Below are 72,089 nucleotides of genomic sequence, written 5' to 3'. Positions count from 1 at the left end.
TCACCAAGTGACCTGAGGCATACGCCATTCCCAACCAGGAGGCAGAGACCATTGCCGATGCCCTGGTGGAGGGCATGATAGGTCGGTTTGGCATCATGGCGTCTTTGCACAGTGACCGAGGCACAAACTTTGAGTCCCGGGTGTTCGCGGCCTTGTGCGAGCGCCTGGGCATTCACAAAACCCGCACTACCCCATTGCACCCTCAGAGTGATGGGTTAGTGGAGCGGTTCCACCGCAACCTGGGAGACCAGCTCGCCATTGTCACCTCCCGCCACCAGCGTGACTGGGACCAACACCTACCACTGGTGCTGATCGCGTGTCGCTCTGCTGTCCAGGAATCCACGGGGTGCACACCGGCACTTCTCATGCTAGGGAGAGAGATGCGCACACCAGCAGAGCTGGCCTTTGGCCACCCACCGGATGCCCCGGCCTTCGCTGCAGGGCCAGAGTACGCCAGGAAACTACAAGACCGGCTGGACTCAGCCCACAGTTTCGCTCGGGAGCAGCTGCAGGAAGCTGGTGTAAAACAAAAACGCTACTATGACGTGACGACCTGAGGGAGGGACTTCGCGCCAGGCGAGTTGGTCTGGGTCTACAACCCGATTCGGAAGAAGGGCCGCAGTCCCAAGCTGGACAGCAAATGGACAGGACCCTGTAAGATACTCCAGAAGCTGGGGGAGGTTGTGTATCGTGTCCAGCTGCCGCCCCGGGGAAGGAAGGTGGCCCTCCACAGAGACAGACTCGCCCCCTACCGGGGGGGTCCCCCTTCCCCTGCCTCGGATACACAGGTGACCTCTCCCTTGCCCGCCCAGCCCTTTACCAATACCCCGCTTACGCCCCAGGGGGAACCAATTTCCCCACTCCCCTCATGCCCCGCCCCCTCCAGCTTCCGCCCGAGGGGATGGAAGAGAGCGGCCGAGGCGGCAGAAGAGGCCTCCGGACCGCTTGCAAGACTTTGTGGTGTCCTTAGACTGAAGGACAATAAGGGAAGGGGGTGGAGGGGTTTGTGAACCTGCTTTTGTGTGATGTAAGGGTTATGTTTGTTTACACTGTTGTGTTTGCACTAATGGGTTGCTCTGATTTACATGCTGCTATGGTGTTGCCAAATGTTGCCTTACGGGTCAGTCCTCGAGGGCGAGGACTTTTTGTAAGGGGGGGTGATGTAGCGGCTGGCTACGGGGTGTTAGCCAATGGCTTTGGCTGGGGGGCGGGACTTCCGGGGAAGTTAGGGAAGTGACGTTGTTGACAGGAAGTGTTAGTTCGAGTTTTGCCGGGAAAGAGGGAAGACGCACATTGGAGCTGTTGTGTGGTTACATTGCATCTTATCTAATAAAGACAAGACGAACGAATAAGTCTATGAGCCTACGTTCCTGGGAATATTACAATATATATATATATGTATGAAAGACTTAATATGTATTTATAGATATATATAAGAAAAACCCAGACACCATCTTTGTAGTCATTTTTCTCCTGCGTGGACTTCCGTCTTCCTTTACAATGAGTGAAGCTGCACGAAACCTTGTGTCTGCAATTGTAAATACGGTATTTTCCGCACTATAAGGCGCACCTAAAAACCACAAATTTTCTCAAAAGCTAACAGTGCGCCTTATAACCCGGTGCGCTTTATTACGATTCATTTTCATAAAGTTTCGATCTCGCAACTTCGGTAAACAGCCGCCATCTTTTTTCCCGGTAGAACAGGAAGCGCTTCTTCTTCTACGCAAGCAACCGCCAAGGTAAGCACCCGCCCCCATAGAACAGGAAGCGCTTCTTCTTCTACTGTAAGCTACCGCCCGCCCCCGGAAGAAGAAGAAAAAACGCGCGGATATCACCGTACGTTTCATTTCCTGTTTACATCTGTAAAGACCACAAAATGGCTCCTACTAAGCGAAAAGGATCCGGTTCATAAAAAGACGCAATCTCTCCATCCGCACACGGATTACTAACGTATTTCACAGCAACTGATATTCCTGTGAACCGCACTGTGGAACGGGAGCACGTACGGTGAATATTCGCACCACAGGGAATGAGAAGTCATCCTTCACTGTGGTTCTAGCTTGCCATGCTAACTTCCACCCATGGTGATATTCAAAAGGAAGACCTTGCCAAAAGAGACCTTTCCAGCCGGCGTCATCATAAAAGCTAACTCGAAGGGATGGATGGATGAAGAAAAGATGAGCGAGTGGTTCAGGGAAGTTTACGCGAAGAGGCCGGGTGGCTTTTTTCACACAGCTCCGAAGGCGAACACACCTTCACTAAGACGGGCAGACAGCGCCGGACGACATACGCCAACATTTGCCAGTGGATCGTAAATGCCTGGGCAGATATTTCGGTCACAACTGTGGTCCGAGCTTTCCGGAAGGCAGGATTCACAGAACAACAGCGACACTGACTCCCGATGACTTCGACGAGACGGAACCGGCCATTTTGGATACCACGCTTGCGCAACTTTTCAATTCGGACACCGAAGACGAAGAATTCGAAGGATTTACGAATGAAGAATAACTTCAGAAGGTGAGCGCTATGTTTATTTTGTGTGTTGTGACATTAACGTTCGAGCAACATTATGTTACTATTGCTCTACACCATTTTGAATTTTACTATGTTTGTGATTGCACATTTGCGTACATTTTGGGACAGAGTTGTTAGAACGCTGGTTTTCAATATATTATTAAAGTTTGACTGAACTATCTGACTGTTTTTTTGACATTCCCTTTAGCGCAGCGTAGGCGCGGCTTATAATCCGGGGCGGCTTATTGGTGGACAAAGTTATGAAATATGTAATTCATTGAAGGTGCGGCTAATAATCCGGTGCGCCTTATAGTGCGGAAAATACGGTAATTTAGTTTTTAAGTTTTGTGTTTTTTGTAGAATCCATATAAAGTAATATACATTAGCCTATTGTTAAAATAATGAAAGAAACATCATTAAATATATTTGTTTTATTGTATTGTTACATTAATAGCTGTTGTATTGTTATAGGATGGCTTGTTAAACATTTCATAGGATTTTCAGAGGGAGGAAAAACCAAGACATTTAATATAAAATGTAAAATGAATAAATACATAAAAAGAAAAAAAATGGTTAAAAGCCATCGTCCCGGAGAGCATTTAATTTTGTCCCGTTCTTTTTTTTTTACCGGCCTGGAAGTTACATTTTATTGTTTGCATTATTTGTTTCAGCATTGAAATTTGAAGATGGTCCCTCAGCTCTTTGACAGCTTTGGCTCTTTTTCAGATCAGCAGAAGGACTCTAAGTCTTTCTTATTTACAGTATATATAAACGTTTCTCATTTCTATTTAGACTTCCATATATATTTAATTTCCTTAACGACTTGCCATAATATATATATATAAATATATTATATATAAGGCAAATTATCCCGATCCAGATATTACTTTAATTCAAGTAATTAAGTAATATTTCCAGGGCTTGAATTTACAACCAGTTTAGTCACATATGTGCCCAAAATGTAATCTGTGCAACTTCAAAATATTTGGGAACAAACAATCATTGTATTGTGAGCGAAAGTCGTGGCATTAGCCTCTATGTTGTGAATGAATAACATAGAGGCTAATGCCATGACTTTCATTGTGTTTCAGTGTATCTTGAAGGATCATGCAAGTAATTGTTTCTTGTTGATGCTGTAAACAAAATGTCACTGTGCAAACCAATGTGTGTTGTTGTACTGAACACAGATTGAAAATAAACCGACTGAAATAATAATGATAACAATGAATAATTTCTAAGTCTTTGTTAGCCGTTTGTGAGGTTTTGTGCTCGTGCGCTACGTTCGCTCGCATCCTGTGCATCTCCTGGGGGCTAAGCCCCCCCTGTCCTTAAAAGCTAGTGATGTCCCTGTATGTTGGTAGCATTTTGTTCCACCTTAAGTCTCCAATTTGCTTTTTATATGAGCCGGAAAGAATGATATACCAATGCCAGGATGGCCCGGTGGTTAAGACTCTTGCTTAGGATTAAACAGTCCTGGGTTCAATACCAGACGGTTTGACAGTATTTTATTCCACTATTTTATAGTGTAGTTTACCCAGCAACAAGTCCCTGATTACCTTTCTATATGAGCCAGAAAAACATGTTCACAAGACCCAGGATGGCCCAGTGGTTAAGATTCTTGACATGCAATAAACAGTCCTGAGTTCAATACCTCTCTGGTTGACAGTATTTTGGTCCACCTCTTGTGTATTTTACCCAGCAAAGAGTCCCTGTATAGATTTCTATACACGCTGGATGCAGGATATCAAAAGATCCAGGATAGCACAGTGGGTAAGACTGTTGACTTGGAATGAAGGGTGTTGGGTTCAATCCCACGTAAGTTGCTAGTATGTTGTTCCACCTTAAGTCTCTGATTAGCTTTTTATATGAGCCGGAAAACACTACTTACCAGTGCCAGGATGGCCCAGTGGTTAAGACTCTTGATTAGGATTAAACAGTCCTGGGTTCAATATCAGTCGGGTTGACAGTATTTTATTCCACTGGTTTATAGTGTAGTTTACCCAGCAACGAGTCTCTGATTACCTTTCTTAATGAGCCAGAAAAATGTCCTCACAAGACCCAGGATGGCCCAGTGGTTAAGATTCTTGACATGCAGTAAACAGTCCTGAGTTCAATACCTGTCTGGTTGACAGTATTTTGGTCCACCTCTTGTGTATTTTACCCAGCAAAGAGTCCCTGATTAGCTTTCTATACAAGCCGGATAGAGGTTTTTTACAAGGCCCAGAATAGCACAGTGGGTAAGACTGTTGACTTGGAATGAATGGTGCTGGGTTCAATCCCAGGTAAGTTGCTAGTATTTTGTTCCACCTTAGGTCTCTGATTAGCTTTTTATATGAGCCGGAAAGAATGGCTTACCAGTGCCAGGATGGCCCAGTGGTTAAGACTCTTGAATTGGATCAATCAGTCCTGGGTTCAATACCAGTCGGGTTGGCAGTATTTTATTCCACTGGTTTATAGTGAAGTTTACCCAGCAACAAGTCTCTGATTAGCTTTCTATACAAGCCGGATACAAGAGTTCTCAAGACCGGGGATAGCACAGTGGGTAAGGCTGTTGACTTGGAATAAAGGGTGCTGGGTTCAAATCCAGTAAATTGAATTGTATCTTCTGAAGCTTTGATTGGAAGTGTTGGATGATATATTTCACCTCCATGTGTAATGAAAACATAATAATTAACTTATTTAATTATTTTTTTTAACTGTTCCAATTAACTTTTTTTTTAATTGTACCCAGGAGAGCTCATTGGTCAACGCTCTCTATTATTAAGTTTTACTCCTAGTCCCCCCACCTCAGGAATTACACTCACACGCTCACACTCATACACACACTCTCTCTCTCACACACACACACACAGGTAACCCCTGAGGTGTATTCATTGACTATTTGACAATTATTATTATCTTTAGCATTGACTTCATTTTTTAACTTTATTTTATTCAAGCAACGAGCACATAACATTACTAAATTTATGTCGTTTTGACGACATTCAGCCAAATTAATGATTACTTGTCTGGGGTTTAACCAAGTACCCCTGTATTGGAAGCCCACAGTGTTGACCATTGAGCTATTCTGGGTCCCATCATAACCTGATTTTCGCTCATATACAAATGCAATCAGTGGACTATGATAGAAATGAAACAAAAACATACATTTTCCTAGTCATGATTCATGGCGTCACGGTGGCAGAGGGGTTAGTGCATCTGCCTCACAATACGAAGGTCCTGAGTAGTCTTGGGTTCAATCCCGGGCTCGGGATCTTTCTGTGTGGAGTTTGCATGTTCTCCCCGTGACTGCGTGGGCTTCCTCCCACCTCCAAAGACATGCACCTGGGGATAGGTTGATTGGCAACACTAAATTGGCCCTAGTGTGTGAATGTGAGTGTGAATGTTGTCTGTCTATCTGTGTTGGCCCTGCGATGAGGTGGCGACTTGTCCAGGGTGTACCCCGCCTTCCGCCCGATTGTAGCTGAGATAGGCTCCAGCGACCCCAAAAGGGAATAAGCGGTAGAAAATGGATGGATCATGATTTTTGTTTATTTACAAATGCAATCAGTGATATATGATAGAGGTAGAACAAATTCCTCAACTTTAAAAGTCAAGAATTTGAACTCAGTACTACGGCCGTACTCAGAGGCAGCAGTCTTAACCACTGTTCTATCCTGGGTTTTCTTCACTGATGTAATGGTGAACTAGTAAACTAGTAACCTACGATTGAGGTGATACAAAAACATAGAACCAGCTATTTTTCACCGTGAGAAGAGGTGACAACCCTGCAGCAAACATCTGCTGAGCGTGTCATTCTAGATGTAGGTGGTGCCAGGATGGCCCAGTGGTTAAGACTGTTGATTAGGATTAAACAGTCCTGGGTTCTATACCAGATGTTTTGACAGTATTTTATTCCACTATTTTATAGTGTAGTTTGCCCAGCAACAAGTCCCTGATTACCTTTCTATATGAGGCAGAAAAACACCTTCACAAGACCCAGGATGGCCCAGTGGTTAAGATTCTTGACATGCAATAAACAGTCGTGAGTTTGATACCTGTCTGGTTGACAGTATATTGGTCCACCTCTTGTGTATTTTACCCAGCAAAGAGTCCCTGATTAGATTTCTATACAAGCCGCATACAGTATTTCGAAAGATCCAGGATAGCACAGTGGTTAAGACTGTTGACTTGGAATGACGGCTGCTGGGTTCAATCCCAGCTAAATTGGTAGTATTTTGTTCCACCTTAAGTCTCTGATTAGCTTTTTATATGAGTCGGAAAACATGGCTTACCAGTGCCAGGATGGCCCAGTGGTTAAGACTCTTGATTATCATTAAACAGCCCAGGTTCAATACCAGTTAGGTTGACAGTATTTTATTCCACTGATTTATAGTGTAATTTACCCAGCAAAGAGTCCCTGATTAGCTTTCTATACAAGCCGGATAGAAGTTTTTACAAGTCCCAGAATAGCACAGTGGGTAAGACTGTTGCCTTGGAATGAAGGGTGCTGGATTCAATCCCAGGGAAGTTGCTAGTATTTTGTTCCACCTTAGGTCTCTGATTAGCTTTTTAAATGAGACTTAAAGGATTGCTTACCAGTGCCAGGATGGCCCAGTGGTTAAGACTCTTGATTAGGATTAAACAGTTCTGCGTTCAATACCAGATGGTATGACAGCATTTTATTCCACTATTTTATAGTGTAGTTTACCCAGCAACAAGCCCCGGTTTACCTTTCTATATGAGCCAGAAAAACATCTTTGCAAGACCCAGGATGGCCCAGTGGTTAAGATTCTTGACATGCAATAAACAGTCCAGAGTTCAATACCTGTCTGGTTGACAGTATTTTGGTCCACCTCTTGTGTATTTTACCCAGCAAAGAGTCCCTGATTAGCTTTCTATACAAGCCGGATAGAGGGTTTTTACAAGGCCCAGAATAGCACAGTGGGTAAGACCGTTGACTTGGAATAAATGGTGCTGGGTTCAATCCCAGGTAAGTTGCTAGTATTTTGTTCCACCTTAGGTCTCTGATTAGCTTTGTATATGAGCAGGAAAGAATGGCTTACCAGTGCCAGGATGGCCCAGTGTTTAAGACTCTTGAATAAGATTAAACAGTCCTGGGTTCAATACCAGTCGGGTTGACAGAATTTTATTCCACTGGTTTATAGTGAAGTTTACCCAGCAACAAGTCTCTGATTAGCTTTCTATACAAAACGGATACAAGAGTTCTCAAGACCCGGGATAGCACAGTGGGTAAGGCTGTTGACTTGGAATAAAGGGTGCTGGGTTCAAATCCAGTAAATTGACTTGTATCTTCTGAAGCTTTGATTGGAAGTGTTGGATGATATATTTCACCTCCATGTGTAATGAAAACATAATAATTAACTTATTTAATTATTTTTTTAAATGTTCCAATTAACGCTCTCTATTATTAAGTTTTACTCCTAGTCCCCCCACCTCAGGAATTACACTCACGCTCACACATACACCCACACACACACACACACTCTCTCTCTCACACACACACAGGTAACCCCTGAGGTGTATTCATTGACTATTTGACAATTATTATTATCTTTAGCATTGACTTCATTTTTTAACTTTATTTTATTCAAGCTACGAGCACATAACATTACTCAATTTATGTCGTTTTGACGACATTCAGCAAAATTAATGATTACTTGTCTGGGGTTTGAACCAAGTACCCCTGTATTGGGAGCCCACAGTGTTGACCATTGAGCTATTCTGGGTCCCATCATAACCTGATTTTCGCTCATATACAAATGCAATCAGTGGACTATGATAGAAATGAAACAAAAGCATAGATTTTCCTAGTCATGGATTTGAATCTCATACGACCGACTGAGAGGTAGCAGTCTTAGCCACCATGCTATGCAGGGTCTTGGTATAACTTCATTTTTGTTCATATACAATTGCAATCAGTGAACTATTCTAGAGGTAAAACAAAACAACTAAACTTTCAAAGTAAGAGATTTGAAGCCACCACTACTAACTGAGATGCAGCAGTCTTAACCACAAAGTTATCATAGGTCTTGCTGAGTTGGGATTCTGGGGAGCCCACAGTGTTGACTATTAAACTATCCAGAATCTTGTTGATTCATAATTTTTGTTTATTTACAAATGCAATCAGTGATATATGATAGAGGTAAAACAAATTCCTCAACTTTAAAAGTCAAGGATTTGAACTCAGTACTACGGACTCAAAGGCAGCAGTCTTAACCACTGTTCTATCCTGGGTTTTCTGCACTGATGTAATGGTGAACTAGTAAACTAGTAACCTACGATTGAGGTGATACAAAAACATAGAACCAACTATTTTTTGCCGTGAGAAGAGGTGAAATCCCTGCAGCAAACATCTGCTGAGTGCATCATTCTCGACGTGGGTGGTGCTTCACTTCAGTGTTCAGGTTTGCAGTTAAGTGGCAGTGATAACATAACATTTATAGTAGATTTTTACTGTGACTGATTTAGTAATTAAGATGACATAAATGTTCCCGCTCTAAATACACCATCATTGTAGTCATTTTTGTCCTGCGTGGACTTCCGTCTTCCTTTACAATGAGTGAAGCTGCACGAAACCTTGTGTCTGCAATTGTAAATAATGTAGTTTTTATTAAGTTTTGTGTTTCTTGTAGAATCTATATAAAGTAATATACATTAGCCTATTGTTAAAATAATGGAAAAAGCATCATTAAATATATTTGTTGTATTGTATTATTACATTAATAGCTGTTGTATTATTATAGGATGGCTTGTTAAACATCTCATAGGATTTTCAGAGGGAGGAAAAAACCAAGACATTTAATATAAAATGTAAAATGAATAAATACATAAAAAGAAAAAGAATAAAAATGGTTAAAAGCCATCGTCCCGGGAAGCATTTCATTTCGTCCCGTGCATTTTTTTTTACCGACGACGGTACGACGGGACTACGTTAATCTCAAGCCCTGGAAGTTACATTTTATTGTTTGCATTATTTGTTTCAGCATTGCACTTTGAAGATGGTCCCTCAGATCTTTGACAGCTTTGGCTCTTTTTCAGATCAGCGGACGGACTCTAAGTCTTTCTTATTTACAGTATATATAAACGTTTCCCATTTCTATTCAAACTTCCATATATATTTAATTTCCTTAACGGCTTACCATAATATATATGTATATATATATATATATATATATATATATATATATATAATATAATATATAAGCCAAATTATCCAGATCCAGATATTACTTTAATTCAAGTAATTAAGTAATATTTCCAGGGCTTGAATTTACAACCAGTTTAGTCACATATGTGCCCAAAATGTAATCTGTGCAACTTCAAAATATTTGGGAACAAACAATTATTGTATTGTGAGCGAAAGTCGTGGCATTAGCCTCTATGTTGTGAATGAATAACATAGAGGCTAATGCCATGACTTTCATTGTGTTTCAGTGTATCTTGAAGGATCATGCAAGTAATTGTTTCTTGTTGATGCTGTAAACAAAATGTCACTGTGCAAACCAATGTGTGTTGTTGTACTGAACACAGATTGAAAATAAACCGACAGAAATAATAATAATAACAATGAATAATTTCTAAGTCTTTGTTAGCCATTTGTGAGGTTTTGTGCTCGTGCGCTACGTTCGCTCGCATCCTGTGCATCTCCTGGGGGCTAAGCCCCCCCTGTCCTTAAAAGCTAGTGACGCCCCTGCTAATAAAGTTGAGGAATGCTCATCAAACACTTATTTGGAACATCCCACAGGTGAACAGGCAAATTGGGAACAGGTGGGTGCCATGATTGGGTATAAAAGTAGATTCCATGAAATGCTCAGTCATTCACAAACAAGGATGGGGTGAGGGTCACCACTTTGTCAACAAATGCGTGAGCAAATTGTTGAACAGTTTAAGAAAAACCTTTCTCAAGCAGCTATTGCAAGGAATTTAGGGATTTCACCATCTACGGTCCGTAATATCATCAAAGGGTTCAGAGAATCTGGAGAAATCACTGCACGTAAGCAGCTAAGCCCGTGACCTTCGATCCCTCAGGCTGTACTGCATCAACAAGCGACATCAGTGTGTAAAGGATATCACCACATGGGCTCAGGAACACTTCAGAAACCCACTGTCAGTAACTACAGTTGGTCGCTACATCTGTAAGTGCAAGTTAAAACTCTCCTATGCAAGGCGAAAACCGTTTATCAACAACACCCAGAAACGCCGTCGGCTTCGCTGGGCCTGAGCTCATCTAAGATGGCCTGATACAAAGGGGAAAAGTGTTCTGTGGTCTGATGAGTCCACATTTCAAATTGTTTTTGGAAACTGTGGATGTCGTGTCCTCCGGACCAAAGACGAAAAGAACCATCCGGATTGTTATAGGCGCAAAGTTGAAAAGCCAGCATCTGTGATGGTATGGGGGTGTATTAGTGCCCAAGACATGGTTAACTTACACATCTGTGAAGGCGCCATTAATGCTGAAAGGTACATACAGGTTTTGGAGCAACATATGTTGCCATTCAAGCAACGTTGCCATGGACGCCCCTGCTTATTTCAGCAAGACAATGCCAAGCCACGTGTTACATCAACGTGGCTTCATAGTAAAAGAGTGTGGGTACTAGACTGGCCTGCCTGTAGTCCAGACCTGTCTCCCATTGAAAATGTGTAGCGCATTATGAAGCCTAAAATAGCACAACGGAGACCCCCGGACTGTTGAACAACTTAAGCTGTACATCAAGCAAGAATGGGAAAGAATTCCACCTGAGAAGCTTAAAAAATGTGTCTCCTCAGTTCCCAAACATTTACTGAGTGTTGTTAAAAGGAAAGGCCATGTAACACAGTGGTGAACATGACCTTTCCCAACTACTTTGGCACGTGTTGACGCCATGAAATTCTAAGTTAATTATTATTTGCAAAAAAAAATAAAGTTTATGAGTTTGAACATCAAATATGTTGTCTTTGTAGTGCATTCAATTGAATATGGGTTGAAAAGGATTTGCATCATTGTATTCCGTTTATATTTACATCCAACACAATTTCCCAACTCATATGGAAACGGGGTTTGTACTTGGTTAATATACAAGTCCATCCATCCCTCCATCCATTTTCTACCGCTTATTCCCTTAGGGGTCGCGGGGGGCGCTGGAGCCTATCTCAGCTACAATCGGGCGGAAGGCAAGGTACACCCTGGACAAATCGCCACCTGATTGCAGTAATATACAAGTAAAAAATGTAAATAGAGCATTGTTGGCGCTTTTTGGATGTTTTTTTCTTGGGATGTATGGGTGGGATAAAGGACCTCCCATTGGCTCTGCTGGAAGCTAACTTTTATTTACGTTTATTCACGAGTTAGAATGCATAACATTTTTTTTTAAATATGTCGTCATGGCTCCTATAATGATGGTGAACCATAGGCACAATTCCAAAAAGAAGTGCAGTTCCCCTTCAGGAGTGTTCCAACTTAAAAAAAAGTAAGCTCCGACCAAAACATCTGGTCTTGCTAGTTAGCATTAGCTAATAGCTAGAGAGCGACGTAAATTTGTTTTTGCAATCATGGGATGGAAGAAAGTGAGTGTGCAGGACAGCGCTGAGCAGAAGAAGTAGATGTTATTCATTGAATTAAAGAAAGAAATCATCAAAAAACAACATGGCGAAGCAATTGGAGCGTATCACTGCTAGTCTGCACCATACTGAAGCAGAATGAGTCGATAACGCCAGCCAGAGATGGTGAAATAATATCTAAACGGTGGTCATTTTTCCATAAAATTATAAAGAAGCTGCTGATGGTGTGTTTGATGAAGAAGTGGCTGGAAGGAGATACTGTGGAAATCTACTCTCCAAGGTAAATTATGTATTAAATCCTATCATACTATTTTTATATATAATGTATTATCTAAATGTTTGTATTTATTTTCTAAAAGGTATGTTGCATGTTAAAATGGTTCTGTTTTGGAGGACGAAGCACCATAATTTAAATAATTTAAACGGGAGACATTGATTTGAGATACAAGTGTTTTGAGTTAAGCGCTGCATCACAGAACCAATTACGCTTGTAAGTTGAGGTACTTAATAATTGGATTTGCTTGGTTAAAAAACATTTAATGAAGATAATCTTACATTATTTAGGGCACATCGGATTATAAGGCAAATTAAAGGGGTTGCATTAATGTGGTCTACATAACATGTAATGGTGGTTCTTTGGTCAAAATGTTGCACAGATTATGCTTTTCAGATCATCTCTAAGCCACTTTCTGACTGTCTCTTCAGGATGCGCCTTTTTGTGGGTGGTCTTATTTATGTGCCTCCACTTTGACAGTGTCTTCTCCTTGTCATCGTTGGTGTAGTTGTTAGTGCTTCCATTGCGAGTTTACTGACAGATATAAGTTAGAACTTTACACTACTTTATATTAGAAATGGCAACAGTGTAGGATGAATATCCCATGACAAGAAGATAGAGAAAAAGAAGAAGTTTATCGACTTCGGACTACAATGGTGAACGCGTGCAAATTTCCAGGACTTATGCAGATCCCAAATACACATCAGCATGGACCAATAATTAAGAAAAGTTGGTTTTGCATAATATTGCAAAACAAATGACCAGATAATATGTCTCCTAATAGGTGCCATTTTGCGGTCCTTATACACAGCATAATAATATTGGTATGTTGAAGCACAGTACGTCTGACTAGAGTTGCCGTAATGCTCCGCATTCCATGAAGCTGTGTGGCTTCTTAGCTTACCAAAGTCGTACTAAAACATTTTGACAGATTTTTGAGCGCCGTCTGTAACATTTTATATTCTCAATGAAACATCAAAGCTTTTGTCCTGCTTGCTCAGGGGTACTTGCTCGCGTTGTTTATTGAACAGGCGTCAACTTGCAGTCCACACATATATATTTTTTATGTGTGACTGCCATCTACTGGTCACACTTATCATTACACCATCTTCTAAATAAAGTAGTTTGAGGTCAGTAAGCACAACAACTCAGGCCAAATGTGGGGTACACCCTGGACAAGTCCCACCTCATCACAGGGCCAACACAGATAGACAGACAACATTCACACTCACATTCACACTCACTTCGCCAAAAACAAAATTCTGTTTTTTTTTAATCGATTCTCAAAAATTAGAAATTGATTTTGACTAGAATGAATAAAAATCACTATTTAGATGTGAATAATTTTTTTCAAACCCTTTAAGTTTACATGAGTTATTTTACAAGACAAGGCAAGACATGTTTATTTATAGAGTACAATTCGTCCATCCACCCATCCATTTTCTACCGCTTGTCCCTTGCGGGGTCGCGGGGGGTGCTGGAGCCTATCTCAGCTGCATTCGGACGGAAGGCGGGGTACACCCTGGACAAGTCGCCACCTCATCACAGATAGACAGACAACATTCACACTCACATTCACACACTAGGGCCAATTTTAGTGTTGCCAATCAACCTATCCCCAGGTGCATGTCTTTGGAGGTGGGAGGAAGCCGGAGTACCCGGAGGGAACCCACGCAGTCACGGGGAGAACATGCAAACTCAACACAGAAAGATCCCGAGCCCGGGATTGAACTCAGGACCTTCGTATTGTGAGGCACATGCACTAACCCCTGGTCCACCGTGCTGCCAGTACAATTCGTACACAAGGCAATTCCAAATGCAAACCCTGACCCTAATAACATAAAATCAAATGCTTCACAATAGGAAGGTCCTGAGTTCAATCCCTGGCTCGGGATCTTTCTGTGTGGAGTTTGCATGTTCTCCCCGTGACTGCGTGGGTTCCCTCCGGGTACTCCGGCTTCCTCCCACCTCCAAAGACATGCACCTGGGGATAGGTTGATTGGCAACACTAAAAATTGGCCCTAGTGTGTGAATGTGAGTGTGAATGTTGTCTGTCTATCTGTGTTGGCCCTGTGATGAGGTGGCGACTTGTCCAGGGTGTACCCCGCCTTCCGCCCGAATGCAGCTAAATCGGGCATAAAACTGAAACGCAGTTTCACCATGGTTGGTCCTGACTCTGGGCATCAGCAGGAGACCACTCCCTAGGTTCTCAGAGCTGGAGCTGGTTCATATGCTGTCAGAGATGTACTTCAGCACAAGACCATGACAAGACTTGTACACAAGCAGAGCTGTGTTCAAGTATATTCTTTAAGCCAGTGCAGTGACCTCAGCACTAGACTAATATGGTCATATTTCCTGGTTCTAGTCAGGACTCGGAGCAGAAGCATTTTGGGTGTACTGCTGCTGCTTTAACCTCTAAAGGCTTGGTGGCCACATGCGTGGACAGCACCTTTTAGCTCTTATTTACAAAATTGTGTACACTACTGAATTGGGGTCTTATGGCCGCTTATGTGGACACTTATACTGCCATCTGGTGGTGTCAGAAGAGTATAACATACAATGGAATTTGGGGGGGGAAAAAAAGTGTAAAAATAAGAATTAGCATGTCACTAAACATGAAGTACACGTTTGTTACTTATGGACTAAGTATATCATATAAAAAGATGACTTTTAGTTTTTATTCTAATTAGGGTCCAATAAGCCCAAATAGCAAAGAGAAATAAAAAAAATAATGTAAACAAACAGCTTGGGCCTTAAGAGGTTAAAGCCCAATGAGAAGGTCATTACAATAGTCTAACCTGCTGGAGACAAAGGCATGGATTAGTCTTTCTAAGTCTGATTCAGACATGATACCTCTGATTTTCACAAAGTTGTTTTGGTGGTAAAAAGTTGCTGATGGCTGTTAAAGTTCAAGTCTTACTCCTAGATTTCTAACCTGATTATTGGGTTTCAGGGTTTGTGTCTCAAGTTGACTAATAATAGTTCATTTTTGCTTTTGTGGGCCACAAACAATTATTTCAGTTTTGCTTGAGATTAGCTGACAAAATTTGGTTTTGCATCAACACACTGAACTGTATGATGCAACGACAAAGTGAATCAATAGGCCGACATTCACCTGCCGTCGGTGACACGTAGTTCTGAGAGTCATCTGCAGAGTTGTCCCATACTCTCTGAGCACTCCCCACAGGACTTCCCAAGGGACACGGTTGAATGCCTTCTCCAAGTCCACAAAGCACATGTAGACTGGTTGGGAAGGACCCTGCCAAGAGTATAGAGCTGGTCCACAGTCCCACGACCAGGACAAAAACCATACTGCTCCTCCTGAATCTGAGGTTCAACTATCTCCAGTACACCTGAATAGACCTTACCGGGAAGGCTGAAGAGTGTGATCCCTCAATAGTTGGAACACACCCTACGGTTCCCTTTCTTAAAGAGAGGAACCACCACCCCTGTCTGCCAATCCAGAAGCACCATCCCAGATGTCCACGCAATGCTGCAGAGTCTTGTCAACCAAGACAGCCCCACAACATCCAGAGCCTTAAGAAACTCTGGACAGATCCCATCCACCCCCGGGGCCTTGCCAGCAAGGAACTTTTTAACTACCTCTGCAACCTCAGCCCCACAGATTCCCCAGGCACTGCTTTCTCATAGGAAGACGTGTTGGTCGTATTGAAGAGGTCTTCGAAGTATTTCCTCCACCGATCCACAACATCTGCAGTCGAGGTCAGCATCTGCGGTCCCCTCAAAGGTTTCTCATTGTATCCCTTTGGGTTGACTTTTTTCTTGCCCTGATGTGGGATCTGAGCCCAGGATGTCGATGTGGCTTGTGCAGCCCTTTGAGACGCTTGTGATTAAAGGCTATATAAATAAACTTTGATTGATTGATTTTAAATATAGCCAGGTGTGCCAGGCTGCCAACCAGGGACAGGGGAGGGAAAGAGCGCTCAGGGAGACGTGCAGGAATGGAAACCAAAATAAGAGCGCTACACAGCAAAGAAACACAAAATAAGGAAACAACTGAATATGTAAACCTGTGACATAAACTGAGCAAAAAGCATTCGAAAGGATAAAACAAAAACAACAAAATAAATAAAAACATTTATGAACTAAAGCAAAAAGAAAAAATAATACTGGTAATCAAAAAGGAATTCTAAAGCTCAATAAAACTTTTATGTCCTGTTTGATTAAAAATCGAGAAAGTGTTAAAAGGTGTTCAAAAAAAGAGCAGAGCTCAGACCTTTTTATTACAAATGATTTATTAATTGAATGACAAAACCCCATAAACAGGCAAAGTAAAATATGAAATATGTACATAAAGATAACATGATCATGTGAAGCCATCACACAGTGTAGCACACACAGATGCCATTTGAACATGCTGCTCAAATAAATAGGGAAGGTGTTCTGTTCTCAATGATCCCTTTGGTGGCCCTCGCACATTTTTATTTACAAGAGTGAACACGTGAGGAAGAGCTTAAAAAGAGAGTTCTGTTCGGTTGTGTTCCATAAGGAATACCAACAATATCGGCATCATTACAATATGAAGCCGATTTCAAGTGTTGTCATGGTAATATTCGGTAACACTTTAGTATGGGGAACATAGTCTAAGTAACAAAGACTTAATTTCCCTTTGGGGATTATTAAAGTATTTCTTATTCTGATTCTGATTAATTTAGAGTTATTTGGACACTCGGGGAACATATAAGGGTTAGGGCAGACCTGGGCAAATTAAGGCCCGGGGGCCACATGCGGCCCGTTACGCTTTTCAATCTGGCCCGCCGGACATTCCCAAATAATTTGTTAAGATCTTTAAGATGGAAAGTGTAGCTGCCATTATGATGTGCAGTCATGTTTTCTAATGACCGTAAGTCTTCAACTATACAAAGTATTTCAATGGTTGGACTCTGCGCTTATGGCTGATATACCAGTTACTATGGTAATCTGATTAGTTACTATGGAAATCTAATGAGTTACTATTGTAATCTACGTCACAGCAGCTCAGGCGAGGCACCAAGCAGTGTGGGCGGGAAGCGTTTCCACAGACGCGGAAGGAGATTTTCACAACAAAGTTCTAAAGCTTAGTGATATATCAGATGTATCAGATTGTAGGTGGGTTTATTTTGTACCCTTCGCGTTCATATTTCACTGTTTGTTGCATTTTTGTTGCGTTTCATTTGATTGTAAAATATGTCGATCGAAAGGGGGTGTGACATTTATATGTTGTCAATATTCAGTGTTTTATCGTTCATAGAAAAATTTAAAATTCCAATACGTTTTTTAAGGCGGTTTGTCATAACGTTTTTAGCATTCAATCAGACATTATTGTGAGGTTTTGTATTAGTGTTCCTAAAAATATATATACCGGTCCCTAGACCCTCTCTCTAAATGTGGCCCCTTAGTCAAAATAATTGCCCAGGCCTGGGTTAGGGTTAGGGTTACTAATAAGCAATAATTCTGAGGTTATTGAGGGAAGACTCTTAGTTAATGGTTTACTGGTTGTATAATAAGGCCATGCAGAAGAAGGCATTACTAAGTATTTAATAATGACTAATTAAGAGCCAATATGTTACTAATTTGCATGTTAATAAGCAACTAATTAATGGTGAATATGTTCCCCATACTAAAGTGTTACCCAATATTCATATGACGAATTATTGGAGTATTGGAACATGTAAACTCCTCAGGTGGTAATTAGAATAATTCATCTTTTAAAAAAAGTTGCAAATACAAACAATAATAGGCTAGATCAGTGGTCCCCAACCACCGGTCCGGGGACCAGTACCGGTCCGTGACGCATTTGCTACCGAGCTGCACAGAAACATTAAATTATAAACTACCACATTTTCTCAGACTTAACTTTCGCCTGTCCCACTAAACACACCAATACACCTGTTAATAGATGTATATTACAACTCCATTGTAGTTGTAATGGGACGACGCACATCAATGGATATATAACATTTTAATGTGCCAGATTGTGGGCAAAGGCTAATTTACACGGAGAAAACCGGTCCGTGAAAATAATGCATGCATTAAACCGGTCCCTGGTGGAAAAAAGGTTGGGGAACACTGGGCTAGATGACTCTTATGCATATTATGTGGACATGATGCCAAATATATTTTCAATAGTGAGTAGTACTGATGCAAACAATATTGTATTATTGAAAATGATACTACGGAGTCTCCTTGATGGAAGTGGATGTGAAGGCAATGCCTTTGGAAAAGTAGGATATAATATTACAGAGTACCTCAACTTAAGAGTGTTTTGAGATAAGATGTTATGCTTTAAAAATGTGGGTTACAAAATTAGTCACAGTGAACCCCGTAAGATCGGACCAAAACATCTTACTCGCTAGCATTAGCTTATAGCTAGAGATGGACATAACTTTTGTCTTTCAACCATGGAAAGGAAAAAAAGTGGGTGTGAAGGACGGTGATGTTGAGAAGAAGTGGATGGTTCTTAAAAAAAAGAAATCATCAAAGATACGACAAAGAAATTTGAGCGCATCACAGCCAGCCAGGAATGTTCAAATATATCAACGGCAGACATTATCCATGAAAATATGGAAAAAGCTGCAGATGGTGTGTTTGATGGAGAAGCATCTGGAAGGAGGTACCATAAATTCATTACTTCATAAAACTACTGTGGTTGTTTGTAGTACATTCTATCGTATTGTTTTCTGTTAAAATGATGCAGTTTTGGGGTCAAACACTGATTCAATTGATTCAATTAATTTCAATGGCCAACGTGGATTTGAGATAAGAATGTTTTGGGTTAAGAACTCTGTCATAGAACTAGGGATGTCCGATAATATCGGCCTGCCGATATTATCGGCCGATAAATGCGTTAAAATGTAATATCGGAAATTATCGGTATCGTTTTTTTTTAATTATCGGTATCGTTTTTTAAAAATTTTTAAAAATGTTTTATTAAATCAACATAAAAAACACAAGATACACTTACAATTAGTGCACCAACCCAAAAAACCTCCCTCCCCCATTACCCATTCACACAAAAGGGTTGTTTCTTTCTGTTATTAATATTCTGGTTCCTCCATTATATATCAATACAGTCTGCAAGGGATACAGTCCGTAAGCACACATGATTGTGTGTGCTGCTGGTCCACTAATAGTACTAACCTTTAACAGTAAATTTGACTCATTTTCATTAAATACTAGTTTCCATGTAACTGCTTTTATATTGTTTTACTTTATTTTTTATTGAAGAATTTTTTTTAAATTTATTTATCTTATTATTTTATCATTATTTTTAAAACGTACCTTATCTTCACCATACCTGGTTGTCCAAATTAGGCATAATAATGTGTTAATTCCACCACTGCATATATCGGTTGATATCGATATCGGTTGATATCGGTATCGGTAATTAAAGAGTTGGACAATATCGGAATATCGGATATCGGCAAAAAGCCATTATCGGACATCCCTACATGAAACCAATAAAGCTGGCAAGTTGAGGTACTACTGTATATTAGTGTGGCTTAAAAAGATTCATAAGGCGTGCTCTGCAGTCAAAGCGGTGCAGCTTGATGGTGGCTTCCTTCACACCACAGAGACGCCCTGCGTGGGACAGTTGAGGGCCGACACCACGTCGGGCCTCTCGATGCGAGCCAGCGCCGAGCACAGCAGTCCCAGAGTGGATCCTTCTTTCAGCGCCCAGGTGGAGAGGAGCGTGCGAGCGGGGGCCTCGCCGCGTCCGAACAGGTCCAGCTGCTCGGGGTCGTAGCCCAGCGCTTGGCCAAGCTGACGCCAGCCGCGGGCCGCCCCGTCCTCCAGGAGCCGCTCTACCTCTTCCTGCCTGTGGGGGGGCAGGTTGATGTACAGGCGCGTGTCTTGCTTGCTGTCCCTCTTTGTACCTTTGGACCACACAAATATGACGTCACTGCTTGATCTTGAACAATCATTTTCATCACATTCTTGTTGCTTTGTTTCAACATGCGTTGGGAATGAATAGTGGCAACAATAAACAACAGACTACTAGTGTGTGAATGTGTGAAGTAAAGTGTAGTAGTAAAGTGATTTGGGTATCATTCCAGGTAGAGATGTCCGATAATGGCTTTTTTGCCGATATCCGATATTGTCCAACTCTTAATTACCGATTCCGATATCAACCGATACCGATATATACAGTCGTGGAATTAACACATTATTATGCCTAATTTTGTTGTGATGCCCCGCTGGATGCATTAAACAATGTAACAAGGTTTTCCAAAATAAATCAACTCAAGTTATAGAAAAAAAATGCCAACATGGCACTGCCATATTTATTATTGAAGTCACAAAGTGCATTATTTTTTTTAACATGCCTCAAAACAGCAGCTTGGAATTTGGGACATGCTCTCCCTGAGAGAGCATGAGGAGGTTGAGGTGGGAGGGTAGGGAGTAGCGCGGGGTGTATATTGTAGCGTCCCGGAAGAGTTAGTGCTGCAAGGGGTTCAGGGTATTTGTTATGTTGTGTTTATGTTGTGTTACGGTGCGGATGTTCTCCCGAAATGTGTTTGTCATTCTTGTTTGGTGTGGGTTCACAGTGTGGCGCATATTTGTAACAGTGTTAAAGTTGTTTATACGGCCACCCTCAGTGTGACCTGTATGGCTGTTGACCAAGTATGCCTTGCATTCACTTGTGTGTGTGAAAAGCCGTAGATATTATGTGACTGGGCCGGCACGCGAAGGCACTGCCTTTAAGGTTTATTGGCGCGCTGTACTTCTCCCTACGTCCGTGTACCACTCCGTACAGCGGCATTTTAAAAAGTCATACATTTTACTTTTTGAAACCGATACCGATAATTTCCGATATTACATTTTAAAACATTTATCGGCCCATAATATCGGCAGTCCGATATTATCGGACAGCTCTAATTCCAGGTATAGTAAAGCGCCATTTACTGTTAACACTGGTTGCACTTATTTTTACACTTGCACGACAGATAAGACCGCTCCTATAAAAATAGCTTGTAAAGGTATTTAGGCTTAAACAATGGTGACAGTTTGGCCCTGGAACAGATTATTTCTGCCATAGCGGGGTCTCCAAACATTCCAATTTGATACATTTTGTCCAGTAAAGATGCTGAAAGCCATCCAGTGTAGCAGAGTGTCATAGCACACACACTTGGCATTCTGAGTTCACATGTCAGCACATGTGGAAGTGTGCCAGTCCTCCTTTTCCACTCATTAGTTTATTTGTGGCGGCCCACCACAATTACATTTGGACCGCCGCAGATGAAAGAAATTGAAGAAATTGTGGATAAAAGAGCAACAGTCACCTCGACAGAAAGGCAGTTGTTTGGATTTTTTTCCAAACGGACTGTAGTCAGACCGAAGTGGTCTGTAAACTATACAAGGCGCTCGTCCCCCACCAAGACCATTGCTCACCCTTTAGAGCACAGCCGTAAATTCCTGGCACTAAACCTGCAGAAAATAGTTCTTCCCAGGTTTTTCCATGTTCACATTTTTACACTTTGCACTATTTTGTTACACTTTATTAAGCATTTCTTATGTATTCCTTATTTTTTCACTTTCATTTCAAAAAGTTATTGTGAAGTGTTCAATTTAAATTTACAATTGTGTTTACATTGTTTGGGTGTTTTCCATGGTTGTGTCGACATTTCCTTTCCTTTCTGCCTTGATAGCTGAGGGGATTATAATATATATCATAATTTTAACATTTAACAGATTTTTTTCCTTGTCCTTATTTTTCATAGGTCATGGGGGCAGTATGGCGCAGTGGGTAGAGCGGCCGTGCCAGAAACCTGAGGGTTGCAGGTTTGCTCCCCGCCTCTTGCCATCCAAATCGCTTCCGTTGTGTCCTTGGGCAGGTGCGCGCCTGTGCAATTGCGCACTGCTCAAGCGTCCTCTGCACACGGCAAATCTATGCCACGCACAAAATCAAATAAAAAAATAAGCGCATAACAATTTTCGACACACGGACACGACAGAGAAAACTGTTTTCGTCATCATTGTTCAAATATTGTAACGTCTGTCGAGATGCTTTGAGGACATGAATTCCATCGATCACTTTACTGAGCAAAACTCCATAAACACATCACCAAAACATTAGTAAAAAAATGATATCTAGCAAAAGTGGTCATTTTCTGCAGTACAAACCAGACCAAAAGCAACTTTGTTACATCAACAGCAGCCGCTCGCTCTTTCTCACTTGCGCCAACACATGCACATATGGCACTTAGCCAGTGATGCGTTTACAGCCACACAAAAAGTCGGACAACTCCAACACCACACATAAAGTGTCATTCCAGGCCGTTACACTATGATTTACCAATCAAATGTGTGCTTATTCTAGTGTCATTTATTAGGAATCTTAATTTATAAATATTAATCATGAAATGCTGTTAGTATATTAAATAAATACTAATAAAAATATATTTTTTACAAACAGGAAGTTGCAGGAATGTACACATGATCCCCTGCTTGCATCTCATTGTGCAACATGTGAATGTTTTAATGGGAACTAAATGCAATGTCTGAAAGGGGTACCAATTATTTCCAAAGCAGGACCTCCACCCAGACAAACAATACAAGTACACAGTTCATGAAAAACAATATTTTTTGTTATTTTATTGTAAGTGGGCCTAAACACTTATATTAGAAAATAACCTCATGGAAATGACTGCTGTCATTTGATTATAATAATAAGAGAATGTTGTCTGTCTATCTGTGTTGGCCCTGCGGTGAGGTGGGGACTTGTCCAGGGTGTACCCCGCCTTCTGCCCGAATGCAGCTGAGATAGGCTCCAGCACCCCCCGCGACCCCGAAAGGGACAAGTGGTAGAAAATGGATGGGTGGATGGAGATTGAACTTGTTATTTAGTCAGGTTTGGGACAGGTGTGCTGCTGGTGTAGCCACAGTGTGCACGTCTGATGTTGCTCACATGGGCTCCACTGAATGCTCAGGGAGTTTTTGCGTTTGCTCACACACATGAAAAATTAGAGGGAACATTGACGGCAGGTGAGTACTGCGGCGGCCCATACAGACCACAGCTGAGAAACTGGTTTTTCGGCGTCTCGCCAGGGGTGCACACGGCCCAACAATGGTTAAGAAACACTGGTCTGTATTGCGCAACACTAATATATAATCAAATGAATCGATTTAACCGCTGCAGTCCTATAAACATGCATTTATATGCATGACGTGGATGCTTATGAAGGTTTACAAGGTTTGGTGTCGATCCAAAACAATGTTGTAGTTAATGTTTGGATGAATAAAAAGCACTTTTAAGTCTATTAAAACAGCAGCATATGTGATTATGGTCCACAGTATTGTAAACAGTTGTGTTTTTTAGCAAGTAAAAAGTAGATATGTACAGTCGTGGTCAAAAGTTTACATAGACTTGTAAAGAACATAATGTCATGGCTGTCTTGAGTTTCCAATCATTTCTACAACTCTTATTTTTTGTGATAGAGTGATTGGAGCACATACTTGTTGGTCACAAAAAACATTCATGAAGTTTGGTTCTTTCATGAATTTATTATGGGTCTACTGAAAATATGACCAAATCCGCTGGGTCAAAAGTATACATACAGCAATGTTAATATTTGGTTACATGTCCCTTGGCAATAAGGCGCTTTTGGTAGCCATCCACAAGCTTCTGGTTGAATTTTTGACCAGTTGCAGCTCAGCTAAATTTGTTGGTTTTCTGACATGGACTTGTTTCTTCAGCATTGTCCACACGTTTAAGTCAGGACTTTGGGAAGGCCATTCTAAAACCATTCCTTTACCACTTTTGACGTGTGTTTGTAGACCCATAATAAATTCATAAAAGAACCAAACTTCATGAATGTTTTTTGTGACCAACAAGTATGTGCTTCAATCACTCTATCACAAAAAAATAAGAGTTGTAGAAATGATTGGAATCTCAAGACAGCCATGATATTATGTAGTAAGTGTATGTAAACTTTTGACGAGAGATGTCCGATAATATCGGCCTGCCGATATTATCGGCCGATAAATGCGTTAAAATGTAATATCGGAAATTATCGGTATCAGTTTTTTATTATCGGTATCGTTTTTTGTTTTTTTTATTAAATCAACATAAAAAACACAAGATACACTTACAATTAGTGCACCAACCCAAAAAACCTCCCTCCCCCACTCATTCACACAAAAGGGTTGTTTCTTTCTGTTATTAATATTCTGGTTCCTACATTATATATCAATATCAATATATGTGGGGCGGTATAGCTCGGTTGGTAGAGTGGCCGTGCCAGCAACTTGAGGGTTGCAGGTTCGATCCCCGCTTCCGCCATCCTAGTCACTGCCGTTGTGTCCTTGGGCAAGACACTTTACCCACCTGCTCCCAGTGCCACCCACACTGGTTTAACTGTAAGTTTGATATTGGGTTTCACTATGTAAAGCGCTTTGAGTCACTAGTGAAAAAGCGCTATATAAATATAATTTACTTCACTATATATCAATAGTAGAGTCATACCAAAGACTATAAAAATGGGACCCATTACCTCCCTGCTTGGCACTCAGCTTCAAGGGTTGGAATTGGGGGTTAAATCACCAAAAATGATTCCCGGGCGCGGCCACCGCTGCTGCCCACTGCTCCCCTCACCTCCCAGGGGGTGATCAAGGGTGATGGGTCAAATGCAGAGAATAATTTCTCCACACCTAGTGTGTGTGTGACAATCATTGGTACTTTAACTTTAATACAGTCTGCAAGGGATACAGTCCGTAAGCACACATGATTGTGCGTGCTGCTGGTCCACTAATAGTACTAACCTTTAACAGTTAATTTTACTCATTTTCATTAATTACTAGTTGCTATGTAACTGTTTTTATATTGTTTTACTTTCTTTTTTTATTCAAGAAAATGTTTTTAATTTATTAATCTTATTTTATTAATTTTTAAAAAAAAGTACCTTATCTTCACCATACCTCGTTGTCCAAATTAGGCATAATAATGTGTTAATTCCACGACTGCATATATCGGTATCGGTTGATATCGGTATCGGTAATTAAAGAGTTGGACAATGTCGGAATATCGGATATCGGCAAAAAGCCATTATCGGACATCCCTACTTTTGACCATGTACAGTGTATGTATGCGAGGCCCGACTATGACTGTGAGCTTGGTGTGTCGCACCTTTACATGGCTGGTTGTCTTGCAGACTCTGCGAGTCGAGGAACACTCCGCTGTCGCTTTGCAGCTTCTCTCCTTCTGGGGACGCGCCCAGCTCGGCGGCGCGGGCCTTGGACAGAGCCTTCTTCTGTTTACACGATCTCCAGCTGCGAGCAGCAGAAGGGAGACGATGTCAGCAAAAAACTTGCCACGCTTTTGCCTGGACTCCATATAAGGAGTTTGTCATCAGGGCTGAGGACGCACCAGTTGTAGGCGACGTAGACCAGCAGGCCCAGCACCACTGCAGCTGGTACGGACACGTAGGCCAGGATGTTGTTGTTGTTGCTGTTCTCATTCTGCGGGGTGGACTTTGGTGTCCCTGGAGCGGCGCTGCCTCCCCCTTGCGTCACCTCTTCAACACCCGACCAACTCGGAGCGTTGCGGGCCGCATCAGAGAGAACGTGTAGCTTTTTATCTGTGGAGACAATTTTTTTATCACATGTGCACATATGGACACACATCAAATTAGGGAAAAATAGTCCCTAAAAAAAAAAGTTTAATAACCTTTTTACGCTTCTGTCTCCCCCTGCGGTCTGGATTTTTAGGATCAAACAAGCAAAAGGTACCACGGTGACCCCTTGGGGTTGAAGGAGTCATGACATGTGCAGAGATGACCTTTAGGTGGTTGTTAGGAAGCAAGGAGACACGCTGCAGGGCGAGTTAACCTCCACTACTTAAGTGGGCTCTTATTCCACACTGCTGACTTCCTGGTTGGGGAGTTAGTGTTGGGATGAGGTGTGGACTCAGATGTTGACCACATGTCCGTGTTTTCCCTCAGAGGCCCTCCTACTATTTCCAGCTTCTTTTATCTCTCAGTGCTTGTTTACATTCACTGGTTCTTGCTAAAAAAAATATTGTTTTGTTTTTTTCAACACAACAATAACATTCTCAGGCGATATAAACATTGAACACGGTGTCTGTAAAAATGGAGGACGTGCACGTAATCCATACTTGCCAACCCTCCCGGATTTTCCGGGAGACTCCCGAAATTCAGCGCCTCTCCCGAAAACCTCCTGGGACAAATTTTCTCCCGAAAATCTCCCGAAATTCAGGCGGAGCTGGAGGCCACGCCCCCTCCTGCTCCATGCGGACCTGAGTGACGTGTTGACAGCCTGTTTTCACGTCCGCTTTCCCACAATATAAACAGCGTGCCTGCCCAATCACGTTATAACTGTAGAATGATCGAGGGCGAGTTCTTGGTTTCTTATGTGGGTTTATTGTTTGGCAGTTTCATTAACGTCCTCCAAGTGCGGTAACAACACACAACAACAGCAGTCACGTTTTCGTCTACCGTAAAGCAGTTTGTCTGCCGTAAACAGCAATGTTGTGACACTCTTAAACAGGACAATACTGCCATCTACTGTACATGCATATGTGACAATAACATCTACGGCTTTTAAAGAGTGCAGTGCACAACTGCGCACACAACAAGGAGACGAAGCAGAATGCATCATCAGAGAGGGTTCAGCATGGTTCGAAAAATAGTGACAGAGAATAGAACAAGGATGGACAATTCAACCCTTAACTCAACAATGAGTAGATGAGTGTTATGTGTGTGTATATGTGTAAATAAATGAACACTGAAATTCAAGTATTTGTCTTAAAAGTCAAGTATTTCTTATATATATATATATATATATATATATATATATATATATATATATATATATATATATATATATATGAAATACTTGACTTGGTGAATTCGAGCTGTAAATATACTCCTCCCCTCTTAACCACGCCCCACCCCCCCACCACCACAACCCCCCCTCCCGAAATCGGAGGTCTCAAGGTTGGCAAGTATGACGTAATCTTTCAACTTCAATCAAATACTTCCATCGGTACGTTTCAAAATACATATGTTTTTCACAAATACTCGATGGATGCACCAGATTTAACTAACCATCTGTAGTCCTTAATTTCTTGGTTGCGTGGAAATGTTGGGGTAGGGAGTTTACTAACACTTGAGAATGTCATGAAAAAGAAAAAATGTCAAACTTCAAAAGCAGCACTAGATGTTGTATGTGTTGCCATGGTGATGTAGTGTGTACACACGCTATAGGGATGTAATGATATGAACATTTCCCATCACGTTATTGTCACCAAAATTATAATGCTATTGTTGAATGTGCTTAAAATGTACTCATACACTCATAACTAGGGATGTCCGATAATGGCTTTTTGCCGATATCCGATATTGTCCAACTCTTAATTACCGATACCGATATCAGCCGATACCGATATCTACAGTTGTGGAATTAACACATTTTTATGTCTAATTTGGACAACCAGGTATGGTGAAGATAAGGTCCTTTTTAAAAAAAATTATAAAATAAGATAAATAAATTAAAAACATTTTCTTGAATAAAAAAGAAAGTAAAACAATATAAAAACAGTAACATAGAAACTAGTCATTAATGAAAATGAGTAAAATTAACTGTTAAAGGTTAGTACTTTTAGTGGACCAGCAGCACGCACAATCATGTGTGCTTACGGACTGTATCCCTTGCAGACTGTATTGATATATATTGATATATAATGTAGGAACCAGAATATTAATAACAGAAAGAAACAACCCTTTTGTGTGAATGAGTGTGAATGGGGGAGGGAGGTTTTTTGGGCTGGTGTTTTATGTTAATTTAATAAAAAAACAAACAAACCGATACCGATAATTTAAAAAAACGATACCGATAATTTCCGATATTACATTTTAAAGCATTTATCGTCGATAATATCGGCAGGGCGATATTATCGGACATCTCTAGTCATAAGTGATAACCAAGTTTTATTCTAAAAAAAAACAAAAACTTTCTTGGCAGAATAAATATGTTGTATAATAATATTGTTCTGGCTGCTTAAGAGCTTATTTTTATTTGAGTGTTTGAATATATTTATCTTCTTCCATTTTAATTTGTAAAAGTTTATTAATGCAAGACAAAAACGTGTTTATAGAATCACGTCCGGTTTATGTGACGTCAAGAAAATTCACTTCCTGTTTGTCATATTGCTTCGACTATCGATCAATCTCTCTGTCTAAAACAGGGGTGTCAAACTCAAATACAGAGTGGGCCAAGGTTGAACAAATTAACCTTTTGATAGGGACCCAAACAAGTTGTGCATTAAATATTGAACAAGCAAGGCTTATATAACTTTATAGTGACATGCAAAATCGAGTTTCAAATAATAATAATAATAATTAAAAAATATAAATGGCATATCAAATACAATTTAAATAAAAATTGAATGCCTCTTTTCTATTTGCAGCCTTCTGAGGTAAATATCAACATTAACTTTTTCCACAGGCTAATACATTTGAAAATAAAATAATGAATTCAGGACTTTAAACTGCTCAGTTTGCAACACAATGATCTATTCTGATGTGCCCAAGCCATATACCTGCCATCTTTTCTTGGATGCTAGTTCATTAATGTCGGGGCTCAAGCTTTGAGCTGAGGCAACCCTCATTATCGAACGAAGGTGTTCATCAGTCATTATATCTCGTATTCCACAGTCTTGGGGTGTGCCTTACAGGCACTGCTTTTAACGTCCTCTACGAGCTGTCGTCACGTACGCTTTTTATCCCTTTTAACAACGTGCCCGCCCAGTCACAAGATATGAGCGGCACCTGTACGCACACACACGTAAATGCAAAGCATACTTCATCAACAACGATACAGGTTACACTGAGAGTGGCCGTATAAGCAACTTTAACATTGTTAGAAATATACGCCACACAGTGAATCCACACCAACAAGAATGACAAACACATTTTGGGAGAACATCTGCACAGTAACACAACATAAACACAACAGAACAAATACCCAGAACCCTTTGCAGCACTAACTCTTCCGGGACGCTACAATATACACCCCCACTACCTCCAAACCCCCGCCCCCTCCACACACACACACATACACACACCTTGTAGCGTCCCGGAAGAGTTAGTGCTGCAAAGGGTTCTAGGTATTTGTTCTGTTGTGTTTATGTTGTGTTACTGTGCGGATGTTCTCCCGAAATGTGTTTGTCATTCTTGTTTGGTGTGGATTCACAGTGTGGCGTATATTTCTAACAATGTTAAAGGTTTTTATAGTGGCACCGTCAGTGTAACCTGTATCGCTGAAGATCAAGTATGCATTGCATTCACTTCTGTGTGCGTGCCAAAGCAGCACATATTATGTAACTGAGCCAGCACTCGTTGGACTGGATTAAAAAGGACGTTACAATTCTCGGGAGGGGTACAGAAATTTGGGAGTCTCCCGGGAGGTTTGGCAAGTATGAGAATTAGCGGTGGACCACGGCACCGCGGGCCAGAGTTTGACACCCATGGTCTAAAAGAACACAGCTTGTAGGTTTAATGTGCACACTTTAATATCTTCACTGCTCAGACAGTAATGTGTTTATACAAGTTTAGATTGGGGAATGTCGTTTTTTTATGTGGAAAGAGGTTAATGGCTCTTGTATTTATGTTAGCATAAAAGCAGTCTAGCGCTGGCTTGCTTCTCCAATAAATGAGCAGTATCACCGGTCTGTGAGTTGAGAATCAGAATCGGAATCAGAATAGTTTTTATTGCCATTGTTTGAGAACGGGTTCACAAACTAGGAATTTTTCTTGGTGCAATCATATAACAACAGAATAGGTAATAAAAAGAGTTCATCAAAGAGTTATCAATCAATGTTTTACGATCATCCATCCATTTCTTCTGCTTATCCGAGGTCGGGTCGCGGGGGCAGCAGCCTAAGCAGAGAAGCCCAGACTTCCCTCTCCCCAGCCACTTCGTCCAGCTCCTCACGGGGGATCCCGAGGCGTTCCCAGGCCAGCCGGGAGACATAGTCTTCCCAACGTGTCCTGGGTCTTCCCCGTGGCCTCCTACTGGTGGAACGTGCCCTAAACACCTCCCTCGGGAGGCGTTCGGGTGGCATCCTGACCAGATGCCCGAACCACCTCATCTGGCTCCTCTCGATGTGGAGGAGCAGCGGCTTTACTCTGAGCTCCCCCCGGATGACAGAGCTTCTCACCCTATCTCTAAGGGAGAGCCCCACCACCCCGGCGGAGGAAACTCATTTCGGCCGCTTGTACCCGTGATCTTGTCCTTTCGGTCATAACCCAAAGCTCATGACCATAGGTGAGGATGGGAACGTAGATTGACCGGTAAATTGAGAGCGTTGCCTTCCGGCTCAGCTCCTTCTTCACCACAACGGATCAATACAGCGTCCGCATTACTGAAGACGCCGCACCGATCCACCTGTCAATCTCACAATCCACTCTTCCCTCACTCGTGAACAAGACTCCGAGGTACTTGAACTTCTCCACTTGGGGCAAGATCTCCTCCCCAACCCGGAGATGGCACTCCACCCTTTTCCGGGCGAGAACCATGGACTCGGACTTGGAGGTGCTGATTCTCATCCCAGTCGCTTCACACTCGGCTGCGAACCGATCATTTTTATTTTAAACGGTAATACTAACTGTGGGGAGTTTTACAACGGTTTATCATTATACCATTTATCGTTACATCCCTAGCATGCTTCTTCCTCCTGGCTGGATGTGAATAATCATTTGTAGATAAAACTTTGTTTACTTGTTATTTTAACCACCTTGATGTTATTTGTGATGTTCAGAGTTGTGTTTAGTACAAATTAGATCTGGGCGATATGGACGAAAAAGTATATCTCGATATATTTTTACTTAAACTCGATATTCGATATATATCTCGATATATTTTCCAGGGAGAGTATACATATAAAGACATTTATTTTTGAGCGACATTCACTGAAGTTGAAGTGAATGACAATTGTACTGTTAACAGTTAGTGGCACTTTTTTTAACCCAGTTAGTCAAGATGGGTATTAACTAGAGATGTTCGATAATATCGGCAAAAATGCTTTAAAATGTAATATCGGAAATTATCGGTATCGTTTTTTTTATTATCGATATCGTTTAGTTTTTTTTATTAAATCAACATTAAAAAAACACAAGATACACTTACAATTAGTACACTAAAAAAAACCTCCCTCCCCCATTTACACTCACTCACACTCATTCACACAAAAGGGTTGTTTCTTTCTGTTATTAATATTGTGGTTCCTACATTATATATCAATATATATCAATACAGTCTGCAAGGGATACAGTCCGTAATCACACATGATTGTGCGTGCTGCTGGTCCACTAATAGTACTAACCTTTAACAGTTAATATTACTCATTTTCATTAATTACTAGTTTCTATGTAACTGCTTTTATATTGTTTAACTTTCTTTTTTATTCAAGAAAATGTTTTTAATTTATTTATCTTATTTTTTTTTATTTTTTTATTTTTTTAAAAGTACCTTATCTTCACCATACCTGGTTGTCCAAATTAGGCACAATAATGTGTTAATTCCACGACTGCATATATCGGTATCGGGTGGTATCGGTAATTAAAGAGTTGGACAATATCGGAATATCGGATATCGGCAAAAAGCCATTATCGGACATCCCTAATCAGAATAGATATGATAGTTTTCTGGAAGTCTCTTTTCTCATTTTATTATGTGTTGTATACGCTGCATTCAAACTTCAAGTGCCGGATACGGCCCCCCAGCATCCAAAATCCGGCCCAAGTTAAAAAAAAGTGTTTTAATTTTATTATTGTTTTATTTATTTTTTATTTATTTATTTTATCTTTCCTTTCTAATCCATTTTATGCCGATTGTTACTCTCGGTGTCTCCTAGCCGCTCAGGCAAATCATATGGTCTAAAAATGAATTTTCCCATCAATAACGTGACAATGTTAAATGTTGATGAACATCAATGTTAATTGATGTTAAATGACAAAACGGATTAACTTGCTGGAATATAAAGGCAATGTATATATATATATATATATATATATATATATATATATATATATATATATATATATATATATACATATTAGGGCTGCAACTAACGATTCATTTGATAATCGATTAATCTGTCGATTATTACTTCGATTAATCGATTAATAATCGGATAAAAGAGACAAACTACATTTCTATCCTTTCCAGTATTTTATTGGAAAAAAAACAGCATACTGGCGCCATGTTCTTTCAACTTGCCAAATAAAACAAGGAAAATGTTACAAAAATGCACACTTTTGACACCCCTGCTATAGATAATAAAAAATTAAATCTGATAAATGTATCGATAAAAAGCAGAGCCTGACGATGCATGCGCATTTATCACAACTCTCTCGCTCTCTCTGTCTCTGCCCCTCCATCACGAATGCTGCTGCACGCACAATTTGTTGTGTTTTTAACCTTCTTAACCCTGAACGTACATTGAAAATACACGCAACCCTAACTCAAAATGCCGGACATTTGAGGCATTTAAGAAACTCCGCCCGACAGCCCCGCAAAAGAGGACATGTCCGGTGAAAAGAGGACGTATGGTCAGGACCTAGCCCGGTGCTAGCAGCGATCGGTTTCACGTCCGGTGAAACTGATCGCTGCTAGTCCTTTTTTGCAAACATGCTAGCAGCTAACGGGCTACGTATAGACTGACCATACGTCCTCTTTTCACCGGACATGTCATCTTTTACGGGGCTGTCAGGGCGGAGTTTCATAAATGCCTCAAATGTCCGAAATTTTGAGTATTGTTTACACAACGTGCAGTACGCTACTTAATATGTCCGTGTGAAAACTCGTTCGGTACACTTTCGCACCGGAACGAAACCCCCGTACCGAAACGGTTCGATACAAATACACGTACCGTTACACCCCTATTATTTTGATTATTGTTTCTCAGCTGTTTGTAAATGTTGCAGTTTATAAATAAATAAATAAAAAATAGCCTCTGCGCATGCGCATAGCATACATCCAACGAATCGATGACTAAATTAATTGCCAACTACTTTTATAATCGATTTTAATCGATTTGTTGTTGCAGCCCTAATATATATATATACAGCCCGGCCCCCGGGCAAATTTTTTTAACCCAATGCGGCCCCCGAGTCAAAAAGTTTGGGGACCCCTGATCTACGCACTTCAAGTCACTATCACTCGTTACTCAAAAGGAAACCGGCAAAAATGTTTATACACATTTATAAAATGCATATGCTGGAGAGTATAATTCATAAAGAAGTATAATTGCAAAGAAGCCTACAATTGATAAAATGCCCAAATTATAAATTACAAAAATGAGTAATACCCAATATTACTATGTGCAGTTTATAGAAAGCATGCTCAAAATCTATAGTTTACACAGCGACAAAAGGAATGCATAAGTTGAAAAGCTATACTAAAAACACTACAATACACAGGACGGGGCCCAACGGTGACCTAGTGGTTAGCATGTACGGTACGCAGCACAGTCAGGAACTCTTATTACGAATCTCCGCCTCTGTGTGGAGTCTGCATGTTGTCCGTGTGCATGGGGTATGCATGTTAGGTTAATTAAAGACTATGGATTCCCAACATGTATCGGCATGCGACTGTGAATTGTTCTTGTTTGCGGATGACTCGGCCCTGCTGGTATCAGACAAGGACAAGTCACAGGTGGAGAAAATCCTCAGTGCTGAACTCTGTAGAACTTGCACCTGGCTCGCTGACAATAAACTATCCATACACTTGGGAACAAAACAGAATCCATCCTGTTTGGGTCCCAACCTAAAGAAAGTCAATGACTTCAGTATCAAAGTGGGTGACATTGTTATCACCAGGAAAGATGAGGTCACCTACCTAGGTTCCATTCTAGAGGCTAATCTTTCCTGTGATAAAATGGCAACCAAGGTAATCAAAAAGGTCAACCAACGAGCGAGATTTCTCTATAGAATCTCCTCTCTGGTCAACAAAAGCACCATGAGGATTCTAGCGGGAACTCTCGTTCAACCCTTTTTCGATTACGCATGCACCTCCTGGTACCCTAGCACCTCCAAAACCCTCAAATCTAAACTCCAAACATCCCAGAACAAGCTAGTCAGATTACTTTTAGACCTCCACCCCAGATCCCACCTCACTCCTACCCACTTCTCCAAAGTGGGCTGTCTCAGGGTGGAGGACAGAGTAAAACAACTTGCACTGAGCCTAGTCTATAAAATCTGCTACACCTCCCTGATACCGAAGTACATGTCAAACTACTTCCTTAACGTAAATGACCGCCATAACCACAACACCAGGGGGAGCTCCACTAACCACGTTAAACCCAGATTCCGATCTAACAAAGGTCTTAACTCATTCTCTTTCTATGCCACATCAATGTGGAATGCGCTCCCAACAGGTATAAAAGAAAGGGCATCTCTATCCTCCTTCAAAACCGCAATGAAAGTACACCTCCAGGCAACTTCAACCCTAAACTAACACCCTCCCCGGATTGTTAATAATCAAATGTAAATAATCAAATGTAGATACTTTTTCTTATGCCTTCTGATCTCTCTCTCTCTCTCTTTCTCTCGATGTCCACTACTTGCTGTACATATCCTACCAAGTCAGACCTACACTGTTTCAATATCCATTTCTCTGTTCTCAATTGTTGATGACTGATGATAACAACCAAACCTAACCCCCCACCTCCCCCCTCCACACCCCGGATTGTAAATAATGTAAATAATTCAACGTATATACCCTGATGATTATCTTGTGTGATGACTGTATTATGATGATAGTATATATGATAGTATATATCTGTATCATGAATCAATTTAAGTGGATCCCGACTTAAACAAGTTGAAAAACTTATTGGGGTGTTACCATTTAGTGGTCAATTGTACGGAATATGTACTTCACTATGCAACCTACTAATAAAAGTCTCAATCAATCAATCAATGAATGTATATGTGCCCTGCTATTGGCTGGCGACCAGTCTAGATTGTATCCCGCTTCTCATCCAAAGTCAGCTGAGATAGGCTGCAGCTTACTCGCTGCGATAATAAAGATAAGCGTTACAGAAGATGGATGGAATACACCTGTAAAATTATTACAATTTTTTATACTAAACCAGGGACAAGCGATAGAAAATGGATGGATGGAGTGTAACAACAGTCAGTCCCATCATAATGTGTTTTTTTAAAGGAGCAAAACAGATAGCGGCTAATCTATTTGTGGAAAGCAGACAAATGCAAACAAAATGCATTTTTGGTTAAAGCTCAGAAAGACAAGCTGAATGGGTGTGTCCCTGTCTCCTGTGTGGATAATATATGTAAGAATATTTACTCTTCTAAAATTGGGTGGGTGTGGCTTTGAGCCTGGTGCGCTCTATAGCCTGGAAAACATGGTATAAAGTACATATTTTTAGTTTTTCATTGCGTTTTACTTTTGTTGCTATATGAAAAATGGCGCTGCTGAAGCAGAAGCTGGTTGAAGCAACTGTGTGCTCTTTTATGTTCTTTTTTGTTCTTTAATGTTTCCCCCTTGTCGTAGAGAAGTTTCTTCGGCGCAAAAATTATGACTTAAGTAGTGGCACTGTATTTTCATTTGCACTTTAATTTTATTGACAGTTTATTTAGGAAACCTATTAATTTAGATAGAATGTATTTATTGTAATAGCGTCTAATTGTATGAAAATGTATCCATCAGTTTTTATGAGTCCCTTTTTTTGCAGTATATTTTATTAGTATTTAATTTTGTAATCAGCCTTACCAAAGCCTTGAAAATAAGCTTTGTGATTAACACATGCGTTCATATCATTTGACAAGGTTTATTTATTCTGTTAAACTGCAAGTAAGTTAGATATAATGATTAAATATGACTAAAATCAAGAGTGAGATTATTAATTCAAAGGTAATTATTGAGTGGGTCCCCCCCTTTACATTAGATTAGATTTGATTTCTTTATTTGTACCCACAGGTAATAATAATAATAATAAATAAATACATAAAAAACAGTGGAAGAGTTGGGCTCTGAGGTCAAAAAGTACATTTTTAGTTCTTAGTAGCGAGGTGGGATTTTGAAAGTTCCCAGGAACCTTAGAGGGGTCGGCCGCTGATTGGTTGAATACAGTTGGGGGCGTTTTCTAAAACGTTGTATGTTGTATGTACATTTATTATTTATATATTGGTATTTACACCTGAAATGAAAATGGAATCGCCCGACCCTCATGAATTCATAATTTACTGAGGGACGACTTTCTGACTGTTGGACACTGTGGACAAAAGCCTGATTTTTGATGTAAAATCTGATACTTTGTTTTGAAATCATATTGATTTGCATATTATTATATCATCAGAGTATAAATATACCATACCACTCATCCATTCGTCATCAGCTTGATTTGTATAAACTACCATGAAATGCGAAATGCGGTGGAAACACGAACCACACAGCTTTAGTTTCAGGAACTGAAGGTTCCAGAACCTTAAAAGTTCCTGAACTTTTGATGGAAAAAAGCCTTGTTTTTTTTCTACCTTTTGGTTTAAACCCCTTTGGGACTGTGTGTGGCACTTTTGTGTTACTTTTAATACTTTTTTTGTTTAACTTTTTGAATCAGCACTGCAGCCACGATGTATCCCTGTTGTGGGGAAACACTTTATATCCCTAATGCATATTTTAGGGTTCCTTTTGTTGTTGTTGTTGGTTATGGCAACATTTTTTTTTGCTTGCCATAACCTTCATTTTTTTCTATTAAATGCACACCATCAACATTGAAATTGCACTTGTATGCATTAATATTAGAGATATTATTAATTTCTCATGTTACACTCTAAACCACACTTTTTCAGCAAACGAGCTACTTTTCAAATGACAAAGTCGAGGTGATCTACCTCATGAATATATATGTATGTACATATATATGATATACATATATAATAGTTGTATACATATACATCTATTTATTTATCATTTATATTTACTTATTTATGAAAGAGACGTTTTTTGTTAACATCATGTTAAAGGTGTTTAATGAAAATACAAGCAGGTTTAACACATATAGAGTCCTTTCTTTCACTACCATGACTTGATTAACGTGTACCCCGACTTCAACAAGATGAAAAACTTATTCGGGTGTTACCATTTAGTGGTCAATTGTACGGAATATGTACTGTACTGTGCAATCTACTGATAAAAGTCTCAATCAATCAATGAAGACAAGAATATAAGTTGGTGTATTACTTGATTCTGATAACTTGCATTTAGTGCTGATAACTTCCACATTTTTGAATGGAGTAGAAAAATGTTCAATTCCACATGAAAGTGGTTGTTTTTGGCATCTTATTTGTCGAGCTTCTATATTCGTTTTTATACACTTTACAAGAAATACATTGACAGCAAACACCGTAGCTTGCTAGCATGTGTGGGTAGCTTTCTGAGACTCTTATTTTGTTAGCGCAGGCAGGATGGAGCAGCGCTTTCATTGTCAAGAACTGTGCGGTCCGTCTTTACGGTTGTGACAGCAGGTACGCCGCGAGGGTCTGTTAAAATAAAAAGTGTTTCTCGCCTTCCTGCCGGTCGTTTTTTCTTAACAATGAGCTCGGAGCAGCCAGCGTCATCTCACAAGATCCTCGGGTCCTGTGAAGGTCAATCAAGTGACGTCATAGTGAAGATAGATGATCCGTAATTTTTAGGTCTATTTTCTCAATGCTTGCGATCAACCTAATGGGCACCCCTGCTCTAAACCATGGAATATAAGCCAAAGCTTTTTTTCTTATCAAATGAATCCATTTAATCAATCAATCGTTGCGGCCCTAATCTTGTCTGGAAGCCCATGCATCCATCCATTTTCTACCACGTGTCGGGGCCATTGAGGTCAAATGATGTGCAATACTTGGCAGGAACCAGCAGAGGCGCTGTAGTTAAGTTTCAACAAATGTACTGTGTAAAAGCACTATGAATGCATACATCATATCTACAAACCCCGTTTCCATATGAGTTGGGAAATTGTGTTAGATGTAAATATAAACGGAATACAATGATTTGCAAATCCTTTTCAACCCATATTCAATTGAATGCACTACAAAGACAAGATATTTGATGTTCAAACTCATAAACTTATTTTTTTTTTTGCAAATAATAATTAACTTAGAATTTCATGGCTGCAACACGTGCCAAAGTAGTTGGGAAAGGGCATGTTCACCACTGTGTTACATGGCCTTTCCTTTTAACAACACTCAGTAAACGTTTGGGAACTGAGGAGACACATTTTTTAAGCTTCTCAGGTGGAATTCTTTCCCATTCTTGCTTGATGTACAGCTTAAGTTGTTCAACAGCCCGGGGGTTTCCGTTGTGGTATTTTAGGCTTCATAATGCGCCACACATTTTCAATGGGAGACAGGTCTGGACTACAGGCAGGCCAGTCTAGTACCCGCACTCTTTTACTATGAAGCCACGTTGATGTAACACGTGGCTTGGCATTGTCTTGCTGAAATAAGCAGGGGCGTCCATGGCAACGTTGCTTGGATGGCAACATATGTTGTTCCAAAACCTGTATGTACCTTTCAGTATTAATGGCACCTTCACAGATGTGTAAGTTATCCATGCTGGCTTTTTAACTTTGCGCCTATAACAATCCGGATGGTTCTTTTCCTCTTTGGTCCGGAGGACACGACGTCCACAGTTTCCAAAAACAATTTGAAATGTGGACTCGTCAGACCACAGAACACTTTTCCACTTTGTATCAGTCCATCTTAGATGAGCTCAGGCCCAGCGAAGCCAACAGCGTTTCTGGGTGTTGTTGATAAATGGTTTTCGCCTTGCATAGGAGAGTTTTAACTTGCACTTACAGATGTAGCGACCAACTGTAGTTACTGACAGTGGGTTTCTGAAGTGTTCCTGAGCCCATGTGGTGATATCATTTACACACTGATGTCGCTTGTTGATGCAGTACAGCCTGAGGGATCGAAGGTCACGGGCTTAGCTGCTTACGTGCAGTGATTTCTCCAGATTCTCTGAACCCTTTGATGATATTACGGACCGTAGATGGTGAAATCCCTAAATTCCTTGCAATAGCTGCTTGAGAAAGGTTCTTCTTAAACTGTTCAACAATTTGCTCACGCATTTGTTGACAAAGTGGTGACCCTCGCCCCATCCTTGTTTGTGGATGACTGAGCATTTCATGGAATCTACTTTTATACCCAATCATGGCACCCACCTGTTCCAATTTGCCTGTTCACCTGTGGGATGTTCCAAATAAGTGTTTGATGAGCATTCCTCAACTTTATTAGTATTTCTTGCCACCTTTCCCAACTTCTTTGTCACGTGTTGCTGGCATCAAATTCTAAAGTTAATAATTATTTGCAAAAAAAAAAAAGTTTATCAGTTTGAACATCAAATATGTTGTTTTTGTAGCATATTCAACTGAATATGGGTTGAAAATGATTTGCAAATCATTGTATTTCGTTTATATTTACATCTAACACAATTTCCCAACTCATCATTTATCATTATTTATACGGAAACAGGGTTTTTATACATCCCATCTACTATATGGCATTTCAAAAATATATTCTCTGCATTTCCTCAACAACTTACCCATGCAGAGTGTGTCCGAGTTGGGCATGCAGGCCCGGATCTCCACCTCGCTGTCTGTGCACTGTGTGCAGGTCTGGCACGGCTTGGTGCTGTGGTGTTCTTCAGAGAAGGTTCCGCGGCCGCAAGCCATGCACAGCGTGTCCCCCTTGGGGCCGCATTGCTGTCCCGCCCCCTGGCCACGGTTGCATTTTGAACAAGGTGCGCACACTCTGAAAGATCGCAGGTAGAAGAAGCCGCTATCGCATTCGCATTGTGTGTCTTCAGCAGCCGAGCAGGACACCAACGTGGGGACGCCGTACGGGCACTGCGAGCACGGGAGGCAACGCCCGAGGTCTTCCGAAGAGGAAAAAGTCCCTGGGGGGAAGACGACACCGGCGGCGTTAGTCTGACATGTGCCTCTTGCATGGACAAAGACAACAATTAGACAGGTATTCTATATTGGTGAGGTAAAGTTAGGAGATAATTGCTCACCCTGTGGACATGGTGTGCATTTGGTGTCCTCTTTTCCACACTCAGCCGACACTCCAAAGCCTGCAGGACACAAACTGCAGCACTGGCCTGATTCGCTAAACTGTCCGCTAGCACAAGCGTCCCCGAAGACGACCTGAAAAGAATAAAAAATGGCGTGAAAATGTGATTATTGTTCACACTACTTAGAAGTTGAGCAGCAGCTATTTTACTAATCGGATTAAAAGAACATTATATAACCTCAATGCGTATTTTAGGGAAAATAGTTGAAATAAATGAATGAATAAAAATGCTTATCAACATTATGTATATATATATATATATATATATATATATATATATATATATATATATATATATATATATATATATATACATAATGTTGATGAGCATACATACATACATACATATTTATATATATATATATACATATATATATATATATATATATATATATATATATATATATATATATATATATACTGTATGTATATATATATATATATATACTGTATGTATATATATATATATATATATATATATATATATATATATATATATATATATATATAATGCGGCCCCCGGGTCAAAAGGTTTGGGGACAGTGAGAGATGCTACCTCAGTAGAAGCATTTAAGTCCCATCTTAAAACTCATTTGTATACTCTAGCCTTTAAATAGACCCCCTTTTTAGACCAGTTGATCTGCCGTTTCTTTTCTTTTCTCCTCTGCCCCCCTCTCCCTTGTGGAGGGGGAGTTACACAGGTCTGGTGGCCATGGATGAAGTGCTGGCTGTCCAGAGTCGGGACCGGGGTGGACCGCTAGCCTGTGCATCGGTTGGGAACATCTCTGCGCTGCTGACCCGTCTCTGCTCAGGACGGTTTCCTGCTGGCCCCACTATGGACTGGACTCTCACTATTATGTTGGATCCACTATGGACTGGACTCTCACAATACTATGTCAGACCCACTCGACATCCATTGCATTCGGTCTCCCCTAGAGGGGGGGGGAGGGGGGGGGGGGGGGGGGGGGTTCCCACATATGCGGTCCTCTCCAAGGTTTCTCAAAGTCATTCACATTGACATCCCACAGGGGTGAGTTTTTCCTTGCCTTAAGTGGGCTCTGTACCGAGGATGTCGTTGTGGCTTGTGCAGCCCTTTGAGACACTTGTGATTTAGGGCTGTATAAATAAACATTGATTGATTGATTGATTGACCTCTGCCCTAAAGCATAAACAGTTTTCAGCCTTATCTCCCAACCCTACTTTGCATATTTGGATCTTCACATGCACACAAGCAATGTCTTAACGTGTGTTTTTGCCCTCGGCCCACAGGTGGGAAATGGCACACATCCCACTTGTGTAGAACAAAAAAGCAGGGCAGTGGGTGACTAGAACTGGGTCTTTTCCACCCTTCTTAATCTTTCCATCTGCCACGGTTTTGGCCCCCTTAAAGTGCTCCGAGCCTTTATCTACAAGTGGGTAATGGAGAGCCCAGCATGAGTTATGACAGGAGGGATAGATCAGACATTCCTAACGGATTGTGCAGCGGGGTTTGGCGCCTGACAGCAGAGGCTGGCTTTAATCAGATGGCTTTGGAGCGCTGCAAAGAACAAGAGGGGGAGAAGGAAGAGGAGGAAGGAAAGGAGCTCTGACACCTCCAGCCCACTGCGAGCGAATGACAATGGCGGGGGTTTTCCAGAGAGAGACATGTGGGGGGGGCATATCAAGAGGACACTTCCAGCCCGGGGCGAGGGTGTCGGTTAAGCGCAGCTACCCAGCATGCAAGTGTCTGTCTGGGGGAAGAGTCCTTTGAAGTGTCCAAGAGCCCTGCAGGTGTGTGGATGAGGCTCACGATTTCACTGCTCCCCTTCTTCAGGCATCTTAAACATGCACCCACTTAAAGGCAGATTGGCCCACTGTGCCTCGGGGGGGGCTGACGAGAGCAAACAGATGTCTAACAACTAACCTAAAGGGGAAACGTAACAGCTAAACAACCCACTGATGACTCTCTTTGTCTCTGATGTCTGAACGAGAACGTGGACCGACCTGTGTGTGCACACTTTGTGCCGTAATCCCAGAAGGCTCAGCGCTGATATTACTGGAGAAACCGTTTAGAATTGGGGGCTTGCCTCCATCCAAAAACAACACCCGGGCTGAGTGTAGGCCTTTCAGAGGAGCCTGATGATATCTGAAGCGCCAGCCACAAAACCCAGATCAGACGTACTTGGGTGCGGGGGTGGCGGCATCCGGCAGGAACCAGTAAGATGTTTGGATTTGCCAGACCAAGACTAGGTTTGCACCAGGGAAAACAGAGCCCCACTTGCAGATTTAACGTCACTTAAATCTTAACTTTGATAAATATTTAAAGATGGCAGCTCTGTTTTCACATGGCTTGAGTGAACTTTTTTGGGGGGCCTGCCTGGAGGTCAGAATCAGTGCAGAGCAGCCGCTGGCAAAAGGACCTGGCACTAACACTGTGCAAAAGGAAGTATGGCGTCTATCCACAGTGGGAGCACTCATCTGTGCTGCACACTGGCAACTAAGACATAATCCACTTCATAAAAGGAATGGTGGATAATGCTGAACAGCAGGACTTCCAAACATGAGATGAGCATGCAACCTTATTTATGCACAGCTGAGACATTATGAGCTAATTCAAAGTTCAATTAAACTGGGCAAAAACATAATGCAGTACAGATGTTTGTTGTATTTCCATCAAAAGGAGGATCCGGAAGACGGTGGTATTGCATTTGTATTACCCATATATGTTTTACAGTGAATACAGAGTAGTGCTTCCACCAGGGTTTACCATCCATGCATGTACTTGTGGCGGTCCGCCAGAGAAGGATTTTAGAGCTATCTGATCATCTCCCAATTTCACTACACTGATTCGTACTGTTGGCTTGTTGTTAGGGGTGCAACCAAAATGCATCGCCGACAAATTCTTAGTGGACGATGGTCGGTGATGTCATCACTCGTGTTTTTTCCCAGAAGGAAGCCAGTCAGTGCGTCCGCTCACTACAACATGGCATGGGAAAACATGTAAAGCAGGGGTCACCAACCTTTTTGAAAACAAGAGCTACGTCTTGGGTACTGATTAATGTGAAGGGCTACCAGTTTGATACACACTTAAATAAATTGCCAGAAATAGCCAATTTGCTCAATTTACCTTTAACTCTATGTTATTATTAATAATTAATGATATTTATCTTTGTGGAAACACTGATCATCTTAATGATTTCTCACAATAAATATATATAGAAACAGATAAATATCGATATGCAGCACTTTATTTTTATATTTTCTCTAAGTGCACATTTTTCAAATTGAACATTTTCAAATGACCACTTCTAAGACAGTCTTGGGAAATCACAATATCCCATTTTAACTAATAACTCATGTAAAATACAAAAGTCAACTCTCAAATTTTTGAATAAATCATGTCACACTTTGAACTGGACACCAAATCTGTTATCTGTTTCTTTGTCAGTTAGTGAAGACCAAGTCTTTGAAATATTTTCTTGGATTTTCAAATTCTATTTGAGTTTTGTCTCTCTTAGAATTAAAAATGTCAAGCAAAGCGAGACCAGCTTGCTAGTAAATAAATAAAATTTAAAAAATAGAGGCAGCTCACTGGTAAGTGCTGCTATTTGAGCTATTTTTAGAACAGGCCAGCGGGCTACTCATCTGGTCCTTACGGGCTACTTGGTGCCCGCGGGCACCGCGTTGGTGACCCCTGGTTTAAAGCATTTGAAGCGTAAGCATATATATGATGCAATCTCAACTCGGCAAGATAGTTAACTTGTTGCCTTGCTAGCTAAGTGTAACAGAAAGTTGTGTGGAAAAATAGATTTACCTGTCATTTCAGCCAAAGTCCGTCAGCTAAACTTTGTCTAAATCAGTGGTTCTTAACCTGGGTTCAATCGAACCCTAGGGGTTCGGCGGAGCCTCCGCCACGGAGGTCAAGACACATCCGAATCATCGTGTAAGTAAAAACTTCTCCCTATCGGCGTTTTATGGATGCCCTCAAACAATGTTCCCTCTAATGTTCCATCTGATTTGCAGGTGTGTAATTAGTTGTGAGTTCATGCACTGTGTTGGTTTTGTTCTTTGAACAAGGTGATGATGTTCATGCACGGTTCATTTTGTGCGCCAGTAAAAAAAAAACATATAACTTTGTCTTGAATTTGAAAAAAAGAAAGAAAGAAGTTTCACTAAAGAAGGGTTTGGTGAATGCGCATATGAAACTGGTGGGGTTCGGTACCTCCAACAAGGTTAAGAACCACTGGTCTAAATCAATTCAAGTACTTTTTAATTTGTTAGGACGTTCAGGTGTGAAGCAGCGTCAGCACAATAACAAACCTCAGTCACACAAACACACACACAAATGTTAGGCACCATGGCGCTGAGATCACAAAATAATAAATATACAATCCATTTGATAGCTAAAATATTCAGAATTAATTGAGTCTGGTAGATTGCTAAAATATCAGGAGCTAATCAATAATATACAGATGTGCAGCTTTTAAAAAACACCATCACAATATGCTTGTTTTTTTGCTTTTTTTTATCAGGTTAGATAACTTTGGTGTTTGTTTTTTATTGCTGCAATGTTTTACTGCCCTTTGTTCTCATAAACTATGATGCTTTTTTGTGGTCAACACTTTGCCTGTCCTTGCGTTTTCATGGACAAAAGTTTAATAGTTATTTTTGTTTTTGTACCAGCCGAATGAGCAGCAGTTACAGTGTAAATAAATCTAAGTACATGCCAAAAATATCTTAAAATGAATTTAAAGCAGATGGCTAAATTAGAGCTACTGATTATGTTTATGCTCCATAATCCCATTATTTCGACTAATTGTTAAGACAATCGATGATAAATTGCACAAATCCGTCCAGTAGATGGTCACGTAACTTTACAGTTATAGTAAGTGCACTTCAGTTAGTTTTTACAAACATGATTAGCCTGTGACTTTGTGTGTGAGTGTGTGCGTGTGTGTGGATGACGACGACATACATCACAATTAGGGATGTCCGATAATGGCTTTTTGCCGATATCCGATATTCCAATATTGTCCAACTCTTGAATTACCGATACCGATATCAACCGATACCGATATCAACCGAGATATACAGTCGTGGAATTAACACATTATTATGCCTAATTTGCACAACCAGGTATGGTGAAGATAAGGTACTTTTTAAAAAAATATATAAAATAAAATAAGATAAATAAATTAAAAACATTTTCTTGAATAAAAAAGAAAGTAAAACAATATAAAAACAGTTACATAGAAACTAGTAATTAATGAAAATGAGTAAAATGAACTGTTAAAGGTTAGTACTATTAGTGGACCAGCAGCACGCACAATCATGTGTGCTTACGGACTGTATCCCTTGCAGACTGTATTGATATATAATGTAGGAACCAGAATATTAATAACAGAAAGAAACAACCCTTTTGTGTGAATGAGTGTGAATGAGTGGAATGGGGGAGGAAGGTTTTTTGGGTTGGTGCACTAATGTATCTTGTGTTTTTTATGTTGATTTAATTAAAAAACAAACAAAAAAAAACGATACCGATATAAAAAAAACGATACCGATAATTTCCGATATTACATTTTAACGCATTTATCGGTCGGACATCTCTAATCACAATGATATCGTACTTTGGCCTAATTCCGTGACAATATTGTACCGTGAGATTTTGACATCGTTACATCCCTAATAATTATTGATATTTCTTATGACCTATATGGACCAGAAATGTAACCTTCCTCTAATTACAATTCCCTCAGCTATCAAGACAGAAAGAAAAGGAAATGTCAACACAACCATGGAAAACACAAATAATCAATGTAAAAAAATATTCTAAAATAAGATTGAACACTAAACAATAACCTCTTAAAATTAAGGTGCACAAATAAGAAATATGTAAGAAATGCTTAAAAAATTTAACAAAATAGTGTGTGGAAATGTAATCATAGAAACCTGGGGAAAAATATTTTCTGCAGGTTTAGTGCCAGGAAGTTACGGCTGTGCTCTAAAGGGTGAGCGCGGGCGGCTAAGGTGGTGTGGTATCACCAGTCTTGCTGGGGACGAGCGCCTTGCATAATTTACAGACCGCTTTGGTCTGACTACTGCCATACTGCCGAGGTGACTTTTCCTGCTTTATCCACAATCTGTCGCACTCATTTTTAGATGGCATAATCGAACTTGACTGAACTGTAAGCGTGTCACCAGAGGTGGGTAGTAACGCGCTACATTTACTCCGTTACATCTACTTGAGTAACTTTTGGGATAAATTGTACTTCTAAGAGTAGTTTTAATGCAACATACTTTTACTTTTACTTGAGTATATTTATAGAGAAGAAACGCTACTTTTACTCCGCTACTTTTATCTACATTCAGCTCGCTACTCGCTACTAATTTTTATCGATCTGTTAATGCACGCTTTGTTTGTTTTGGTCTGTCAGACAGACCTTCATAGTGCCTGCGTTTCAACAAATACAGTCACTGGTGACGTTCACTCCGTTCCACCAATCAGATGCAGTCACTGGTGACGTTGGACCAATCAAACAGAGCCAGGGGTCACATGATCTGACTTAAACAAGTTGAAAAACTTATTGGGGTGTTACCATTTAGTGGTCAATTGTACGGAATATGTACTGTACTGTGCAATCTACTAATACAAGTTCCAATCAATCAATCAAAAGTGTGAAGGAAAAAAGACCATTTTTTATTTCAACCGTACACCCCGTCAAAAGCCTAAAGACTGACTGCACAGTTCCTGTCTTCACAATAAAAGTGACGCTCCATCGCGCCTGCGCTTTCAAAATAAGAGTCTCCGAAAGCCTGCGCAAACAAGCTAGCAAGCTACGGAGTTTGCCGCCAATGTATTTCTTGTAAAGTGTATACAAACGAATATGGAAGCTGGACATATAAGATGCCAAAAACCAACCACTTTCATGTGGTATTAGACAGAAAGGAGGAACTTTTTTTCTCCTCCATTTGAAAACGTGGACGTTTGTCATCACTACTGTCTGATTCCAATCAATGCAAGTCATCACAATCAGGTAATACACCAACTTATATTCTTGTCTTCATGAAAGAAAGGAATCTATATGTGTTAAACATGCATGTATATTCATTAAAACACTATTAACATGTAAACAAAAACGGCAAAAAAAAAAAAAAAAAATTATATACTGTATATATCAATGTATGTATATATATATATATATATATATATATATATATATATATATATATATATATATATATATATATATATACATATATATATATATATATATATGTGTGTGTATATATATGTATATATGTGTGTGTGTGTATATATATATATATATATATATATATGATATGTGTGTATATGTTACTCATCAGTTACTCAGTACTTGAGTAGTTTTTTTACAACATACTTTTTACTTTTACTCAAGTAAATATTTGGGTGACTACTCCTTACTTTTACTTGAGTAATAAATCTCTAAAGTAACAGTACTCTTACTTGAGTACAATTTCTGGCTACTCTACCCACCTCTGCGTGTCACTACCACTGATCAGGGACCACTTCCTGCGTTGTTCGGTTACCAGAGAGTGAGTGCCTTTGTTCATGTAACCAACCTTGCTTTGCAACTTCCAGTTCTTACAACAAAGAAGGAAAAAAAAATCTAACGTTTCCTCGAGCACATTTTGTAATGATATCGATTACGTGTCTGACAATCACTTAAGAGTTTCTCTGTCTTAAGAAGAAGAAAGCAAGTCCCCGCTGCATACTCTCCAAGCATCTCAAAACAGATAAACATCAAGCAGTGAACTGCTATTAAAAAGTGCACATTTCAAGGAGGCTGTGCATGCACTGAAGCACGTTGATGTTTATCTGCTGCCTTTAAGGCAAGAAAGTCAGGAGTTAAAAGGACGCAATGGGGACCACAGTTCCTTTTTCCCCCCATTAGGGGTCTATAAGAAGTTGCAATCTGGAAGGGATTCCCCACTGGGAATAGACGGACCACCGAGGAGGAGAAGCGCTTTCAATGAGGGGCTCTCTCTACTGCACGGCTGCCGGAGTCACTCAGTCAACACACACACACACACACACACACACACACACACACACACACACACACACACACACACACACACACACACACTCTTGTACTCCTTACCTTCTTGAGACCTCCAAAAAATGCCTCCCTTTTTAGGACCACCCTTTCTAGATATATACAGATTTGTATTTACAACATTAATAATATATACATACTATGCAAATATTTTTTTTTTTTGTAATGTGCTTAAGGCCGATGACAAACGAGTCACGGACCACAGATGGCCCCTGTGCCGCACTTTGGTCAACCCAGCTGTAGAAACTAACTGCTAATGGCCACTATAGTCTTAGTACAGTAGTGTATTTGTTCATTCTATAGTCACATATAGGACGCGAGTTGTCTTACGTCTAAGGATGTCCGATAATGGCTTTTTGCCTATATCCGATATTCCGATATTGTCCAACTCTATACAGTCGTGGAATTAACTCATCATTATGTCTCATTTGGACAACCAGGTATGGTGAAGGTAAGGTACTTTTAAAAAAATAAAATAAAATAAAATAAGATATATAAATTAAAAACATTTTCTTGAATAAAAAAGAAAGTAAAACAATATACAAACAGTTACATAGAAACTAGTAATTAATGAAAATGAGTAAAATTAACTGTTAAAAAATAAAATAAAATAAAATAGGATAAATAAATTAAAAACATTTTCTTGAATAAAAAAGAAAGTAAAACAATATACAAACAGTTACATAGAAACTAGTAATTAATGAAAATGAGTAAAATTAACTGTTAAAGGTTAGTACTATTAGCAGAGGTGGGTAGAGTAGCCAGAAATTGTACTCAAGTACGGTAAGAGTACTGTTACTTTAGAGATTTATTACTCAAGTAAAAGTAAGGAGTAGTCACCCAAATATTTACTTGAGTAAAAGTAAAAAGTATGTTGTGAAAAAACTACTCAAGTACTGAGTAACTGATGAGTAACATACACACTCATATATATATATATATATATATATATATATATATATATACATACATATACATTGATATATACAGTATATCATTTATATGTATTTATTTTGCTGTTTTTGTTTACATGTTAAAGGTGTTTTAATGAATATACATGCATGTTTAACATATAGATTCCTTTCTTTAATGAAGACTAGAATATAAGTTGGTGTATTACCTGATTCTGATGACTTGCATTGATTGTAATCAGACAGTAGTGATGATAATGTCCACATTTTCAAATGGAGGAGAAGAAAAGTTCCTCCTTTCTGTCTAATACCACATGAAAGTGGTGGGTTTTTGGCATCCTATTTGTCCAGCTTCCATATTCGTTTTTATACACTTTACAAGAAATATATTGGCGTCAAACTCCGTAGCTTGCTAGCTTGTTTGCGCTGGCTTTCGGAGACTCTTGTTTTGAAAGCGCAGGCGCGATGGAGCGGCACTTTTATTGTGAAGACAGGAACGTCCTCATGTGCGGTCAGTCTTGAGGCTTTTGACGGGATGTACGGTTGAAATAAAAAAAAGTATATTTTTTCCTTCACACTTTTGATTGATTGATTGGAACTTTTATTATTAGATTGCACAGTACAATACACATTCCGTACAATTGACCACTAAATGGTAACACCCCAATAAGTTTTTCAACTTGTTTAAGTCAGGTCATGTGACCACCTGTCTCTGTTTGATTGGTCCAACGTCACCAGTGACTGCATCTGATTGGTGGAACGAAGTGAAACGTCACCAGTAAGGCAGGCACTTTGAAGGTCTGTCTGACAGACCAAAACAAACAAAGCGTGCATTAACAGATCGATAAAAATTAGTAGCGAGTAGCGAGCTGAATGTAGATAAAAGTAGCGGAGTAAAAGTAGCGTTCCTTCTCTATAAATATACTTAAGTAAAAGTAAAAGTATGTTGCATTAAAACTACTCTTAGAAGTACAATTTATCCCAAAAGTTACTCAAGTAGATGTAACGGAGTAAATGTAGCGCGTTACTACCCACCTCTGACTATTAGTGGACCACCAGCACGCACAATCATGTGTGCTTACGGACTGTATCCCTTGCAGACTGTATTGATATATATTGATATATAACGTAGGAACCAGAATATTAATAATTTGTGTGAATGAGTGTGAATGAGTGTAAATGGGGGAGGGAGGTTTTTTGGGTTGGTGCAAGTGGGTAAGTGTTTTATGTTGATTTAATTTAAAAAACAAAAACAAAAAACGATACCGATAATAAAAAAACGATACCGATCATTTCCGATATTACATTTTAAAGCATTTATCGGCATCTCTACTTACGTCCGCACCGTAAGTCGTAAAATCAGCTGTTCACCTGGCTGTTTTTTTTCAGGGATGAATAGGGAAGTTCTTCTTTAGCTGCCGTCTTGTTTTATCATATATCGCTGCATTTGCACCTGTCAATGTTTACTTTTGTATGCACATTAAATCAACCAAAAATCCTGACTTTGGAGCAATGTTCACAGACTCTAGTATTTGGCTCTCTATTAGATGCAATGGTTTTCTGTATTGGGACCATGATTTTGGTCCTAACTTGTTCACCGTTCCTCATATGGAAGGTACTTTTCCTTGTTGATGTCTCAAGAAGGGTAGAAGTACAAGAACACACACACACACACACACACACACACACACACACACACACACACACACACCCTTCAATCCTTGCTTTCTCGCCACTAAAACATTTTTGTGGCCTTTGAAGTGACTTTCTTTTAGCACCTGTGATGGCCTTTCCAGAGTTAATCTAATCTGCGTGAAAATAAACTCACAAAAGGATGCACTCTTTCTTCCTCCACACGGACACGTTGACCCACTCATTCTGTGGCGGACTAGACAAGGCTCTTTCAGCAGAGAAGGCCTGCCTAGTCTTGGCAGGAAAGGAGGCGGGTGATGGAGTCTAGCCTTCACAACCCCCCTCGCCCCCAATGTTGATTACTGTCATTAGTACATATACAGGGAGCATGAGGGACAAATTAAAGGATGGATGCTGTGCAAAGTAAGATGGTAAATCAAACCGGAGAGACGCTCATCATTTTTCAAGTGTCGTTCTGTGGTTGAAATTTCCAATCCCATCCGCCTTGGGGAGTTGTTTAAATGTTCAACGTAATAAATACTCGCGCTTTATATAGGCCACAATTTGGGAGAAAATAAGGGTAAATGCTTCACTCTGGAAATCCCTAAAGGCGGGGCATATTTTCACAATGATATGCCCTAAGTATCACAAATCTAAACTCTGATGTGTCTTATAATTTTGGAACAAACGTTTAAAAACTGGCATACATTTTAAGAAATACGTTGTCCTATGTGCGCATGCGCCATAATTGTTGTTTCCTGGTCGTCATCACCAAAACGATGGCAATATGGCTAAAAACGCGTATCCGGCGATAAAGTACATTTACTTTATAGCTAATGTGTAGAAACAAATTAAACACCAAATTGTTCATTCGTACGTCACGAGAAGACGGCGAAGCGTGTTTTAAAAACACTTCCCAGACGAAAAGCAAAAATATGCCAATGGCGAATGTCGTAAAAGCGTTGCTATTAACATCAGAATATACATTTACTTTATAAAGTCCGTGTCCAGCGGATAAACATTGACCGAAGTTGTCACTCACATGAAGAAGTGGAGCATTTTAAAAGACTTCCGCGAGCAGTTGCTTTGCATTGTACACTGTTTTCTAAAGAGACATCGCCCACTACTGGCCTGGAATGCATACTACACGTAGTAAACATATAATGTTATATAAATATGTGAAATAGTACAGAAAAAAAAGTTAATACACGGTATAGAAGTTGAAAGTCAAAACAAAACGGTACTTTAATGATAAAAATAACAATTAAAGCTGCAAGCAATGATGGACGGGACCGACTTTGACGGCACATAAAATCCAAACCGGAGCAGTAATTAAAACTCTTTGGTCAACTTTTAATCAGAAGGGTTCAATGTGCTAGTTTGAAGCCGACACGACAAACGCGCTCAGAGGAGATAATGTTTGAAAAAAGGTGACCGGTTTTTACAAAACTTTTGTTTTGAAGGGGGAATTGCAAACTTCCTGTTGATTTTTGCTGGGGGTTGTCAATATATGAAATGTAGGTCTAAGTGAGACCTACATAAAGGTTCATGTCTCTAAGACATTCCTACTGAAAGTTACAGGCAGTTTTGTCTGACTTGTCTTCCTAGGAGCAGTTATGTCTGTGTTTTCTTCCTGGGGGGCGCAATTTTGAGTTTTGGGGTTGGGTTTTGTTATTAGATCGCAATTTTTGCCAGTCCTGATGTGTGTGTCCAGTTTGGTGAGTTTTGACGCATGTTAAGGGGGTCAAATTACAGCTCAAGGAGGCAAAAGTGACTGTTTTTACAAAACTTTCAGTTCAGTTCAGTTCAGTTTGAGTTTATTTCGAACATGCAAGTATACAACATGATACATCACAATCTCAAACTTTTGTTTTGAAGGGGGAATTGCCAACTTCCTGTTGATTTTTGCTGAAGGAATGTCAATGTATGAAATCTAGGTCTAAGTCAGACCTACATAGAGGTTTTTGTTTCAAATGACAGCTCAAAGAGGCGGCGGAATAATAATAATAAAACCTTACAATTACAATAGGGTCCTCTGTGCCAAAGGGACATTGCAGTCCCTAATAAAGTATGACACGTATATAGCATTCTTCAAGACAACAAAATGCAGTTTGTATATAGAGTTAGACTTTGATGTAACACAAGTGTTTTCACTGGGGAGAATGTTGAGACATGACTACAAGCCCCAGGGGGGGTGTTGGATGGCAGGATGCCTGAGGCTGTAGGACCTAGACTCATCTTGACCTAATAATAATGATAATAATATGCAATCAACTATAACTGCAACTTTAATGAGCCCCCTTGCATATATTCCTGACTTTTATGAAGAAAAATAACTTTGCTGGTGGCATGAAAAAAGTGTCATGTGAGTGGAAAAGTGGCTTCTTTTTTTCTTCTTTTTTTTTTTACAGTTGAATACACTAGACACCCCCCGCCCTCCAAGCCCCCGAAAAAAAAAGTTGCACACATTTTTCCAACATGAAAACTCTTTGGTGCGTGTGTGTGTGTGTGAGAGAGAGTGTGTGTTTGCAGGGAGTGTGGCACTGAGAAACTTCTATACTCTACATTCTACGCATCAGACAAGAAGTTAATGTAAAAAATCAGATTGTGAATGACATTAAAGTAATATTATTGTCCCTGTATTATACTACATATAGAAAAAAATGACCAAATAATGCATGTAATCAAAGTCAGTAGTGTGTTAAATATGTTTTGGCTATTATAAAACTAATTGCAGTGATTTAAGGAGGGTTTTACCTTGAGTAGAATAAACCCGCAGATGAGAAGTGTTGCCATATTTTCTGTCTCCAAAATCCTCCGAGACTTTGCCTATCAACGATCGTTCCTGCCACCGCACGAAAAATATGTCAAAGTCCAAACTAGCGGGGTCTCATCCAAAAAGCCAGCTCTCCAAATGAGTCAAATAGGACAAAAAGTTGTAAAAGAAAAAAATGGTTGTTTGGAGTGGGAAGCTTCCTCATAGTCCGACGCTGTTGTCTCCGCAGGAAAAAAGTGATGCGTTCAAAGTCACTCCGTCATTTCTATCTCTTGCTTTGTGTGAATTGGCACAAAGTTTCTTTTGTTTCAAGTCGCAGGATGCAGTGACCGCGTACCTGTGCATACGTGTGTGTGCATGTGTGTGTGTAATGTGTGTGTGCTCTCCTGCTTCTCCTCCACAGCACAGACGAGAAAAGCTGCTGGTGAGCCAATAAACCATTTTCCTCCTCCCATGCCCTTGGCCCTCACAGAGGCCTCCTGATTGGTTGCATCCTCGGAGGGGCGTGGTCTGTCCTAACAGTCTGCCTGCTCAGAACAGTAACCATCTTTCATCATTCTACTGCAGCGGTCCCCAAACAACGGATCCAGCCCGCCAGTTTCCACAATCTGGCCCGCAGGACGTCCCAAGTAAAAAAAAAAAAAAAAAAATTTAAAAAAACATAAATAAAGTAAAAAAAAAAAAAAAAAAAAAAATTGTATTCATTTATTTTTCTTTATTTTTTAAATCTCTCATGTCGAGCCGTTTTGGAAAATCATATTGTTTATGTTGATGTCCATATCAGCTGTACAGATTTATTTTCGATAAGACAAGTGTGAGATACTCTTGTTGCCTAATTTGTATTTGGATATATTTGCTCTTGGGCATGGGAAAATTGTGGGGACAAGAGAGGGACAAGACAAAAAAAAATAGACGTATATATATATATATATATATATATATATATATATATATATATATATATATATATATACACACATGTATAGATGAAATAACTTGTTGCAAATCAGTACAATTATAATAAAACAACTAATAATACAACCATCCATTCATCCATTTTCTAACGCTTGTCCCTCTCAAGGTCGCGGGGGGTGATGGAGCCTATCCCAGCTGCATTCGGGAGGAAGGCGGGGTTAGACCCTGGACAAGTCACCACCTCATCACAGGGCCAACACAGATAGAAAGACAACATTCACACTCACATTCACACACAAGGGCCAATTTTTAGTGTTGCCAATCAACCTATCCCCAGGTGCATGTCTTTGGAGGTGGGAGGAAGCCGGAGTACCCGGAGGGAACCCACGCAGTCACGGGGAGAACATGCAAACTCCGCACAGAAAGACCAGAGGCAGGCGCAAAAGATCGGTATATATATATATATATATATGTATATATATTAGGGTTGTGCATCTCTACCTTAAATGGTGATCTGATATGAATCTCGATACATGGGTTATGATAACTAACAATACTTTTTAAAACATTACAATTCGATACAATGCGATGCAGATGTAAGCTTTGCATGGTGAAAAGAAAATTAAACGTATCATGTATCATGCCAGAACAATGTAATGTATTTATTTTTTAAATAGACACATACAAAACAAATGGTTCCTGCATTAATTATTAGCAGAACTATCAACTTCAAGGCATTGAAATCCATAAACTTAAAGAAAAGAAGATGTGTGAGTTAAAAAAAAATGCAAATTATGACTACAACTGTAAATCAACTTTCTTCTGTTGGTTCTTAGTTTAGTTGTATTTGTATTTGTTCTACATCGTTAAATGTTAGAGTATCAAACTTGATCAAAACACTGAAGGGTTGTGATATTCACAAACGAACCAAATCTATTGACATGAACGAAGCGTTACAATGACGCTTTTTTTCTTCAATAAATATTTTTTACATGCACGTTGCCTTCCCTTCTCTGCATCCCGAGGTCACGCCGCAAGCTTACAGCAAATAACACAGATAAAGTACCCATGATTGTCACACACACACACTAGGTGTGGCAAAATGATTCTCTGCATTTGACCCATCACCCTTGATCACCCCCTGGGAGGTGAGGGGAGCAGTTAGCAGCAGCGGTGGCCGCGCCCGGGAATCAATTTTGGTGATTTAACCCCCAATTCCAACCCTTGATGCTGAATGCCAAGCAGGGAGGTAATGGGTCCCATTTTTATAGTCTTTGGTATGACTCGGCCGGTGTTTGAACTCACAACCTACTGATCTCAGGGCAGACACTAACCACTAGGCCACTGAGCATAAATAAGATAAGCTACAAAAAAAGACAAAACTCTCAAATCTATTTTCTTTTTTTCACTTTCAGTATGGGCAAATAGGTAGTATAAACGATATAAAGCAGTGCAAATATGGATCATACATGACATTTTTTTTTTTTAAAGCAGTGCAAATAAGAGTATTATTCCTAGCTCAGGGCAGTTGTTGCTCTTGGGTGAAAAGTGTTTTTAAACTTCTTATATCTACGACTGAAAATGGATATGCAGTATACTGTATTTATGCCACATTTTGCTGGACGATATATTGTCCCACACATTTGTTCAGACAGTTGATGTGTGATGGAGCTCTGAAGATGGTTTTGGCTTTCCTCAAACACCATGTGTGGTATCTGTCATCGAAGGGAGGCGTTGATGAGTCTCTGGAGCGCTTTGCCTTCTGCAGCTGTGCAATTTATTTACTACACACACATGCAGGGTGCCAGGAAACTTACTGTGGAGAAATCAGGAGTGGCCTGGGATACAATGTTTGGCCCTGAACTTTTTGGTTCAGACTGCCCCACTACAATCCCAGACCAGATGTAGGCTCACGTCATGCGATGCTAAAAGGGTTTGCAGGGAGAGAAGCGAGTAAGACAAAATGTGGACCTGAGCACAGCAAACTGTCGTTACCATTAACAAATAAACGTCTGTCCAGTGGTCCGTTAACGATTGGCCCAGTTTAACCCCCTGCTTTTCTGTCCTGACACAAAATCTGAGTCACCAGCATGCTATCTACCAAGCTAAGAGCCCGGGCTACTAACCCAATAGCCAGCACTGCTCTTGAAGTCATCAGGTAGTGAGATTTAATAACGTACACATGGCCCAGCCCACTGGCTGGCCTTCGTTACACGAGTAGGCTTCATCAGTTCATGCTCATAGACTTAGCTTGGTCAGATCTAAGTCTGATTGGTCAGATCTAGTCTAGACCAGTCTAAGTTTTGCATTGTTTATCTTAGCAGGAGGAACAATAACAAATAACTTCTGGCAGTTTTCTAGAGCAGGAATTGGTTAAAGGTTAGCATGAAGATTCCAGCCAGCTGTTCTGTTCAGGTCTTTAGAACATGACCAGGAACACCATCTGGTCTAACTGCTTTTTGAACCTTCCCAGAGTGTGGCAGACTTCATGTTGACTGTAGAAAGTGTGGTTTTGTTTTGTATCTACAGGGGATCTCGAAGCGGAGAAAGAAGATGTTCAGTTCTTCTGACAGATCTTCCTCTGCTGTTGTGAGTTTGTGGGACAACTGTCTTGGATTGTTACTAACAAGGTAGACATTTATCTTTTCTTCGATAACCTTCTGTAGGTTGTCTATGAAGGCCGCAATGTAATGTTTGATCTCCAGACTCCAAGGCTGCATTCCTCTCCTTAAGAAGCTCAACCTCTCCACACATTCAGGGTTTGTGGTTTGGATGTCATAGTTTGTAGGTGCCGAACCCCAAGATGCAGAGAAGGCAGAAGGCATTGTGCGGGAAAACAAGATTTAATGTTTATAAAATAAAGGAAAAAACACAAACCAGGAACTAGGAACAGGAAACAAGAACTGGAAGACGAGGAACAAAAAGACAGCAGACTACAAACAGCTACAGAATATAGCTTACCGCTACCGCATCCAGCTACACTGACAACGACAAGTAGAAATGACAATGATCCAGCACTGACTGGAGGGGAAGGCAGGTTTAAATAGCAGCTGGCTGATTGACACCAGGTGTGGCTAGGTGCCAATCAGCCACAGCTGAGGGGACACAGCACTCAGGGAGACAAGTAGGAAATAAAGACAAAATAAAAGTGCTGGACAGAAAACTAAAACAAACGCAGAGAAAAAACTAAAACACAGTCAAACTGTCAGGGACAAGCCTGACAGTAGCCCCCCTTCCTATAACGGATACCAGACGTTCTAGAACCCCCCCCCCCCCCCCCCCCCCCCCCGCCCCAAAAAAGTCCAAAGTCACGGGAGGGTGGAGGGAGGACAAGGAGGTGGGCCACCAGGCTAAGTGTCCCCGCAACCAGCGGGGAAGAGTTAGGTGGGGACGGCGAGTTGAACGCCGCCGCAATTGGCGAGGCGGCTCGTCCGCCGGTATGGGAAAACCCACCGGAGACGATGGTGGTGGCGCCCTCTGCTGGCCCACCGGAGACGATGGTGGTGGCGCCCTCTGCTGGCCCACCGGAGACGATGGTGGTGGCGCCCTCTGCTGGCCCACCGGGGAGGATGGTGGTGGCGCCCTCTGCTGGCCCACCGGGGAGGATGGTGGTGGCGCCCTCTGCTGGCCCACCGGGGAGGATGGTGGTGGCGCCCTCTGCTGGCCCACCGGGGAGGATGGTGGTGGCGCCCTCTGCTGGCCCACCGGGGAGGATGGTGGTGGCGCCCTCTGCTGGCCCACCGGGAAGGATGGTGGTGGCACCCTCTGCTGGCCCACCGGAGTGCATGGTGGCGGCATCTGTTGGCCCACCGGAGAGGAGGATGGTGGCGCCCTCTGCTGCTGGCCCACCGGAGAAGAGGATGGTGGCGCCCTCTGCTGCTGGCCCACCGGAGAGGAGGATGGTGGCGCCCTCTGCTGCTGGCCCACCGGAGAGGAGGATGGTGGCGCCCTCTGCTGCTGGCCCACCGGAGAGGAGGATGGTGGCGCCCTCTGCTGCTGGCCCACCGGAGAGGAGGATGGTGGCGCCCTCTGCTGCTGGCCCACCGGAGAGGAGGATGGTGGCGCCCTCTGCTGCTGGCCCACCGGAGAGGAGGATGGTGGCGCCCTCTGCTGCTGGCCCACCGGAGAAGAGGATGGTGGCGCCCTCTGCTGCTGGCCCACCGGAGAGGAGGATGGTGGCGCCCTCTGCTGCTGGCCCACCGGAGAGGAGGATGGTGGCGCCCTCTGCTGCTGGCCCACCGGAGAGGAGGATGGTGGCGCCCTCTGCTGCTGGCCCACCGGAGAGGAGGATGGTGGCGCCCTCTGCTGCTGGCCCACCGGAGAGGAGGATGGTGGCGCCCTCTGCTGCTGGCCCACCGGAGAGGAGGATGGTGGCGCCCTCTGCTGCTGGCCCACCGGAGAGGAGGATGGTGGCGCCCTCTGCTGCTGGCCCACCGGAGAGGAGGATGGTGGCGCCCTCTGCTGCTGGCCCACCGGAGAGGAGGATGGTGGCGCCCTCTGCTGCTGGCCCACCGGAGAGGAGGATGGTAGCGCCCTCTGCTGCTGGCCCACCGGAGAGGAGGATGGTGGCGCCCTCTGCTGCTGGCCCACCGGAGAGGAGGATGGTGGCGCCCTCTGCTGCTGGCCCACCGGAGAGGAGGATGGTGGCGCCCTCTGCTGCTGGCCCACCGGAGAGGAGGATGGTGGCGCCCTCTGCTGCTGGCCCACCGGAGAGGAGGATGGTGGCGCCCTCTGCTGCTGGCCCACCGGAGAGGAGGGTGGTGGCGCCCTCTGCTGCTGGCCCACCGGAGAGGAGGGTGGTGGCGCCCTCTGCTGCTGGCCCACCGGAGAGGAGGATGGTGGCGCCCTCTGCTGCTGGCCCACCGGAGAGGAGGATGGTGGCGCCGTCTGCTGCTGCCCCCCCCGAGAGGACGATGGTGGCGCCCTCTGCTGCTGGCCCACCGGACAGGATGGTGGTGCCGTAGGTTGTAGACCCACCGGAGTGCATGGTGGCGTCTGCCGGCCCACCGGAGTGCATGGTGGCGTCTGCCGGCCCACCGGACTGCATGGTGGCGTCTGCCGGCCCACCGGACTGCATGGTGGCGTCTGCCGGCCCACCGGACTGCATGGTGGCGTCTGCCGGCCCACCGGACTGCATGGTGGCGTCTGCCGGCCCACCGGACTGCATGGTGGCGTCTGCCGGCCCACCGGACTGCATGGCGGCGTCTGTTGCAGACCCACTGGGGTGAGGAGTAGCTGTGCCTCCCCAGCTGCACAGCTACTCATAGCCCCCCCCTCAAGGGACGGATTCAAGACGTCCCACGAGAAACCAACACAGGACAGGGATGGGTGGGAGGGATCACAAAAAGAGGCAAAGCTTTTTTTTGATTTGGCCATCAACGATAAAGCTTTGTTAAGTCTCTCCGCCAAGGAAATCTCCGCGAGGTTCGTACTAGGCTGGATCATTATGTCATAGTTTGTAGGTGCCGAACCCCAAGATGCAGAGAAGGCAGAAGGCATTGTGCGGGAAAACAAGATTTAATGTTTATAAAATAAAGGAAAAAACACAAACCAGGAACTAGGAACAGGAAACAGGATGCCAGGGAAACAAGAACTGGAAGACGAGGAACAAAAAGACAGCAGACTACAAACAGCTACAGAATATAGCTTACCGCTACCGCATCCAGCTACACTGACAACGACAAGTAGAAATGACAATGATCCAGCACTGACTGGAGGGGAAGGCAGGTTTAAATAGCAGCTGGCTGATTGACACCAGGTGTGGCTAGGTGCCAATCAGCCACAGCTGAGGGGACACAGCACTCAGGGAGACAAGTAGGAAATAAAGACAAAATAAAAGTGCTGGACAGAAAACTAAGACAAACGCAGAGAAAAAACTAAAACACAGTCAAACTGTCAGGGACAAGCCTGACATTGGATAGACCTTTGAACGTGTGATATTGAATAAAACATCTGATTGGCGTCTTCCAGGTTATTCTGCTCAAAAATATTCCAGTCGGTTTTGTAGAAACAGTCCTATAACTGCTGATCTCCTTCTTCGGGCCATATTTAATTTTTTCCGATAAAATATAATGAAAATCCATTTACTCTGTTTCAGACTATGAGTGTCTTAGAATTTAGATACTTTTATAGGCACCGACCAAATTCCATCGATACTACCGGGTATTGGTATGGTGTTCATAACATGGCTCCATAAAGTTTTTTTGCGGACTCTCTCATCGACTCTTTCGTCTGAGCAGTTGAGGGGGCGTGGTCTGTATGTTAGGGTCAGCTGATACAGGCTGTATGCACGGCTGATATAGAACTACTATGTCTGCCACTGAGACCCTTCTACCTCCCAAGAGAGTTTTAGAAACGTTTTAGTATGGGCTGTGATCCATCCATCCATCCATTTTCTACCGCTTATTCCCTTCGGGGTCGCTGGAGCCTATCTCAGCTACAATCGGGCGGAAGGCGGTGTACACCCTGGACAAGTCGCCACCTCATTGCAGGGCCAGCACAGACAGACAGACAACATTCACACTCACATTCACACACTAGGGCCAATTTTTAGTGTTGCCAATCAACCTATCCCCAGGTGCATGTCTTTGGAGGTGGGAGGAAGCCGGAGTACCCGGAGGGAACCCACGCAGTCACGGGGAGAACATGCAAACTCCACACAGAAAGATCCCGAGCCTGGGATTGAACCCCAGACTACTCAGCACCTTCGTATTGTGAGGCAGACGCACTAACCCCTCTGCCACCGTGCTGCCCTGGGCTGTGATTTGACTTCTTAAAATTGCAAATTCATACAGTCTACTTTTTTTTTAACCAAGAAGTTAAAAAAAATAATAATTAAGATTCAACGACACAACAGTCATTTCAGCTCATTGTTAAACGTCAAGTTAAAGAATATATATAATTTTTAGAGAAATTAATATTTATTAACACATTAACACACACATAAGTACCAAAAACTGGTACCGTACGGCACCGGTATCGATTCCCAGGTACCGGGAATTGGCACCTTATCGGTTGAAATGTGAACAGTGCCCATCACTACTTAGAATAGTCGACTTTTTGACAATTTGATTCGGAGAAGACTGATTTACTATCAATCTCGCAGGTGAATTATTGAATCTCTCCATGGGAGGACAGGAAATGTGTTATTAAGTACAAGCCCTGGCAAAATGATGGAATCATCAGACTTTTGCAGATGATGTGGTCTTGATGGTTTCATCTGGCCAGGATCTTCAGCTCTCACTGGATCGGTTCGCAGCCGAGTGTGAAGCGACTGGGACTAGTGGGAGAATCAGCACTTCCAAGTCCGAGTCCATGGTTCTCGCCCGGAAAAGGGTGGAGTGCCATCTTAAAAGTTAAAGTTAAAGTAGTAAGTAGTAAGTTGTCACACACATACTAGGTGTGGCGAAATTATTCTCTGCATTTGATCTCCGGGTTGGGGAGGAGACCCTGCCCCAAGTGGAGGAGTTCAAGTACCTCGGAGTCTTGTTCACGAGTGAGGGAAAAGTGGATCGTAAGATCAACAGGCGGATCGGTGCGACGTCTTCTGTAATGCGGACGCTGTATCGATCCGTTGTGGTGAAGAAGGAGCTGAACCGGAAGGCAAAGCTCTCAATTTACCGGTCGATCTACGTTCCCATCCTCACCAATGGTCATGAGCTTTGGGTTATGACCGAAAGGACAAGATCACGGGTACAAGGGGCCGAAATGAGTTTCGTCAGCCGACTGGCGGGGCTCTCCGTTAGAGATAGGGCGAGAAGCTCTGCCATCCGGGAGGAGCTCAAAGTAAAGCCGCTGCTCCAGATGAGGTGGTTTGGGCATCTGGTCAGGATGCCACCCGAACGCCTCCCTAGGGAGGTGTTTAGGGCACGTCCGACCGGTAGGAGGTCACGGGGAAGACCAGGTCTCCTGGCTGTCCTGGGAACGCCTCGGGATCCCCCGGGAGGAGCTGGACACAGTGGCTGGGGAGAGGGAAGTATAGGCTTCCCTGCTTAGGCTGCTGCCCCCGCGACCCAACCTCGGATAAGCGGAAGAAGATGGATGGATGGATGGATGGCATCAGACTTAGAGGATGTTTATTGAGTTGTTTAATTTCGTAGAAGACAAGCAGATAACAGACATGACACAAAACTATAGTAATTTCAACTGGCAACTTTCGTCCTTTAACACTAACATAAATCAAGAAAATAAAATGTGGTAGTCAGTAACAGTTTAATTTTTAGATCAAGCACAATGATTCAAATTAGGGAATCTGTCAATTCTGAGGAAAATTATTAATTTACCCCGTAATCATTAATTTCCTCAACTAATACCTGCATCAAATTAAATCTGTTTATTAGTCTGCAGTTTATAAGTAGTGTTCACACCTAAGAGGGCTGTTTGGATTGTGTGGATTGGCACAAAGGAGAAGAACAAACTTCTGCAAGAAGGTAAATCATCATGCAATGTTGCAAAATATGTTGATTGTTGACAGTCGGCTGTGTCAAAAATGTGGACCAAGTACAAACAACATGGAAAGGTTGTAAAAGACAAGCATACTGGTCAACCAAGTAACACGTCAAGAGGCCAAGACAGAAAACTTCAAGCAATATGTCTTGAAAATGTACAGCAAAACAAATGAACAAATAGGTGGAAACTGGACCGAACTGTAGAACGCTCCTAAAGGAAATGGCATTTAAATAGGGATGTCCAATAATATCGGACTGCCGATATTATCGGCCGATGAATGCTTTAAAATGTAATACCGGAAATTATCAGTATCGGTTCCAAAATGATCGGTATCGGTTTCAAAGTAAAATGTATGACTTTTTAAAACGCGCTGTGTACACGGACGTAGGGAGAAGTACAGCGAGCCAATAAACCTTAAAGGCACTTCCTTTGCATGCTGGCCAAGTCACATAATATCTACGGCTTTTCACACACACAAGTGAATGCAAGTCATACTTGATCAACAGCCATACAGGTCACACTGAGGGTGGCCGTATAAACAACTTTAACACTGTTACAAATATGCGCCACACTGTGAACCCACACCAAACAAGAATGACAAACACATTTCGGGAGAACATCCGCACCGTAACACAACATAAACACAACAGAATAAATACCCAGACCCCCTTGCAGCACTAACTCTTCCGGGACGTTACAATATACACCCCCCGCTACCCCCTAGCCCCCCGCCCCACCTCAACCTCCTCATGCTCTATCAGGGAGAGCATGTCCCAAATTCCAAGCTGCTGTTTTGAGGCATGTTAAAAAAAATAATGCACTTTGTGTCTTCAATAACAAATATGGCAGTGCCATGTTGGCATTTTTTCCCATAACTTGAGTTGATTTATTTTGGAAAACCTTGTTACATTGTTTAATGCATCCAGCGGGGCATCACAACAAAATTAGGCATAATAATGTGTTAATTCCACAACTGTATGTATCGATATCGGTTGATATCGCAATCGGTAATTAAAAGTTGGACAATATCGGAATATCGGATATCGGCAAAAAAGCCATTCTCGGACATCTCTCACATTTAGATACAGAAAAGTTAAATGAAAGTCGTCGTTAACACCGAAGCATAAAAAACAAGGTTCCAATGAGCTAAGAAAGAAGTAATGGTGGTTTATGGGTGACTGGATGAAAATCAAATTTAGCGATGAATTGTTTGGTGATGCTGGAACTTTTGTTTGATGTTGTTCCAGTGAGATTTATAAAAACGACTGCGTGAAGAAAACATGCACATTTCCAAAGTCATTGCTGATATCATACCATATATATATATATCATACTGAATCATACCAAAGACTATAAAAACGGGACCCATTACCTCCCTGCTTGGCACTCAGCATCAAAAGTTGGAATTGGGGGTTAAATCACCAAAAATGCTCCCCTCGCCTCCCAGGGGGTGAACAAGGGGATGGGTCAAATTCAGAGGACACACTTCACCACACCTAGTGTGTGTGGGACAATCATTGGTACTTTAACTTTAATATGGGCTGCATGTCAGGTAATGGCACTTAGGAGATGGCTGCCATTACATCTTCAATAAAGATTGACATTTTGGACACATCTGTTATTCCATCAATGAAAAGGGGACTTGGGGATGACATCATTTTTCAAGATGTTAATGCATTTTACCATTGAGCAAAAACTATAAAAACGTTCCCTCAAGAAAGATATATGAGGTCAAAGTCATGGTCTGCAAATAGTCTGCCTGTCAATCTAATTGAAAATGTGTTGTGGAAATTGAAGAAACTGGTCCAAGACACCCTGCAAAGCTGATCTGACAACAGCAATCAGAGAAAGTTGGCGCAAGATTGATGAAGAATACCTTTTGTCACTCGTTAAGTCCATACCTCAGAGACTGCAACCTGTTTAAAATCATGATTCTATCATTTTTGTCCTCAGAATTGAGCCATTCTATAGTTTCACTTTGCTTGATCTAAAAATGAAACTGTTACTGACTGCCTCAATTTTATTTTCTTGATTTCTTGAAGTCTTACTTAAAGCCAGAAAGTTGCCATCTGTAATGACCATAGTTTTGTGTCACGTCTGTCATCTGGTTTTTTTCTACAAAATTAAACAACTGAATGAACATCCTCTAAGTCTGATGATTCCAACATTCAACCAGGTGGTTGTGTTTGTAGAAATGATTGCGTCCCTTGTCGGTCACTCCTTGTGTATTTGCTGCACTGGTCTGCGAGACAAAAGAGAGCATGTGAGTGAAAGAAGAAAAGAAGCAGGGTTTTTGATCTCTTGCAAGTGAAAAGATTAGAAAAGCAAACGACACACCTTGTAAAGTGAAGAGAATGCACGGCAGGGGGCCTCAGACCAAGTGTTGATCCTACAGACACAACAATACTACCACGACTATTACTGCTGCACTACTTGCACTTCAAAGCTGCAGAGGGACGTTGTGATTCTGATCAAACGTGCAGCCATCGCTCTCTTTTTGCTCCCTCATGCATGGAATTGCCCTGCATTGTCATCCTGTCCAAGTTGAGAAGTGTCTGGGCAGCTGCGTTAAACACATTACTGATTACACAGCAGTATTCAATGGCTCTTATTGTTTGGAACCAATGAACATTTCATATTTCTGTCTTGCGATTATCAATCAATCAATCAATCAATCAATCAATGTTTATTTATATAGCCCTAAATCACAAGTGTCTCAAAGGGCTGCACAAGCCACAACGACATCCTCGGTACTTGTTTGTTTGTGATGCTGATACTTGAGTCATCAAGGAAAATAGATCTACTTGATCAATGCTAACCAATGTTAGCATATATATATATATATATATACATATATATATATATATATATATATATATATATATATATATATATATATATACACAGGTAAAAGCCAGTAAATTAGAATATTTTGAAAAACTTGATTTATTTCAGTAATTGCATTCAAAAGGTGTAACTTGTACATTATATTTATTCATTGCACACAGACTGATGCATTCAAATGTTTATTTCATTTAATTTTGATGATTTGAAGTGGCAACAAATGAAAATCCAAAATTCCGTGTGTCACAAAATTAGAATATTACTTAAGGCTAATACAAAAAAGGGATTTTTAGAAATGTTGGCCAACTGAAAAGTATGAAAATGAAAAATATGAGCATGTACAATACTCAATACTTGGTTGGAGCTCCTTTTGCCTCAATTACTGCGTTAATGCGGCGTGGCATGGAGTCGATGAGTTTCTGGCACTGCTCAGGTGTTATGAGAGCCCAGGTTGCTCTGATAGTGGCCTTCAACTCTTCTGCGTTTTTGGGTCTGGCATTCTGCATCTTCCTTTTCACAATACCCCACAGATTTTCTATGGGGCTAAGGTCAGGGGAGTTGGCGGGCCAATTTAGAACAGAAATACCATGGTCCGTAAACCAGGCACGGGTAGATTTTGCGCTGTGTGCAGGCGCCAAGTCCTGTTGGAACTTGAAATCTCCATCTCCATAGAGCAGGTCAGCAGCAGGAAGCATGAAGTGCTCTAAAACTTGCTGGTAGACGGCTGCGTTGACCCTGGATCTCAGGAAACAGAGTGGACCGACACCAGCAGATGACATGGCACCCCAAACCATCACTGATGGTGGAAACTTTACACTAGACTTCAGGCAACGTGGATCCTGTGCCTCTCCTGTCTTCCTCCAGACTCTGGGACCTCGATTTCCAAAGGAAATGCAAAATTAGCTTTCGTCAGAAAACATGACTTTGGACCACTCAGCAGCAGTCCAGCTCTTTTTTTTCTTAGCCCAGGTGAGACGCTTTGCGCGCTGTTTCTTGGTCAACAGTGGCTTGACACGAGGTATGCGGCAGTTGAAACCCATGTCTTTCAAGCGTCTCTTGGTGGTGGATCTTGAAGCACTGACTCCAGCAGCTGTCCACTCCTTCTGAATCTCCCCCACATTTTTGAATGTTTTTTTTTTCACAATCTTGACCAGGGCGCGGTGATCCCTATCGCTTGTACACTTTTTCTGACCACAGTTTTTCCTTCCCTTTGCCTCTCCATTAATGTGTTTGGACACAGAGCTCTGAGAACAGCCAGCCTCTTCAGCAATAACCTTTTGTGTCTTTCCCTCCTTGTGCAATGTGTCGATGGTTGCCTTTTGGACAGCTGTCAAATCTGAAGTCTTCCCCATGTTTGTGTAGGCTTCAGAACTGGACTGAGAGACCATTTAAAGCCCTTTGCAGGTGTTTTGAGTTAATCAGCTGATTAGTTTGTGGCACCAGGTGTCTTCAAAATTTAACCCTTACACAATATTCTAATTTTGTGACACACGGAATTTTGGATTTTCATTTGTTGCCACTTCAAATCATCAAAATTAAATGCGTCAGTCTACCCCAGGGAAGCTGTTGCTATGAAAGTAGCTTACCGCCACCAGGTGTGAATGAATGATGGGTTCTACATGTAAAGCGACTTTGGGTACTTAGAAAAGCGCTATATAAATCCCAGTTATTATTATTATTAAATGAAATAAACATTTGAATGCATCAGTCTGTGTGCAATGAATAAATATAATGTACAAGTTACACCTTTTGAATGCAATTACTGAAATAAATCAAGTTTTTCAAAATATTCTAATTTACTGGCTTTTACCTGTATATATATATATATATATATATAAATTAAATCTTTGTTACTTAGAATATGTTCCCCATACTAAAGTGTTACCAAAAACATATAACTTTGTCTTGAATTTGAAAAAAACAACATTTTATTTTTCACTAAAGAAGGGTTCGGTGAATGCGCATATGAAACTGCTGGGGTTCGGTACCTCCAACAAGGTTAAGAACCACTGATATAAACAATAGCAATCACACATTAAAAAGAAGGGATTAAGGCTAATTAAAGTGACAGGGGGAATAAAACAGAAAAGCCATTAAATGACTGGAATATTGCTTTATGATGAATGTGTTTGCCCTCAGGTCTGGAGAGGTTGATAGTGGGAGTGGGGTGCAGTGGGGAGGTCAGGACTCGGAGACGCTGCAATGAGGTGAACGTGAGGCGTGGACCCCTCCCACCATTGTCAGTAACCTGTACTCTTCTTCACCCTCCTGCTCCACTTCCCTTATTCACTATTCTCTGCTTTATTTGACTGGGGGGGGGGGGGGCAGTTTGGTTTTATCATCCCCCCTACTCGGCTCAATTGTACCTCGGAGGTGTTTATGAGGAGGCCGACAGGATGTTGGGCCCACCAGGAGATCAAAGTGTCCTCCTAAAGTCCAATGTGAGGTTGCTGCTCACCGCTGACCTTTTCACCTGCGGCGTCCGGACATCACAGACGCGTGCTAGGAGGCGGGTCTTTGGGGACGCTTCCTTCCTTCTCGCCGCAATCACCACTCCGTCTCCAGTGATAAGATAAAACCCCAAAAAGGGAGGAGGATGAAGCCCAGTATAAGCACTTTAAAGATGCTGGAATGTGATGGCAGGCCTGAATAGGGCCAACATAGGAAACAATGGGAATGCATTTAGTCCGTTCCAGGGTCAAACTGCAGCCATTTTCAGCCTTTATTGACGATACAGCAATGTTTTAAGTAACGTTTGAAAAGGTTTAACTTTAAAGAATCATAATAACAGGTCACCTTATACATTAGTTTCTAAAACCTTCTACTTTATCGACGCTTATAGCAACTAGGGATGTCGGCAGGCCGATATTATCGGCCGATAAATGCGTTAAAATGTAATATCGGAAATGATCGGTATCGTTTTTTTTATTATCGGTATCGTATTTTAATTTTAATTTATTTATTTATTTTATTAAATCAACATAAAAAACACAAGATACACTTACAATTAGTGCACCAACCCAAAAAACCTCCCTCCCCCATTTACACTCATTCACACAAAAGGGTTGTTTCTTTCTGTTATTAATATTGTGGTTCCTACATTATATATCAATATATATCAATACAGTCTGCAAGGGATACAGTCCATAAGCACACATGATTGTGCGTGCTGCTGGTCCACTAATAGTACTAACCTTTAACAGTTAATTTTACTCATTTTCATTAATTACTAGTTTCTATGTAACTGTTTTTATATTGTTTTACTTTCTTTTTTATTCAAGAAAATGTTTTTAATTTATTTATCTTATTTTATAATTTTTTTTTAAAAAGGACCTTATCTTCACCATACCTGGTTGTCCAAATTAGGCATAATAATGTGTTAATTCCACGACTGCATATATCGGTTGATATCGGTATCGGTAATTAAAGAGTTGGACAATATCGGAATATTGGATATCGGCAAAAAGCCATTATCGGACAACCCTAATAGCAACTATAGACAAAAGTATTGGAACAACCCGGGGTTTTTACAACGCTGTATACTGACATATTTCCTGACTTTGTGGCTTACCTTCAGTCTTTCTAGTTATATCTTTATGTAAGGTGGTGGTTATCATTACTAACTGTAGGGAGGAGAAATTATAAGAGGTGTGCCACGCATGTGTTTCGACGTATGCAAAGGGTGCTAGTGCGATGACTTTGTGGATTTTGTTGAGTCTTTCTACCTATTTCTGGGATGCAGGTGTTGGTTATCATTAATAATGATTCATAATGGAGGAGCAATTGCAAACATGACACGCACGTTGCGTGAGCAAAGGGGTGCCATGTGTGCTGACTTTGTTGATTATGTTAAGTCTTTTTACTTATTGCTAGGATGCAAGGTGGTGGTTATCAATAACAACTAGCGGAAGGAGCAATTATAACATATTATATATATATATATATATATATATATATATATATATATATATATATATATATATATATATATATATATATATATATATATATACATATATATATAATATGTATATATTATTATATATATATATATATATATATATATATATATATATATATATATATATATATACATATATATATAATATGTATATATTATTATATATATATATATATATATATATATATATATATATATATATATATATATAAACATTATATAAAAATATGATATAATAATATATCAGTATATATTATATACTGCATATATAATATGTAAATATTACATATATGTTATATTTTATATTGCTACTATGGTAGCAATATAAAATAGTCTATTTTATACCTGCATTATCCTTTCCATCCTTACACTTTCCATCCTTTGAAACTGAGCTACTGTGTGGAACAATTTCCTTTGTGGATCAATAAAGTTTGTCTAAGTCCAAGTCTAAATGTGATTTGCATGTGCTTAAGCTTTGGCGTGAGCAAATGTGCACTGCGTGCGTTGACTTAGTGGATTATGTTGAGTCTTTGTACTTATTGATGATGCAAGGAGGTGACAGGCATTAATAACTAATGTGAGAAAGAATCAGTCTGTAATCATTTTGTGAATGTTCCGCATGTGTCCGTCTTTGAGTGCGTTACTGAGAGGCTTCTTTACAGTAACTTTGAGCAAGGTGGTGGTTAGCAATATTAACTGGCGGGAGGAGCGATTGTATTAATGACTGTCTGTGACACTTTTGGTTATATATTGCACATGCATGCGTGTGAGCGAGAGTGTTTAGCCTTTGTGTTGATTTGACAATTGTTTAAATCATACAAGGTGATGATTGTCATCAATAACTGGCGAAACACATTAATTAATTACCTGACACAAGCATCTACAAAAATTTCAAAAAATAAATATGTGAATATGTGATGTGTTTAAAAAAAAGAAAAAAATATATAAAATATGTAATACATGTTTTACATTATGGGGAGGGAAAATTTGGGAACTTTAAGGTAAGAAGTGTAACTCTTTTCAAAATATATTACTGCATCAAAGTCAATGTTGTCAATAATGACCTATTCCACTTTTTGTCTAATTTTTGGAATATATTTCACATTGCATGGTATTACTTTTGGAAAACTCATAGCTTCTAATGACAAAAAGGGCATACAAATGAAAATACTTTTTTTTTTCCATATGATAAAAAATGATTCCATATGATTTTTTTGATGATTAGGTCGAAAGGTGATGAAAACATTTGATGAAGTGAATCATAATCACATTTAAATCATGTTATCAAGTATCTACTTATTCCACTTTGTGCCTCATTTTTGGAAAATACTGCATATTTTGTGTTTTCCCCTTAAAAAAATCTAAAGTTCTGACTTCCTTAATAGATCTAGAGTTGATGAAAAGATTTGATGATGTGAATGCAAAAAATATATATTAATTTTTACTGCACTTTTATAAAAAAAAAAAGGGACTGTTTTGGAACCTAAAGGTAAATAAAACAAGTTAAAAAAATAAAAAAAATCAATCAACAATGATGCATCAAAATATATATTTTTTTAAATTCTGCAAATGTTGTAATTTGACAAATGTAGGGTTCCTCATGACAAAAGGGGATAAATAAGATGAAAACAATTGTTTTAAATAATAAATGATTAGGTTTAAAGTTGATGAAAAGATTGGATGAAGTGAATGAGGAAAAAATAGTGTACATTTTTATGAAAGAGACTGTTGTTGAAACTTTGAAGAAAAAAATATAATTTAAATCATAATAATGCTTTAAAATCGATGTTATGACTATAATAACCTAATTTAATTTATTATATTTATTTTTTGGAAAATATTGGTTGGTTGAAAAAAATTGGTGAAGAAAAATATATGAATATGTTACCTTTTTTTTTTTTTTTTTACACTTTTATAAGAGATCGTTTTGGAACATTGGGGTATTAAGTGTAACTTCATATTTATAAAAAAAAAAAAAAAAAAAAGGAAAAGCAGTTGGTTTGTTGACAATGTCAATTGTATTATAGATAGACACATATATTACAACATAATTATAATTAAATTGTAATGCATCCAAATTAACGTTT

At 40.9% G+C, this 72,089-nt stretch overlaps 1 protein-coding gene across 1 annotated transcript; it reads right to left on the bottom strand.

The window, feature by feature from the left end:
• Positions 1 to 16,566: 16,566 nt before the first annotated feature.
• On the bottom strand, positions 16,567 to 54,222 carry nradd (neurotrophin receptor associated death domain). The gene is made up of 6 exons (XM_061954382.2): positions 53,816 to 54,222; positions 40,379 to 40,511; positions 39,908 to 40,261; positions 25,695 to 25,905; positions 25,455 to 25,597; positions 16,567 to 20,205 (listed from the first exon to the last, which is right to left on the bottom strand). Exons 1-6 carry the CDS (start codon positions 53,852 to 53,854, stop codon positions 19,892 to 19,894), a joined length of 1,194 nt encoding a protein of 397 aa, XP_061810366.1. The 5' UTR covers positions 53,855 to 54,222; the 3' UTR covers positions 16,567 to 19,891.
• Between the last annotated feature and the right edge of the window lie 17,867 nt (positions 54,223 to 72,089).

The sequence above is a fragment of the Nerophis lumbriciformis genome, linkage group LG04 (genome assembly GCF_033978685.3).
Source record: "Nerophis lumbriciformis linkage group LG04, RoL_Nlum_v2.1, whole genome shotgun sequence".
In the NCBI taxonomy this organism is placed as follows: Eukaryota; Metazoa; Chordata; class Actinopteri; order Syngnathiformes; family Syngnathidae; genus Nerophis; species Nerophis lumbriciformis.
Note: the sequence above shows the minus strand (reverse complement) of the source record. Positions and strands in the feature narration are given on the sequence as shown.

Bases quoted from the DNA above. Each gene is read 5' to 3' on its own strand.
- nradd (XM_061954382.2), bottom strand. From the start codon at position 53,854: ATGGCAACACTTCTCATCTGCGGGTTTATTCTACTCAAG. The intron at 40,512-53,815 runs GTAAAACCCTCC...TATTCTTTTCAG, and splicing joins GCGGGTTTATTCTACTCAAG to GTCGTCTTCGGGGACGCTTG. The intron at 25,906-39,907 runs GTAAGTTGTTGA...TTGTCTCCACAG, and splicing joins CTCGGACACACTCTGCATGG to ATAAAAAGCTACACGTTCTC.